Source organism: Aegilops tauschii, chromosome 6 (genome assembly GCF_002575655.3).
Source record: "Aegilops tauschii subsp. strangulata cultivar AL8/78 chromosome 6, Aet v6.0, whole genome shotgun sequence".
NCBI classification, from domain to species: Eukaryota; Viridiplantae; Streptophyta; class Magnoliopsida; order Poales; family Poaceae; genus Aegilops; species Aegilops tauschii.
In genome coordinates this window covers 23,392,049-23,464,137 of record NC_053040.3, presented here as the reverse complement: position 1 = coordinate 23,464,137, position 72,089 = coordinate 23,392,049, and the positions used below count along the sequence as shown (strand labels likewise).

The following is a 72,089-nucleotide window of genomic DNA, read 5'->3' as shown; positions in this document are numbered from 1 at the left end:
AGCAATTTAAGTTATTTAACTCTATTATGAATGATCCGGAAATTTTAGAAAGCATGGCCTCTTTTAAGCCGGCGATATGAGCCGCCATGGCTAACAGATACAGTTTTCTGCCTAAGTGTTGCACAAACAAGTTTCACAGATTGCAGGGATTATTTTGGATCAAATGATCGTCCAGAAAAGAAAAATTTCTAGACCTAAAAACTGATACAAAGAAGTTCATAAGCTCTAAATGAGGTCTTTTTGCAAGCAAAAGGGATCTGCTAGTATTAAAAATTGGTGTGAAACGACTACCGCCGAAGTTATGCACTACTCTTGGATCAAAGGAGGCCGTTGTGGAAGAACTGCGAAGGAATCGCGAGGAACCATGAAGAACACAGAAGAAATCGCGAACCCTAATGCGGATCTAATATACGGGACGGCGAGGACTTACTGGTGCTGATGCGCAGCGGAGGTGCGCCGCGGTTCTCTGGTCAAGACAGGTCGATGCAGCGGCCTTGGTTGGTGCAGACGGGATACGCGGCGGCGGCGGAGCTCGGGCTCTGAGGCGTCGAGAGGAGGAAGACGATGGAAAGGGAAGAATGACGAAGACCTAAGGGCCGGGCCTACTTATAAGGGACGGCTGATGAATGGGTGCGAGAAACGAGGAGGCTGAAGACATGATTATCCAGCTGCAGAGACGCCTCGATTTTCGGGATAGTTATTAAGACAAGGATCCGTTGAGATACGTTGGGCAGGACGTGCATCAATGGCAGATGACGTCACGGCGGGTTACAAAGAATCCAGAAGATGACGTCATGGCGGGTTATAGCCTTTGCGCAGACAAAAGCCAGAAGATTTTTTATTAAGGTATTGAAGATTGACATGAACCGGTTCAAATCTATCTGGGGTCTAATGTTGGGGATATAACTACTGGAGTCATCCGCCCAGAAGGGGCCGGGTTATGTCATGACGATCATCACATGAAGCCCAATATCAAGCTTGAGGATGGCGGTTCAGTAATGGGCCTAAGGCCTAGAGGCGGCTTAAGGCCCGTAGTGATAAACCGCCGTTAAGGCATGACTTGTAGTGTAAGGCAAGAATAGTTAAGAGTCTGAGGCGGACACTGTTTATAAGCCGGCCGGGACTCTGAGAGCCGCTGGGCGTTAACCTCTCTATATAAAGGGACGACCCAGCGGCGGTTCAGGACAAGTAAGATCAGATCGAGAGCCAGGCATAGCGGTTTAGCTCCCTGGTCATCGAAACCCTAAGTAATTCCACCTCAACTGGAGTAGGCTTTTACCTTCACCGTAAGGGGCCGAACCAGTATAATCCTCGTGTCCTTTGTCCCGTTTAACCCCTTTAAGCATCCTAGTTGCGATGGTTCCACGACTAAGTCCTTGCACGAGGACATCTGTCGTGACAATTCCACGACAGGCCACGTGGAGGCCCATCTGTACCGGTTCATGTAAGAACCGGGACTAAAGGCCCAGGGCATTAGTAACGACACTTTAGTCCCGGTTCAACAACCGGGACAAAAGGCCCTTAAGAACCGGGACAAATGGCCCTTTTTCTACTAGTGACCTTATACGAAATTGCCATATACTACTACAATACTACCCTATGTTACCAACACAACCATATTATTTTGTAGCCATGTTAACAATTCCATCAATTTGTTTATTTTTGTATGTATTTCTCCATGATTCAAGGGGGTTTAAGTTCCGGTTAACACATAGTTTTGTTTCCGTGTCCGCTCTGTATTCGCTCCGTGTTTGTTTCTGGTAGTATCTGTTTCCGTATTCGCTTCCGGGGTTTCTGTATTCGTTTCCGCTTCTGCAAAAAAAAAGAAAACAAATATGATAGCACCCAGTTCCGTTCGTTTCCGCGCCGTTTTCATCCCTACCTCTAGGGCATATTTCCTTCACTTTTTCCGTCGCGAGTTATTTTCGTTTCCTCTTTTATCTTCTTTGTTTGTTGCTTCTTTCTTCATTTTTAAAAAGTTGTTTCTCAAATGTTTTAGTTTTCAAAATATGTACATAAATTTTAAAATGTCCTCAAATTTCAATAAACAAATCCACATCTGAAAATCTATTCATAAATTTGAAACCTTTTAAGTATAAAAATGTTAGGAATTTCAAGGAATATTCATGAACCCAAAATTTTATTACTGAATTTGAAAAAGAATCATTGCAAAAAAAATCCGACGGAAAAAAAGACATTCTCAGCACCCTCTATTTCTCTATCCTCACACACTGGGAAAAAAATCTGACATTCACCATGATTATTCTCGTGTATTGCTATGGGAAAACACCCACATGCATGCAAAAGGTTGCACGAATCTAAAAAGTTCCGAATGGTGGATCTTTTGGCAGAGCTCTCCACGCATGCAGCTCATTCGTCACAGCAAAGTAGGGTCGCTCCATGGAAGCAACCCTAGTCCCATCACTCAGACACTCAGTCTTTGTTGTAGGCTCGTCTCCATCACCGCCTCCTTCCCAATAGAGACTCCCCAACAGTGCATAGCCAGGAGGGTGGAGACGAGCTTGGAGGACTCATGGAGCTTGGGATCTTGCTAGCTCACCTAATGGAGGTGTTGGACCAGCGCACAACGGATGTGGGCTGCTTCGGTTTAAGAGTGTGGCGTCTTAACGGATGCTCGCCGCCCCTGTGGTCTCGGTCCAGCTGTCGCCGCCCCATCACAAGAGTCACGAAGCTCGCCGTCTTCTTGCTCTCTGATTGACAAGGACCATAGGTCGCGTTCTCATTGCCGCCTCAACCCGGTGGCCGGTAGGAGCTCCGGCCGAGCACTGCCAAGCAGCGTGGCGGTGCCCGCACCGGGGACCCGTGAGAGAGAAAGGCGCCCCGTATAGCCCGCGGTACGTGTCGCCGGTGCTTTGCCCTATTCTCTGGCTCGGGATTCATCTGGCAGTGCGTGCACGCTTGAGTCATTGGGAGTGAAGAGGGATACTGGGAAAACCGACGGATCAAGCAGTGTTTCAAAACCCAGCCAAATACGGGTGTAATTGGAAAACCGGGGTAACATTTACAGTCGGTAAATGACCAACCAAGCGAGAGTGGAGTTTTGGAGCACAGGTGCATTAGAGCACCTTATTTCAAATAGTTTAAAAAATCATAGTAAAGTTTTAAAAAAATCAAAAAGAATTCCACATGATCATATGAATGTATATATATTACACGTATGTAAAGTTTGGTAATGAAATAAGTAAACATGTGAGCTATATATGCAAAAAAAAAAATGACAAAATGGTAATTTTTAAATAGTGAATAATACATGCACGGTTCATCTTTTCAAATCACGATTTTGTCATTGTTGTGTAACTCACTTGTTTACATATTTCATAATCAGAATTTACACACGTGTAATATACATCCATACAAACATGTGGGTTTCTTTTGAAAATTTATTGAAACTTTAAAATATCATGTTAGCACTGTTAAAAATATAGGGCTCACTGGAGCTGGTGCATCAAAGTGACCTTTTGCCAACCAAGCACGCAACCGAAGGGCACACTCGTTTTCTTTAGGGAAGTAGTATATTTTATGGGGGTAATGGGATACCATTCGAAGCGGGGATGGGGCTTGCCTGCTCCCGCCTCCGTGCTCCCATCGGTGCTCCGCATCGTTCCTTTTGCATCCTACGGTTCCATCAGTTTCTCTCTCCCATCATCCTTTTTTACTGCCAAAAGATAAATCAAGAATACCCATTTATTACTTCATCCCATCCGTAATACACGCACATCGTTGAAACCTTCTTTATCAATACATCCAGGAATTACGCGTTCCTGGACTGGACTCCGTTCGCAGCAGCCATACCGATGTCAACGTCGCCGGCTAAACTCCGGCCAAAGCTTCAAGCGACAAAGACCTTCTTGATGTTGGTGTGAGCATGGCCGAGCCGACCTCAAACCCCATGTCGCCGAGAACCGCCTCTCGCGCCCACACGACGAGCTCGCCGTGCTCTTGCCGCCGGCTCTTGCGAGCTCGCCGTGATCTTGCTGCCGGCTTGCTGTGTTCCAGATCGCCGGCAAACAGCTGGCCTGCTCGAGTACACGTGTAGCACTCGCCGGATTCTGCCCCGCCCTCTTCTAGTGCCGCCTCATCGACGACCGTCGGCGCCCGCGTTGCCGCTCCATCCGCCTCAACGCTCCAGCCGCGCTGCCGGTGCTGATAGTTGCGAGGATGACGACGGCTTCGGCGCCGGGTCCAGCCGCACTATACACGGGGTACATGTAACAGAAGGAAAGCAATACGACTGCCTCTAGATTTATTTTCACAGTTGGAAGAGCAAAAATACTGGACCGTTCGATGTCAAAGGAACGGTGCGGAGCATAGATGGGAGCACGCAGACGGGAGCATGCAAGCCCCATCCTCGAAGCGGGGCCTATTGTGGTATTGTTGTTGTTTATTTTTTGCAATTTTTACTCGTAAAAATAAAGATCTAGAGCTGTACCAACTGCACCAACTATCAATTCGTGTCGGACAAAGAGTCCTGGCGAAAACCGAGATGTACTGGAATTATTGCATACCGATCGAGGTGTTCTCTTTTTTATATTTCGACAGAGCAAAAACGTCCACCGCGGCCCATGGGCAACCTAAATACCGCTGCCTAAGCTCCATGCTCCACAGCAAAACGGCTCTTGTGGTCGCCGGTGGTGGACTGCCGCTTCGTCTGTGCCTTGGCTGTTGTTGCGGTCGGAGTTGCCGAGCATCATCAAGCCGTTAATGTGTTGGTGTTGCCAAGCATGTCGGTGCAGCGCCGCTGGTGCTGCGGAGGAAGTAGCGTTGCACGGTGATGCTGCGTCTTTGCAGATCTCGGTGAGCAGCGGAGCTGCAGTACAACACACCGGTGGACAGGGAACCTGTAACGCCCACGATGCGGCTATATCTCCCACGTGTTGAGGCACGACTTAGAGGCATAACCGCATTGTAGGTATTGTCGCAAGAAGGATCATCTTCACACACTCCCATGTAATGAACAAGAATGGGATAATGAGAGTTGGCTTACAATCGCCACTTCACACAATACTTAAATTGATTCATACATCATCCAAAATCCACACATAAACCGGCTAGATCCCCGATCGTCCCAACTGGGCTCCACTACTGATCATCCGGAAACGAAACATAGTAACGACCACGTTCCTCGTCGAACTCCCACTTGAGCTCGGTTGCATCATCTGCACTGGTATCGTCGGCACCTGCAACTGTTTTGGTAGAATCGGTGAGTCACGAGGACTCAGCAATCTCACACCCGCGAGATCAAGAGTATTTAAGTTTATAGGAAAGGATGGTGTAATGAGGTGGAGCTCCAGCAGGCACTAAGCATATATGGTGGCTAACATACGCAAATGAGAGCGAGAAGAGAAGCAACGCAACGGTCGCGGAGCTAGAAATGATCAAGAAGTGATCCTGAAACTACTTACGGTCATGCATAACTCAAACCGTGTTCACTTCCCGGACTCCGCCGAGAAGAGACCATCACGGCTACACACACGGTTGATGTATTTTAGTTAAGTCAAGTAACAAGTTCTTTACAACTGGACATTAACAAATTTCCATCTGCCTCATAACCGCGGGCACGGCTTTCGAAAGATAATACCCTACAGGGTGTCCCAACTTAGCCCATTATAAGCTCTCACGGTCAACAAAGAATAAACCTTCTCCCGGAAAGACCCGATCAGTCTCGGAATCCCGGTTTACAAGACATTTCGACAATGGTAAAACAAGTCCAGCAGGGCACATATCCCGATAGGAGCTGCACATATCTCGTTCTCAGGGCACAATGGATGATACATCCTACGAGTAAAACCAGGCCTCAAGTTTCCCCGAGGTGGCCCCGCAGTCTACTCGGTTCGGACCAACACTCGAAGGAGCACTGGCCCGGGGGGGTTAAAATAAAGATGACCCTCGGGCTCGCGAAAACCCAAGGGAAAAAGGCTTAGGTAGGAAAATGTAAATCAAGGTTGGGCCTTGCTGGAGGAGTTTTATTCAAAGCGAACTGTCAAGGGGGTCCCATAAATCACCCAACCGCGTAAGGAACGCAAACTCAAGGAACATAATACCGGTATGGCGGAAACTAGGGCGGCAAGAGTGGAACAAAACACCGGGCATAAGGCCGAGCCTTCCACCCTTTACCAAATATATAGATGCATTAATTAAATAAGAGATATTATAATATTCCAAAATATCCATGTTCCAACATGGAACCAACTTCAACTTCACCTGCAACTAGCAACGCTATAAGAAGGGCTGAGCAAAAGCGGTAACTTAGCCAAACAACGGTTTGCTAGGAAATGATGGTTAGAGGCTTGACATGGCAATATGGGAGGCATGATATAGCAAGTGGTAGGTAGCGCAGCATAGCAATAGAACGAACAACTAGCAAAGCAAAGATAGAAGTGATTTCGAGGGTATGGTCATCTTGCCTGCAAGGTTCTCAGAGTTGTCGAAAGCTTGATCCTCGTAAGCGTACTCAACAGGTTCCTCGTTCACGAACTCGTCCCCCGGCTCTACCCACAGCAAGAACACAAGCAATGGAACCACAATCAATCACGGGAAATGCACAAGCAATATGATGCAATACATGCATGATATGCGGGATATGATATGCGATGCATATGCGTGCTGCGGAAGAAAAAGGATGAACAAGGCAATAACTTGGCAAACCAAGTATGCCACTAGAAAGATGAGATGATTTCGGTCGAAATCGATATAAAGATCACCGAAAACGGATGCACGGTTTGCAAATGGCAAGCAAAACAAGAATGACACGAATCTGTGATTAACAGCATGATAGCACTTAGAATACATCAAGTAACTATGCTACAGCACCCCAACATAGCAACAAAGCATATGGAAGTAATTTACAGGAGATTCTTGACAAAAGATAAACACTGAGCTACGGCTAGATTACAATATAACAGGTTCAAACAAGCATGGCAAAAATGCAAAAGATATCAGGTTCACATACTTAGTGAAATTACTGAACATGGCTGAAACAGTATCAGGTAGCAATGTTCAGAGCAAGCAAAACACATGCTACGGGAACTTATCATAGAAAAGCAAGGCATGGCATTGATCTACAAAATGAATAGAACAAAAGACCCTTACTGACCATGAGTCAAAAAGGATCATAAGATATGATGGCACTCATGTAAACATAGCAAGTTTCGTTAACAGGTTTCAGACTTAGCAGAAAACAGAGCATGGCATTAACAGCATTATGAAGGCATCTTGGTGAGCTTGATTCACTCATCACAAAGCAACACATGACAAAACAAGCATACCTTCAGAAAGATGGCATGTTTATGAAGCTATCCATGGTAATAGCAAGTACATTGCATGAAAGGATCAACTACAACAACCTTGGCAAAATTGAATATCATGTTAACATTCTTCCAGAAACATTTTATAGGAAAAGTAGAGTAAGATTAAGACACGCTAGGGCACTTCATAATTGCAAAAAGGGGCATGGATGGATAGAACACAACTATATCTATAAAACATCCGTACTGAACATTCTTCAAATAAGCATGGATCTCACTGTAGCCACATGGATAGATGGCAACAGAATAACAGCAGTAACAGACTTGGTGAAAATCCTAAGTCCCTGAAAACAGAAACATCACGAAGCCTAGTTTGCATGCTTGTGCTAGTCACCACATAGATCAAAAAAATACATGGCATACACCTCTATAAATATGGCATGACATAGATCAAAACACCTGTAGAGCTCATGCCCAGAAGATGCACACATCAAATGTGGCAAAAATAACAAAACACCAAGTTCTGATAAGTAACAGCAATAAACATCATATAGCACTCTTGCACCAGAGATTTGGGCATCAAAATGAACTCAAACGAGCATGACACAATGGAACAAAATGAAGAGCATCTCGAGACGAACATTTCGATATATTATGCGCGCAAAATAGAGTAGTATGCAAATGAGATGCACATGATGACATGATATGAGACCGTCTCAGTGCAGTGTTCATGGTGTTGTGACCGTCTCACCGCCAGCACGCGGCAGAGCTACATTGCAACACATCGTGCTGCGACCAATGGACCTCACCGGCGACGGGAGCTATAGTGGAGCGCATCGCCGACGCAGCGGAGCTGCATTGCAACAAGTCATGCTGTGACCGGTGGACCTCACCGGCGGTGGGAGCTACAGTGCAGCGCATCGCCTGCGCGGTGGAGCTGCAGTGCAACGCATCGTGCTGCGACCGGTGGACCTCACCGGCGGCGGGAACTGCAGTGCAGCGTACAGCGGCGATGGTGGGTGCTATGACCTGCGCGAGTTGAGCTTTGCTCCGACGGCTGCTGGAAGGCGACGTTGCTCTGAGAAACGCGGGGACAGAGACGCTCGGAGGGGCCTGATCCGACGTCCGTCAGCGGGACAATCAAACGGCTGTCAACCCGACTGATTTTGTGGCCCTTCAAAAAAAGAAGATCTAGTCTTTCGATAGAAAAAAAAAATCTAGCGCTGTACCAGCGGACCAGCGGTACCAACTCCGAGTTGGATCAAGAGTCCTGGCGCCAAGAAACACCGAGGTGTACTCGGATTATAGTTTGCTAGCACACCGATGGAGGTATTCTCCTTTTATATTTCGGCAGCACAAAGACAACCAAGAGTTAGTTTCGTTCTATACCTACTTGCGTCTCGTATATAGTGCGGGTGGCCGTCGGTGTAGGTACATTGTGTCACACAAGAATCAAGGAAATCTTCCAGCTAGCCATGGCGGCTGCCAACGAGGCCGTCTTCGGAGACGAGTTCGTGGCTGATGAGATCCTTGCCCGTCTGCCGGCCCGCTGCGCCGTGCGCTGCATCGGCCTCTCGAAGCGCTTCTGGCAACTCCTCAGAAGCCCGCACTTCTGGCTGCGCCACCTCCGTCTTGGCGCTCCAGGCCTGGAACTTCCTCGTGCCACTTGCCTCTACGACAAATGTGATTACTGCAAGACCACCTACTTCAATGCCGTCGGCCCCGCGTTCGCCTTCGAGCACACCGTCAACCTCGAGCACGGCAGCTGGTACGCCAACACCTGCAACGGGCTGGTCCTCCTGGCCGCCCGGTCTTCCCTCGACGGCGTCGTTTTCAACCCGGCCACCAAGGAGGAGGTGCGCCTGTCCGTGCCGTCGTTGCCGCCGCCGGCGGCTCCCGAGGACGACGACGGCTATGTGCTACGCCGCTTCTTGGGGTTTGGGTACGCGCCGTCGAGCAAGGTCTACAAGGCTCTCATCTCGGAGTTGGTAGCTGACGGCGATAGCACGACCACAACGTTGATGGTGGCATCATTGGACAGTGTCGGCTGCCAGCAAGTGCCGAGGACGGTGTTCTCATGCGACAAGGAGATTTTCAGTGAGCACAGCCTACACACGGCGGAAAACAAAGTGTACTTTCTTATATACACATCGTACTTCACCGATGAGGGACGTGAAGAGTATGAGACCGATGCGACATCCATGCTTGTTTTCGATGCCGACGACGAGGTCGTCACAAGCGTTGCTGTCCCGGAAGGGCAACCAATTCAACCCTGCAACATGTTACAGATAGGTGGGCGTCCGTGCATCTACATGTGCACGGGCCAAGACATGGTGCTCTGGTTACTCACTCCCGATCACCAATGGGAGAAGGTATACACTCTGGTCAAGCAAAGCTCTCGGTCACACGATTATTTGTTGGGGGCCTGGGACTGCGGAGGTGGCCTTCTGTTTGCTAACTTCAAAATTACCGGTGCCTACTTGTACAACCTCCACGAGGCCATTGATGAGGAAAAGGAAGAAGGCGATTGCGGCGGCCACCGCAGGCTGGAGGCTGTCTCATTGAAGAACGAAGACGACATGCCAGAGCATTTAAAACATATCGGGGGTGTTCCGACAAATCTATATGATTACCAGCCGACGCTCATATCACCAGCGAGTATCTTCGGCGATGTTGCCTTCTCAGACCGTTTTGAGGTTACTGTCTCGCCCAAGCATGAGTTGGATTTGATTTTCCTGGAATGGACGGGGAAGTTATTCGTAGAGCCGGCGATGCAAATGCTCTCTACAAGTCAACATCAGGTGGCATCTAGTCAGGCAGAGTGACCAATGTTGTTACCCCCGTTGGCAAAAGACAGGCGGGTGCGCAGAAGAAGGGAGATAGGAGCAGCTAGGAGCAGCGTATAGAGAGGATGAGTTGTAAAACATCCATGAGAAGTATGATTCTATCATGCACGTGGATATACCATGCATGCCTCATTGTGTCACCCGTCCAACTTGTTGGAAATTCGCTCACCCATTGCTATGTATTCATTTGTAGTTTTGTACATCTCCTTATTTCCTCATATTTCTATTACTATAAAGTTGTACTGACTGTGCGTCAATTAATATGGATCAGAAAGAGTATGTCATTTTCATCTAACAACTTTCGCTGGAAATTTCTCGTATAGTGCTTTTCCAAAGCATGCACACAAAATTAGAGCTTTACCGTGCTCATAACCTGGTGTTTGGCGAACATAGGTCTCCTCTTGTGAAACATCATGAAGGGGGGGGGGGGGGGGGGGGGGGGGGGGAGGGAGAGAGAGAGAGAGAGGTGGTTGTACACAAACTGTCAATGAACAATTACTAATAAGTGGCACAAATTCTAAAGCGCAACTGCTCTTTGATGAAAAAACCAAGTAGTATTCTTGATATCGACAAAATTTCAGGAAAAACACATGTCAATGTTCGAGCTTGATGAAATTTCAAGTAAAAATTGAACAATATGTTTTCTAGGTGATCACTTCTTAGCGCAATCGAAGTGACTCGGATGTTGCTTTACCCTATACATGATGCAAAATAGTATTTTTGGTTCCCTTTCGAAACTAATTGATTCAAAAATCTTAAGATCTCAAGTTGCCGATTCAATAATGACTAGATTAAAGAGGTTTGTTCCAATTTACATTTAGAGCGAACCCTAAACATTTACAAATAATCGAAGACCAGCTGTGAATTTCATAAATCAAATAAGATAAAATACATTCACACTTAAATATAATTTAAAATTCTTAATGCATAGCTTAAGATCATGTGGGTGATAGAACAACATCCAACATTAAGTGCAATTTAGTCTCAAATGCCATGCTATTGGTATTACAAAAACATAGTGGAGTACAACATTAGAATGTTGCATGCATTTCCGCGGGCCATCTCGTTAAAAATCCCTGATGTCCAGTATAGCCCAATAGCCCATTAGTCCATTGTCCCGCTAACCCTAACCCACACGGACACGCCAGCTCGCAGGTAGCGGGAGGGATCACTCGCCGCCGGCCGCCGCCTCCCGTCGTCCTCTCATCCCCCGTCGTCTTTATCATCTGATAGACCGATGGACACCAATAGAAAACCTTGCCGCGATGGCGCGAACCCACGGCAAACCCATTCCGATTTCGTCCTTCGGGAAGGCCGTCGTACTCTGCTTGGCCCTGTTCGCCGCATGGCGCCTCTGCTCGACCCTGTTCGCCGACGCGCCTCCTCGTCCTCGTTTCAATGTCCGCGATGCGTCGTGCCTGCCTCTCGCCAGGGAGGTCGGCGTCCGGGCGGCCGCCGGCACGGGAAGCAACTTCGTCGTCTCGCCGCTGTCGATCCACGCGGCGCTCGCCATGGTGACCGCAGGCGCGCGGGGCGACACGCGTAGGGAGCTCCTGCGATTCCTCGGTTCAGCGTCGCTCAACGAGCTGCACCGCGCGCCATCGAACGAGCTCGTCGGCAGGCTCAACGGCATAGCGCAGACGTCCTTCGCCTGCGGCGTGTGGGTCGACCGGAGGCGGGCGCTCAGGCCAGAGTTCGCGGCCACCGGCGCGTCGCGGTACGGCGCCACGGCGGAATCCGTGGACTTCGTGTCGGGGGCCGAGCAGGCGAGGCTGCGCGTGAACGCCTTCGTGGCGGACGCGACGAAGCAGCTCATCCGCGACATCCTCCCTCCCGGCTCCGTCGACTCGTCCACGGCGGTCGTGCTCGCCAACGCGCTCTACTTCAAAGGAGCGTGGTCTCACCCGTTCGACCTCTTCACGGCGCCGTTCCACGTCCCAGGCGGCACCACCGTGGGCGTGCCGTCCATGACGACAGGCCGGTCACAGTACATCGCGCTCTACCCGGGCTTCAGGGCACTCAAGCTGCCCTACAAGAACGACGTACTGCGGCAAGCTGATGCATTCTACATGCTTATTCTTCTCCCGGACAGCGGCACTCTCAGTCTCGCCGATATCTACGACAAGGCGGTGTCGACGCCAGAGTTCATCAGGAAGCACAAGCCGGTGAAGAAGGTTCCGGTGGGGCGGTTCATGGTGCCCAAGTTCAAGTTCACCTTCGAGTTCGAGGCGTCGTCGGATATGGGAAAGCTTGGTGTCACCAGGGCTTTCAAAGTCGGCGACTTCTCAGGCATGGTGAGCAGCGGAGATGGGCATGGGCAGGTCTCCATCTCCCGAGTGTACCATAAGGCCGCCATCGAGGTGGACGAGCAAGGCACCGTGGCCGTTGCTGCCACGGTCATACGCATGGATGGTAGTGCGTTTGAGAAAAAGGAACCACCGCATTTGGTAGATTTTGTGGCGGATCGGCCCTTCTTGTTTGCCGTGGTTGAGGAGATGACAGGTTAACTGAATAAGTACATGATTACTCTATAAAATGTGGAACACTTAGGTTTTCGATTTGAGTAATTGAACATGTGGAACCAACCTTGTGCACAAGATTAATGTCTAGGAACTCAGAATCCCAACCAATAATGGTACAACCAAGGAAGGGCAGGAGATGCAAGCTATGAAATCGTACTCTTCTAGTTATGCCCTGGCATTTAATCTTGGATATGATTTTGTTGATATTGTGTCAAAGTCTTAAAGCAAGCAGTCAATAATCACTCTTGTCTCTTGGACAGGAAGGAGTGTCCAGCCTTTTACTGTTTTACAGATGCATAGAAATGTTGAAAGACAAGCTGAACTCCACAAGCAAAAGGGAGCCTTGCTCTGGATTCCACAGCTGGATTGCCATAAACTCTTTTCACATTTTCCCTCCTTAACATGCTTGCAGTAAGCAAACCACCTACAGTTTTCTCAAAGGTGCAGAGCTCCCATAAAAGAAAAATCCTTGTTTACTAACTGATATAGAAGAGCCATGTGGCAGCCGAAGAACTTCAGACATAAGAAGCAAGGAATGACTTCTTTTCACACAGTTTGCAAAATAATTTTTGTGTGGTGAAACATGTATCAAGACGAATCCTGCAGAAATCAGTCTCTACATATTTGAAGTGCAGCAGTCCTAATTAGGCCCTGGCCTTTTTTGAGAGAGCAACACCTCCTGGAGCTTCTGGTACAGATGCATGAAAGTGTTGAAAGAAAAGCTGAACTCAGTCTTCCACAAGCAAAAGTAAGTCTTGTTATGAATTCCACATCATTTTCCTTACTGAGCATACATGCAGTAGGCAAACCACCTACTGTTTTCTCCAACGCAACGTGCAGAGAGATCCTTCTCAAAATCAAGGGTGCAGAGTCCAGTCAACCTTTTTTTTTTATCTGGCTACTACTAATTGAGAGACAGACTGATACAAGCGCCATGTGCAAAGGAACAACTTCTTTCTGCCATCTTACTCTGTTTCAGTTGCCAGTTTGCAAAGTTGTTCTACTTATGCACTGGCCATCAATCTTGGATTTGATTTTTTGGATGTTAATATTTTAAACTCTTATGAACATCATCACACGCTGGAGCATTTTGAAAAGATTACTGCTTGAGCATCTCCAAAGCAGCCCAGCCTTCATAGATGGCACCCACATCCTAGCTCTGCAGCCAAAAAGGAAAAAAGATTTGTGGAGTCTGTCAAACAACCTCTGAGCCACCCTGCACCAGGGTGAACTGGAACAGGCACTACTAGAAAAAAGGCTAAAGATGGAATGGCCACTAATGGCGCACCAGACATGTGGTGCGCCATTGCTATGTGCTGGTGCGTCATTAGTGTGTGAAAACACTAATGGCGCACCAGACAAACCGTGCGCCATTAGTAACAAATTTTATTTTATTTTATTTTTCCAAACATACTAATGGCGCACCAGGACACAGTGCGCCATTACTAGTTCTAACTAGTAACGGCGCACTAGCCACATAGTGCGCCACTACTATATTTTTTTATTTTTTATTTTTTTGCAAAACTACTAATGGCACACCAGGGAACAGTGCACCATTACTAGCGATCCCCCTCCATCTCGATCGCTATCCCAGCTCGCCAGATCCGGCCCCCCTCGCCGCCGAGCACCCCCCGCACCCTCTACCCCGCTCCACCGGGCGCCGCCGCCGACCCCCCGCACCCTCCCCCGCTCCACCGCCGCCGACGACCCACCGCACCCTTCCCTGCTCCACCGCCGCCGCCGACGACCCACCGCACCCTCCCCCGCTCCACCGCCGCCGACGACCCACCGCACCCTAGCTCCCCTGCTCCACCGCCGCCGATGACCCACCGCACCCTCCCCGGCCCGCTCCACCGCCGCCGATGACCCCCTGCACCCTCTCCGGCCTGCTCCACCGTCACAAATGAATGCTACAGCTAATTCCTCCCTCTCCCTCGCCAGTTCCCCTTCGTCCCTCTCCCCCGCGCCAGTTCCTCTCCGTCCGCTCCCAATCCGCGCCCCCGCCGCCTCCCTCTCCCCATCCTCCCCTCCGACCCCACCCCACTCTCGCCGGAGCAGCGCCGCAGGGCCGACACCAACCTCGCCCTCGCCCGCGCGCGCCGCAACCTCCGCCTCGCATTCAACAGCTACACATTCTACACCGAGGACAAGGACATGAAGAGCGATGGTTATCAGAACTCCGGGGTAACGATGGAATCCTACACCGGTAACGACAAGGACAGAGCACCCCCCGCAACCCCCGACGACCCACCGCACCCTCCCCCGCTCCACCGCCGCCGAGCACCCCCCGCACCCTGTTTTTATAAAAATTATTACTGTTTTTATAAAAAAATATTACTGTTATGATTTAAACAAGTTTCAACATATTTAAACACAAATAAATATCAAACAGCATTTTAAATGCATTTTTTATAAAAATTATTACTGTTTTTATAAAAAAAAATTACTTTTATGATTTAAACAAGTTTGAACATATTTAAACACAAATAAATATCAAACAACATTTTAAATGCATAAAAAGAAAATTGGGGAGCCTGGGAATCGAACCTAGGACCTCCTAGTGTGTGTGCTGCATGCTAACCAGTCGGGCTAGTGGGCGTGTTCTGATGGAGATAGGGTTAGGTGGGATATAACCTGACCAGTCGGGCTAGTAAGTAAAACAAAATTCTAATGGCGCACCAGGGGAGGTGCGCCATTAGAATCGACGTACTTATGGCGCACCAGGGGGAGGTGCGCCATTAGAATTTTTATACTTGTTCCCCTCGCACTGTCGCCTCCCTCCCTCCCTCGCTCGCCAGATCCCCCACTCCTCGACCCCAACCGTACGCCGCCGCCCCCTTGCTCCGCCTCCTCCGTCCGCCGTGCCTGCACGCCGGCGAGCGCGGCCCCGACGCGCCCATCCCGCCTGCCCTGCCGTGCTCCGCCACCGGCCCCTGCTCTCCTTCGACCGCGGCGAGCGAGGACCCAGAAGAGCTCTGATCCCGACCGCGACCCCTTCGTCGACCCCGACCCCGACCCCTCCGGCGACCAGGTACCTCTCCTCCTTCCTCCTTCCTCCCTCTCTCCACCATTCCCCATTCCCTCCCACCTGTCCAGCGCCGACTCCATCACCATGGACTGACTCCCTCGCAGTCGAGATCCGCCCCGTCGACGTCTAGCAGCCCAGCTCGACCTCCAGCCACTCCAGCTCCCTGGTGCGCCAAAAAGGTGGCAGCTCGTAGCCTCGTACATTGCTTTCAGTATGGGTGTAGAATCTCTAGCAGATAGTTCACTAGTATAACAACAATGGTCATTGTTTAGTATTTGGCACTTCTGTTTAGGTTAAAACAATGTTATTTTTTTGTTCTTTTGCAAAGATTAGAGTGCAGCAGCCCTGTAGATTGTGATTAATTACTATATGATTCAGTTCTAAATATTTTGTTTTATGATCCCAGTGCAAAGGAATTCATATTTTAGTTTACATCTGTCTATGTAGTGTGTTGTGAAGGCCAAGTTTGAGAAGTGGTGGTGTCGCAGAGCAATCCTCTCCCTTGACAGGTACAATGTCCACTCTTCCACGTCTTAGTTTTTTTAATGCAATTGCTTCATTGCCATATTATATCATTAACTGTTATATATCCCAAATCGTGCAAAACTTCAATAGGGCAAACCTTATGTGATGATACATGTTGTTAGTTGCTACTAGAAAGTGTTGAGAGATATTAAAGCGGTGTAACAATTGCTGTCGGGTTTAGCAACTGATATCTTCTTCATCTCCTTTTGCACTGCTTACATGTAAGGTATTGTAGTTTAGGTGCTTCTTTCACCAGCTGCAAAACAATGCAGCTGGTGCTTGATGCATGTGTTAATGCTAGTAAGCTCCTGTTATGGGTCTCAAGCATGAATGTACCCCAAGATTTCTATTGAACTGGACATGTGTTAATGCAATTAGGTGCTTCTTTCACCAGCTGCAAAACAATGCAATTTCATACGTTTTCACCAGCTGCAAAACATCATAAAAATACCATTAGGTACTTCCGTAAACACAAAAATAGAAACAATGCAAGACATGGCTTGTCTCTGATCCTCTGTTTTCTTTTTTCATTGGTTGCATTTTGATCCTAAATGTCAATCAATAAGTCTATTATTAGGAATCAGCAAAGTTGATTATCTATTCTACATAATTTCTAATCTGATGTTTGCATTTCCTAACTGTAGCATTTTTTTCTCAGACCAAGGCAAATGAAATCGACTAAAGAAAGAAATAGCATTTACCAATTACCACTAACCATGGCACTAATGTTTCACCTTACATCATATGTTTGTTCTCTGATACACATGTGGGAAACCTTCTAAACAACAACCTATTAATGGTAGTTGTTCTTTGTATTGTGGAATACATCGCATGTTTTATAAATTGGGTGATGTATAATTAGTCGATGTATAATCCTGGTACTAATTGGTCTCTTCTGCTGCTTATCAGAGATGGGGGGAAGCAGCCACCGCCGCTCTGCCTCACCGGAGTACGAGTTGGATGCTTTCGAGTTCTTCAGTATCATACTTGGGACTTTAGTATCAGCCACGAGGCAGGTATATAAAACGAGAGATCTCCCCTTCACCCATCCCATTATGATAACTCTGTTGTTTGCTACATCACTCCTTGTCCCAAATTGCAGAGGCTGCCTGACACTTTTATGAACATGCTGGGTGAAGATCCGCCACATAATGTGAAGCTCCGACAGGCCGGCAGCAGGGTTCGCAGGCTGTGGGACGTGGATCGAGGAGGGCCACATGTACCTGTGCCGTGGCTGGGAGAAGTTCTACAGTGCCTACGACCTACGGACCGGGTACTTTCTTTTCTTCAGGTACGACGATGACGCCACAATGCTCTTCAGGTGAGAAGGAGAAGAACAATGAGAACTGAACTATGTGAAACTTTTGTAATATGGTGTTGGATGGATAACGATGTTGGATGAACAATGTGAAACTTTTGTAATATGTAACGATGGAACTATGTGTTGGCTATGTATGTATATATGATGAAACTTGTGTGTTGGATATGATTGTTATATGGATGCTTGTTGTATATATATGTGTTGGATATTTCATATGTGAAATAGTGACCTGAGATTAAGAAAAAAACGATTTCTTTTTTTTTTAAATGCTACTAATGGCGCACTTATACCAGTTATTAATGATGCGCCATTACTAAAATATTCTAGTGGCGCACCCAGAGCTCAGAATGCATCAACCAAACTGAAGTGCTTGCCTCCTTATTGGTAAAGGATACAGCGGTACGAGCCTATAAAACAAATCCTGTTCAAGTAAGGTCGTGCTACCATCAGCAGCCCCTCGCCTTATAAACTGCTCCAGCGTCGTCTAAACTAGCGAGGTGGGACTAATTAGAGAGCAGCCATGCAGCAGCGCCTACTCAGCCAGAGCATGGAACGGCTGCAAGGGTACGCAGGTCATGGCCCATGATGTACTAGGTGGGAACGAGAATGATCAAAGCCCAGCCCATGTGAGGAATTATTTATAATCTCTTTTTATTGCGAATTTGGATTATTTATGATCTCGTTGTCCTTTTTCCATTTTCGTTGCATCAGTTGAGAAGTCTGGAGATATTGAAGCAGTCTAATATCTACTGCTGCATGGCCTATACTTTTCATTTATAGATATTGAAGCAGTCTAATATCTACTGCTGCATGGCCTATACTTTTCATTTATATTTACGTAAATTCTTATCTTTTATTTCAGTGACACCTACTCTTTTTTCTTTTCCAAATTAAATTGCAGTTGACCATTAGAAGTAGCAGACTACACATTGCCAGATTGGAGACATCACGCAAAGGCAGAACATACACTTGTTTGCTATAGTACTCTGGTGGCAGTTACAGCATCTTTTTGTTTGGTTGACTCAGCTGTTCAAAACTATTCCAGTGGGAACACTACTTGCTGCAACCTCCATTCGGCGATGCTGTCATCCTCTGCAACCTCCTTTTGGCGACGCTCAGGCAAGCCGAAGCACCGAGGCATGCAAAAACTGCCAGCCTGAACATGGTGTCACCAGGTTTTCGAAGGTGGCGACTTGCCGACTTCTCAGGCATGGTGAGCGGTGGGGATGGGCATGGGCGGCTCTCCATCTCTGGGGTGTACATAAGGCCACCATGGAGGTGGACGAGCTAGGCTCATACTACTGGATGGTAGTGCATTTGAGGAAAGCGAACCACAACATTTGGTGGATTTTGTGGCGGATCGGCCCTTCTTATTTCCCACGGTTGAGGAGAGGACAGGAGTTGTATTGTTCCTTGGTCATGTGGTTAATCCTCTCGCTGGCTACCTGAATACATAATTACTCTATACCTTTGGTTGTTGATTTGAGTAATCCTCTCGTTGCCTTAATAATTAGTTAAATGGTCTGTTTGGCTTAGCGTTCTGAACCAGCTAATTTGTATACTAGTTAAAGGGCTTTCTGAACCAGGTTCATGTTTCGGAACTCAGAATCCTAACCAAAGGGGTATAACAAAAGAATGGCAGGAGATGCAGAGCATGCGCAGTCCAGAAAATGTAGCCATTAATTTTAAGCAAGCAACCAACAAGCCCCTTTTTTTGGAGAGCAACAATCACTCTTACCTCCTGAAGCATGTAAGTGTTGGAAAGATAAACTGAACTTAGTCTTCCACAAGCAAAGGAAAGTCTTCCACAAGCATGTAAGCCATTCATAACGGACTCTCTACACAACATTTTCCTTCCTGAATATACTTGCAGTCGGCAAACAACTTACCGTTTTCTCAAAGTCAAAGGTGCAAAGTTCCCATCATTTTTTTTTCATCTGGCTACTACTAAGTACTGAGAGACAGGGCCCGTCAAAAAAAAATACTGAGAGACAGACTGAATACAAGGTGCTCATGTGCCATGCGTGGTCTCCAGAGTTCAGACAGTAGAAGCAAGGGATCACCTCTGTTTCAGCTGCCAGCTTGCTAAGTACTCCTCTATGCCCTGGCATTAATATTGGATATGGTTGTTTTAATATGTTTCAAACACATAAGGGATCAATCACTAAGCCTTCTTTTTCTTGGAAACCAACACCCACTCTTGTCTCCTAGAAAATGCTTTACCAGGAGTTACCACATCTTCAGAGGATTACTTTACGGATAGAGGAAAGTGTTGAAAGATGAGCTGAACTCAGACTTCCATAGAGCATTTGGGTTGCTACCTTCATGTTACACAGATCTATGTAAAATAGTTTCGGTTTGTGAGAAATATTTATTCAGGTCCAATGAAGATGAGTCATGCAGAAATCAGTCTCTACATATTTATTCAGCCGCGAGTTTCATGCCAACAAGTCAAGGTGTAGCACGGCCTCTGATTTTCTCTAAATAGGCTTTCCCCCCACTATATTAATATAAATATAGCAGTCACACGATACAACATGAGAACTATTGCTGGGGCAAACAGCACATCCACGCCCAAAAGAAAAGAAAGAGGAAACAATGCTGACACCGGCGAATCAACGGAAACGAAAATGATTAGCAGCTGTTGCGTCCTCTCCGTATTATCACCACGATCCTAGCACTCTGATTCGCTGCGTACCAAGCAGTACCTTCAAGAAGGACAATGACGATGATGACACTGCTGCCCGGACATGTCCTAGAGTTTCCCCCGGTATGCTCCGAGGAGTGGGAAGAGGTACACCCGACGCCCTTCAGGAAGGAGGGATGACACTCTCAAGCGTCACCGTCTCGGTGTCAAAATGACAAGGATTTCTCCCGAGCCCCAAAACCCCACCTCCCGGACAATCAGAGGCGCTCCCCCAATCATGCCATCCACTAACATACGCCACCACGCTCTTGCAATCACCATCATCGCCTCACCATGGCCAACGTGCAAGGCCGGCCAGCCCAAGACGAAGCAGTCATAGACAAGGTTCGACAGGATCACAACCACGCGGGAGGGGACAACCTCCACCATCACCGAACGCGACGACAAGAGCACACCGAGCCATTGGAACTGGAGGGCGGAAGCAGCGCCTTCATCTGGAGGACGTCCTCCACCGCCAACTGCGGGTGCCGACCTGACACGGCAGCAGGGACACAGCAGGCCAAACAGGCCCGGCCGAGCCCCGGGGCTCGTAAAGTCCCCGCCGCCGTGTTGTTGCATGTAGGCCGCCGCCGCCGCTACCCTCTTGATCAACCCATAAGCTTGGCTGGACATACACAGGCCCGTGAAGCTCCCATCGCCACACTTCAGCAGTGTGGCGTCATCACTGCCATCTCCATCGCGAGCCGCTCACCAGGCCAACCGGAGGCAATGAGGCAGACCCGCCCTGACCCAGATCTCGGCTTGCAGGGCCGGAGCTCCACCACCGTCACCCAACCATCAACGGCAGCACCACCACCACCTTGGGCACCCGTGGTGCACCAGGGAAGACCCGCCGCCGCGCCGGACCGTCGCCGTCGAGGAGCACCACCTGGGCCAGGGTTTCCCCGCGCCACCGAAAACTAGGAGGGGAAAGGCCAGCGGTCCGCCGCCACCGGGGTCGCCCGGCCAAGGGCAGGAGCAGCACACCGGCGACGGCGGGAGGAAGGAGGGAATGGGGGACTAGGGGCGTGAGAGGGGGGGCGCGGCCCGGCAGCCACGGGGGCGACGCGGGTCGCGGGAGGGGGAGCGAAAGGATCTCCTTCTTGCCTATGTATGGGCACATCAACACGGCCTCTAATCGCCATCCTTCCTCTGTGGGGATTCAATTAGATCATTTTTTTTAATTGCGTCTCCTTAGATTCGTGTAGATGCAATTTTTTTGTTTTCCATGCACGAATCCCCACAAAAAAATAAGCAAAGTTTTCCAATCAAAGCAATATTCCTTAATGTGTCAATTGTTGCATTCAGAAAATGTGTTTGATTGTTCGTACCAAGTGATAAATGAATGGTGAACAAGTGCTTGATTGCTTGATTAATGATGGTGACCAATGTGCAAACTGGAGCAATTTGTTTTAATTCAAACCGCCTTTTATCTAGCTTTATGGCAGATGAAATGTCATGAATCAAAATAATGACAGCGGATGAACACATACACGACAGCCTAGGTGGCAACAAAATTTGAGGCATAATCCAAATAAGAATAATTGTATTAGAAATGAGAAGAAATGGGCAAAACATGACAACAAATTTTAAATGAGATAATGGTGTCACAACAAAAATATTGAAGTTTAAAAAGTACTATTTACTTTTTTGTAACAACTTAGGTTTTCTAAGTGAATCGACAGTGTATGTACAACTAGTATGATGGCCCACGCAATCTGTTGGGCTACACCCATAGTGGAAAATAAAATATGTAGTTTGCTCTCATTTCAACTGATTGAATTTTGTATATATCAAGTCTGGTCTAATATTTCTGAAGCTTGATGATATACATTAGTAAATACAATTGATCAACAATTTATAAATGTCTCATGGAATACTTTACTTGTATATATTTGTTGGGTTTTTCTGAGGGATTATAATTTTCTATTATTTTCTGCATGACCGACCTATGTATATAGTTTTTTTTGTGGATGCTTATAGTCGTGTGTGCGGAACTGGCTTGGGTTTCCGGACTCAATTGGAGTGTGTTTCTAAATTAATTTTTGTTGTTTAGATTGAATACTGTATTTATGGGATTAATGATCTTTTACAATACTATGAACTCCACCTATGAAGAAGTACAATCCAATGGTATTTTTGTTACTTTTAAATAAAGCATAATGTCAATGTTTTGTAATGTTATAACTCAAATATAAATATTGACTTGCGTAAAAAATATGATGGCCAACATATACTCATGTTAGATTACAGTGATATACTTATTTATTTTGTACTCTCTGTTTTTTTTTTTGAGTCAGTACTCAATGCACCAACGTTGCCAACTAAGCTGGACCATTAGGTACTCACAAAACAGAAAAGCTGGACCATTAGGTACTCACAAAACAGAAAAGCTGGACCATTAGGTAAAAAAATGAATGGCTGTATTCATTCTGGGATACGGGTACCACCGTAAAAGAGCTCCCAGTTAAAGGATTCATACTACGAGGCTTGCTCCGGTGCACCCCCCTAACTCAATTTCCTAGGTGTCGTAGAATTGTCACGGCAGATGTCCTCGAGCTAGGACTTAGTCGTGGAGCCATCGCAGCTAGGAAGCTTAAAGGGGTTAAGCGGGACAAGGAATATAAGGGTTTATACTGGTTCGGCCCCTTACGGTGAAGGTAAAAACCTACGTCCAGTTTTGAGGTGGTATTGATTAGGGTTTCGATAACCAGGGAGCTAAACCGCTATGCCTGGCTCTCGATGAGATTGTTCTTCTCCCTGAACCGCCGCCGGGTCGTCCCTTTATATAGAGAGGTTGACGCCCCACGGCCCTCAGAGTCTCGGCCGGCTCATAAGAGTGTCCGGCTCGGACTCTCATCTATTCTTGCCTTATACTACAAGTTTTACTATAATGATGATTGTAACTACGGGCCTTAAGCCATATCCGGGTCTTAAGCCCATCTTTGGCCCACCGTCTTCAAGGTTGTCGTCGGGCTTCTGGCAATGACCATTATGAGTAACCCGGCCCCTCCTGGCGGGTGACTCTAAGGTCTATATCCTCAACATTAGGCCCCAGATTGATTTGAGCCGGCTCATGTCAATCTTCAATTCCTTCGACAGAAAACCTCCGGCTTACCATTGTATGAAGGCCATAACCCGGCGTGACGTCATCCTCTGGACTCCGGATGATCCGCCGTGACGTCATCTTCCATTAAGTCCGTTTTTTACTCCGCCAGATCCGCAACGGATCTTTGCCTTTACTGTCATCCCGAAAATCGAGGCGTTTCGTGGGGAGATAACCACGCCGTGGTCTCCTTCATTCTCGCGCCCACTTATGGATTCGCCCTTATAAATAGCCCGGCCCGGCGGGCCCTTCTCACTCTTCCTCTTCTGCCGTCTCCTTCCTCTCACTGCCCCCGTGCTGCTCGAGCTCCGCCGCCATTGCCGCCGCGGATCTTCTCGTCGTCACCAGCTCAGGCCGCTGCATCACCCTGATTTGACCAGAGAAACGCGACGTCCTCCGCGACTCACCGGCCCCTGTAAGTCCTGCTTGCCCTGTAGAACAGATCTGCAGTAGGGTTCGTCCGTGTTCTTCGTGTTCTTCGCTGTCACCAACGAGCTCCGGTAGTTTTCATTTTTACTGCCCCTCCGGATCTTAGACCTGCATAGACCTGTCGTGGTAGCTGTTGGGCACCCATTTTAGATGCAAGCAGATCTCTTTTGACTGCCTAAAGGCTCCATTCAAGCCCAAGAACTTCCCTTGCGTCTGTTTTTAGGTCTAAAAATTTTCTTTTGCCCGGCCATTTTGATCCAAAATAGTTATTGCAATGTGTGAAACCTGTTTTACCACACTTAGTAAAAAACTGCAATCATTGAACCACGGCGGTTTACATTTCCGGTTTAAAGAAACCACGCGCCGTAGAACCTTCCGACTTAAAGCAAACCATGCGCCGTAGAATTTTCCGGCTCAGCTATGATAATGCCGTAGACAGTCAAATTACTCTCAATACCTCGGCGGCTTAAATAACTCGACGCACTTAGATGTATACCATTAGTCCCCTTCACAAGCCGCCACCTTGATATTGAACTGTAGATTTCCTCCGGTTTATAATTAATCCGGACGTTTTCCTTTTTCATAGACTGCCAATTTTCACCATGCCTCCCAAAGCTCCCAAAGCCTCCATCACTTGCAACTGGATGAGGTCCAATGTCACCAATGAGACCCTAGCAGATTTTGTCAAGTCTGGATATCTGCCCAAGAAGGACGTCATGTCCTATCGTGCCCCTGACCCGTCAGAAGAGAGACCACAGCCGAAGGACGGGGAGGTAGTGATTTTCGCGGATCATATGAGCCGGGGCTTTGCACCACCCGGCTCAAAGTTTTTCAGAGATGTTCTGAATTTCTTCGATCTGAGGCCTCAGGACATAGGACCCAACTCCGTGTCCAATATCTGCAACTTCCAAGTGTTCTGCGAGGTTTACCTTGGAGAAGAGCCTAGTCTGCTGCTCTTCAGAGAGCTTTTCTACTTGAACCGCCAAAACGAGTGCGCCAATGGGCCAAGTCTGGAGTTAGGTGGCATCTCCATTCAGCGGCGGAGGGACTGCCTTTTCCCGTACGCAGAACCGCCCAGCCACCCCAAGGACTGGAATCTGACGTGGTTTTACTGCCAAGACACGTCGCCGGCTGATGAGAGTCCGTTGCCCGGCTTTCGCCCCTCGCGTCTGGAGCCGACTCACCCACTGTCAGACAAGCTGACTCAAGCGGAGCGCCAACCTCTGCTTCCCATGATCAACAAGATCAAGGCTCTCCTGGGCAATGGTCTAAACGGAATCGATCTGGTCCGGGTCTGGATATCGTGGCGGGTGATCCCATTGAGCCGCCGCCCCGGCTTAATGTGCGAGTACACGGGTCAAAAGGATGACCCTCAGGGACACAGCCGCAACGATCTTCCTGAAGATGTTGCAGAGGATATGACCAAGGCTCTTTTGAACGAGAGCCTGGCAGACTGCGGGAGGACCGGGTTAGCCCCCTTCTGCAAGACAAACCCAGCCCCAGCGGTAAGCCACTGATTTAAACTTGTTACCTTTGTCTATAGATAGCCTTCATCCGAATCTCTTAAGAAATCACCATGGTATTTTTCAGGCTGATGACAAGTTCTGGCGGGTTAAATATGACCACGAAGCGGCCAAGAAGGCCAGAAAGGCGAAGAAAGCCGCCAAGAAAGCCGCTCCCCGCAAGAAGGGAAGTAGGCCAACTGCTTCGGAGCTGATGCAACTAAGCGACAGCTCCGAGTCTGAGGTAACCCCTGAGTTTATAAGCTCATTGTTGTGTTCATTGTCTATTTCTCATCCGCCTTACCAACACTTGTTCATCAACAGGATGACACTGGAGCCAGTAACCCGGTGGTTGAAGAGGTAATGTCGCTTTCCTCCGACTCGGAGCCCTTGCCCAGGCTGAAAGTCCGAAGGGTAACCCGGAAAGTAAGCTTTTCCCATCCTTTAGCTTACCAAGATCCTCAATTTATTTTGAAGCGACAGGTTCATGAGAGCCGGCGGCACACCCGGACCAACAAGGACACTGACCTCTCCTCCGGGTTACCTGATGTAACGAGGAAACGCCGGACCGAGGTGATCTCAAAATTGTACCCTTTTCATCCTTTTGCGGGTGTTATACGCCAACCGCTTAATTCTTCTGACTCAAATTATCAGGAGACTTCCCCTTCTTCCGGCGACTCTATGCAGTCGAATCTACCGGCTTTCAAAACCGTACCCGGGTAATGATAATCATCTCATGTTGTTCTGATTTTTGCCCCTACTTTTTGTACTAACCTTTGTTGTCCTTTCAGTGCCCAGGCAAAGCTCACCAAGAGAGCAAAGAAAACCAAGTCAGCCGGAGAGCCGGATTTGCCTGAACCGGCGGTGACAGCTCAAGAACCGCCAGCTGCCTCCGCCCATGAATCCACCATTGCAACTGACAAGGCACCTGGAGAAACTTCTGCTAACCCGGAGGCCTCCGACCCGGCTGAGCCAGCAGATGACCCGGAGGTGGTAATCACCCGGACGGAATTCGTTGAGCCGGGGAGACCTACTCCGCTGGCCAAGTGTTCTGCCAAGGGGGAGTTGCTACAGCCCCGACGGGTTGATCGGGAGCTCACCAACTACGCCAACCTGAGCATCGGAGAGCTCGTCTCTGGCTACGTCAGCCAAGTGCACAAGAGCCGGGACGCAGAAATTGCCGTGGTGAACCAGATCCAGCAGAAATCTGAGGTATTATTCTTGTCCTCTTTACTTACCACATATTTACCTTTACCATGCTAGCCCCCAAGTCGACGACTTATGACTAAGTATGTTGTAGACTTAGGTTCCGGCTTACTCAGTTGAACAGGCAATTTGTAGAGAAAAACGTTTAATATGCATTAGCCCCCAAGTGCCAAGTGTCTTTGCTTGGAAAACGCTTGGGACTTTAAAAATCATATGATAACTGTTCATACTCTAACCCGGAAATTATGCAGGCTGCTTGCAAGAAATTTGAAGCTGACATCTCCGACCTGAAGACCCGGCTGAAGACACAAGAAGTGGAGACCCGGAAGGCCAATGCCAAATTCATGTCCAGCATTGCCGCTCAAGAAAAGCTGAAGACGGAATTTGATCCTGAGCGGAAAGCCTGGGCCGAAGAGAAGGCCGCTCTAGTGAACCGGGCCGAGCAGGCGGAGAAAGCCTTGTCAGAGAAGACAGCCGAGCTCGCCGGCTTAAAGCGCCAAGTGTCCCAGATGGTTGCTGTGATCTTCGGTAAGTCATCCACCAGCTTTCATCCAGTTTAAAGTTTTACTGTCTCATAATCCATCACTGCCGGCGGCTCATCGTAATCTGTTATGCAGGTCCGAGAAGCGCCAACCTCAATCAAAGCGTGGTAACCAAGCTGAAGGCCGTGTACACCCTGGTGGAGCAACTCTACACCGGGTCACAGCGCGCCCTGGCTGTGGTAGCCCTAGCCAATGAGGTGCCGACTCACCTGGCGGAAGTCCTTCGTCGGCTCGCCGTTCTGCCTCAACGTATCCAAGAGCTACGACGGGCCTCCGCGAGATCCGGAGCCATATCAGCGTTAAGCCGGGCTAAGGCGTTCCTTCCAGAGCTAGACCCGACGGACATCGCTCTGGGTTACCCCAGTCTGAAGGAAGATGGCACCGCTTTTGACCAGAGGGACTTCGCGGCCTGCGTGAAGGCCGTACGCCCGGTAGCCACCCTTATCGGTGATGACACAGATCTAACCAAGTATCAGCCGGGTTACAACGCCGAAAATCAGAGGATCCCGACCCCTCGCTATGAAGCCCTGAGCTTAATCCCGCCGGCTCGTCAGCACACCTTCGCCCCGGAGATTGACCCGGCGGGGCTAATCGACGAAGAGGCTCAATTCGAAGCTCTGAGCGGCATCGACTGGAAGTCGTCGACTTTCCAAGCCTTGGGAACAGCCGGAGGAGAGGAGAGAAATGAACCGGAGACTTCAACCCGGCAGGCGTCGTAACTTTGTAGGCGGCTTACCAAACAATGCTTCTCCCTTTTGGACTTGCTGAGTCTTGTAATAGAGTAGGACCAATACTTTATTTTTGCCGTGCCATCGTGCACGCCTTGAATGCTGAAGTCTGTTGAAGTTGTCTCCTTTATGTTTCTCCGGGTCATAATCCATCATTTGTTTTCCTTAATCTTAAAATAGTTACCTTTAATTATCCTACAGAGAAGGACAAATCACAAGTCTCGCGGCGGTTTACCGCCGTGAGAATCATAGTTTTAGATATATAACCCGGATATGAAAAAAGGACTGGTCTTCAATGATATCCTTAATACAGCTGTAATAACACACTTAGCGGCCTGCAAGCATACTTCCGGTTTAAATAACCCGGGTAGTAAGGGTGGTACCTCAATTCCGGTTTACCTGTCTTAATAACACCCATCGTCTCCAACTGACACTAGCAATCAGAGCTAAGCCGGCCAAGCGAGACCCGGCCGTACACACTTTGAAATGATCAAAAGAAACGTACTATGAAGTAGAAGAACTTAGGGGCTTCCGGTTCGAATACGACCAGAGACCCGGCCCAAAGGGGTTATGCTAAGATTCGAATACGATCACATAGCCCCCAGTGGGTGTGGCGATGCCAATCAAGAGGGTACCGACAGCTATGTTCTCTTTGGTTCGAATACGACCCATGTTTGAACAGGAAGCCCCCAAGTGATTTTAGGAATTGTTTAACGACGCTGATTCGAATACGATCCACGCCGGTTCCCAAAGGGGTTAAACTAAGATTCAAATATGATCAAAGAAAACTCCCCAATGAGCTCGGCACTTTGCCAATCAAATGGGTATCGACAGCTATGTTCTCTTTGGTTCGAATATGACCTATGTTTGAACAGGAAGCCCCCAAGTGACCTTTTTTCTCCTCCAAATGTGCACGTGTTGTTTTCATTGCAAGATTACATGATAACTTGAAGGAGGATCCGGCCCGTCGGGTAATTTGTCTGGCCAAAGTTTCATCCTCAGGCAACTCTCCCCGGGTCATGTAAGCCAGATAGGGCATTGGCCAGTCTGGTATGATGTTAAGAGCCGCCACCAGCCGTGCCTCCGGGTCAGGGACAGCCAAGTCTTCCTCTGTAGGCAATTTAACAGAAGGGTTATACAGGACATCCAGAAAAGTATTAGGCGGCACCGGCTTTCGCTGAGAGCCCAGCCGGCTTAGGGCATCAGCCGCCTCGTTCTTCCTGCGATCAATGTGCTCCACCTGGTAACCCTAAAAGTGTCCAGCAATGGCATCAACCTCTCGGCGATAAGCCGCCATGAGAGGGTCCTTGGAGTCCCACCTTCCTGATACTTGTTGAGCCACCAAATCTGAGTCGCCAAAGCACCTTACTCGGCTCAAATTCATCTCCTTAGCCATCCGAAGACCATGGAGCAAGGCCTCATACTCAGCCGCATTGTTAGTACAAGGAAACATCAATTGTATCACATAATGGAACTTGTCACCTTTAGGGGAAGCCAATACCACTCCAGCCCCCGAGCCCTCCAACTGCCTGGACCCATCAAAGTAAATAGTCCAATATGTGTTATCCGGCTTCTGCTCGGGCACTTGTGACTCTGTCCAGTCATTGATGAAATCCACCAAGGCTTGAGATTTAACAGCAGTGCGTGGCACGTACTTGAGACCATGAGGTCCAAGCTCTATAGCCCACTTAGCTACTCTCCCTGTGGCCTCTCTGTTTTGAATGATATCACCAAGAGGGGCAGAACTGACCACAGTGATGGGATGACCCTGAAAATAATGCTTAAGTTTCCGGCTTGCCATGAACACACCATAAACAAGCTTCTGCCAATGCGGATACCGCTGCTTGGACTCAATGAGCACTTCGCTGACATAATAAACTGGCCGTTGAACCGGATGCTCCTTACCCTCCTCCTTGCGCTCCACCACCATAGCCACACTGACGGCTCGTGTGTTCGCGACCACATATAATAATAAGGGCTCCTTATCAACCGGAGCAGCAAGGACTGGAGGCTCTGCCAGCTGCTTCTTCAAATCCTCAAAGGCAGTATTAGCTGCATCATTCCAGACAAAGTTATCAGTTTTCTTCATCAACTGATATAATGGCATGGCCTTCTCACCCAAACGGCTTATAAACCGGCTTAAAGCAGCGATGCGACCCGCCAAGCGCTGAACGTCATTTATACACGCCGGCTTAGCCAGGGAGGTGATGGCCTTGATCTTCTCCGGGTTAGCTTCAATGCCTCTGTCAGAAACCAAAAAACCCAAGAGTTTGTCTGCAGGAACACCAAAGACACACTTGGCCGGGTTAAGCATCATCTTGTAGACCCGGAGATTATCAAAGGTTTCTCTCAAATCATCTATCAGGGTTTCCTCCTTTATGGATTTAACCACAATGTCGTCCACATAAGCATGAACATTAAGCCCAATCTGTTTATGAAGACAGTTCTGCACGCAACGCTGATAAGTCGCCTGTGCACACTTGAGTCCAAAGGGCATGGAGACATAGAAGAAGGCTCCAAAGGGAGTGATGAATGCTGTCTCCTCCTGGTCCTTAACTGCCATTTTAATCTGATGATATCCGAAATAGGCGTCCAAGAAACATAAGCATGCACAACCTGCCGTATCATCAATAATTTGATCAATACGGGGAAGGGCAAAAGGATCAGCCGGACACGCCTTGTTTAAGTCCATGTAGTCCACACACATCTGCCAAGTGCTGTTCTTCTTGAGTACGAGCACCGGGTTAGCTAACCACTCTGGGTGAAAGACTTCAACGATAAACCCGGCCGCCAAGAGCCGGGCCACCTCTTCACCGATAGCTTTCCGCCTCTCTTCATTAAACCGCCGAAGGAACTGCCTGACCGGCTTAAATTTCGGATCAACATTGAGAGTGTGCTCAGCGAGTTCACTAGGTACACCTGGCATGTCAGAAGGTTTCCATGCGAAGATGTCCCTATTCTCACGGATGAACTCGATGAGCGTGCTTTCCTATTTCGGATCCAGATTGGCACTGATGCTGAACTGCTGAGATGAATCTCCTGGAACGAAATCAACAAGTTTAGTCTCATCAGCCGACTTAAATTTCATCGCTGGCTCATGCTCCGTAGTCGGCTTTTTCAGAGAGGTCATATCTGTTGGGTCAACATTGTCCTTGTAAAACTTCAACTCCTCCGTTGCGCAAACAGACTCTGCATAAGCTGCATCGCCTTCCTCACATTCCAAGGCGACCTTCCGGCTGCCGTGAACCGTAATGGTCCCATTATGACCCGGCATCTTGAGCTGTAAATACACGTAACACGGTCGTGCCATGAACTTGGCGTAAGCCGGCCGCCCAAATATGGCATGGTATGGACTTCTTATCCTCACCACCTCAAAGGTCAATTTTTCCACCCTGTAGTTGTGCTCATCCCCAAAGCCACTTCCAACTCGATCTTGCCGACTGGATAAGCGGACTTACCAGGTACCACACCGTGGAAAATAGTGTTTGACTGGCGGAGGTCCTTATCAACTAACCCCATACGGCGGAAAGTCTCATAATAGAGGATGTTAATACTGCTGCCTCCATCCATAAGCACTTTAGTGAACTTATATCCTCCCACCTGAGGAGCCACCACCAATGCCAAGTGACCCGGATTATCCACCCGGGGAGGGTGATCCTCCCTACTCCACACTACAGGCTGCTCAGACCACCGCAAGTAACGTGGAACTGCCGGCTCGACAGCATTCACCGCCCTCTTATGAAGCTTCTGATCTCGCTTACAGAGACTCGTGGTAAACACATGATACTGTCCACCGCTAAGCTGCTTTGGATTGGTCTGATAACCCCCTTGCTGCTGTTGATGGCCCTGGTTAGACTGCTGATTAAAGCCCCCTTGACCGTTCTGAGTATTAGAACTTGAGCCGCTGCCCGGGCCATGAAAGCCGCCGGCGCCTGAGCCGCCGCCCGGGCCATTGTTGCCGTTGAAGGTGTTGGAATTCTTAAAGGCTTTCATGATTGCACAGTCCTTCCATAGTTGAGTTGCTGGCTTCTCCCTAGAGCCATGCCTTGGACAAGGCTCATTCAACAGCTGCTCTAGTGTCGGGCCTGACCCGCCACCTCGGGGAGGTGGCCTCCCTCTGCGTCGCTGATTGTTCCCCTGCGAGCTGGTGTTGGCCACGAACTCTAGGCTGCCATCCGCCTTACGCTTGCCACCACCTTGGTTCCCCGGGTTAGGCTGATGACCCTTGCCATTGCCGTTCTTCTTTCCCTTCCCTGTCCTTTCATCATCTGAAGCGGGGTCCTTTGTACCATCAGAATCGGCGTACTTGACAAGAGCCGCCATCAATGTACCCATATCATTGCAGTCGCGCTTAAGCCGCCTGAGTTTCATTTTCAGGGGCACGAAGCGACAATTCTGTTCCAACATTAAGACTGCAGAGCCGGCATCCATCTTATCAGATGAATGTATTATTTCCTTAACCCGGCGAACCCAATGTGTCGTAGATTCACCTTCCTGCTGCTTACAGTTAGTCAAATCCACAATCGACATAGACTGCCTACAGGTATCCTTGAAGTTTTGGATGAACCGGGCTTTCAGCTCAGCCCAAGACCCGATGGAATTCGGTGGTAGCCCTTTCAACCAAGTACGGGCAGTGCCATCTAACATCATGGTGAAGTACTTGGCCATTGCCGCCTCACTGACCTCCAGCAGTTCCATGGCCATCTCGTAACTCTCGATCCAGGCTGCGGGTTGTAAGTCAGCCGTGTAATTAGGCACCTTCCTAGGGCCTTTGAAGTCCTTGGGTAGACGTTCATTGCGGATAGCTGGTACTAAACAAGGGACACCTCCAGTCCTGGTAGGAATACCCATGTCGACGGAAGCCGTCGGATAAGCCGGGGGAGTCTGGTAAGCCGTCAATTGAGGCACCTGCTCCGCTTCTTGCCGTGCTCTGTCTTGGTCTGCTGCGTGAAAGGCTCCATTATGAGCCGGGCCATGGCCAGGGGGCGGGTCATGGCGTCGGACGTTACTTGAGCCGGTCGCTGAGACCATGTGTCTGCTGTAACTCGGGCTCCGGCCTGGGCGAGGGGTCGAGTGGATCCTGTCCCGGCTGTAGGAGTACGCCTCTTGCTGCGCCAGTGCTGTCTGAAGGAGTTCCCTGACCCGGCGGGTTTCAATGGCCGTCGGAGAGTCGCCATCGACTGGGAGAGCCGCCAGCCGTGCTGCCGCGGCGACCATGTTCTCCAGCGGGTTATTAGAATGACCCGGGGGTATTGGCACGTAACGAGGCGGGGCAGGGGGCGCCTGGGGAGGCCCCATCACTCGTGGCTGAATAGAGGTCCCAGACCCGGGCACTATGGCTCCCGGCGGGTTACTAGTCCCCGCGCCTGGCGTGTTGAAGAGGTTGCGTGGATCGTAAACCGGAGGGAGTCGAGACTGGGTCTTTTGATGCCTCCTTCTCATGACCTAATTGGATGCATTCTGATCCATCGTGAGTTGGAAGGACTGCGCCTGGATCAACTGAGTTTGGGCATCCAGAGCCGCCCTCTCCGCAGCCATCCTGATCCCTTCCGCTGCAAGATCTTCCTTAGCTTTCACTAGATCCAATTTTAACTGTGCCACCTCCGCATCATGCTGAGCTTGATCCGCCGGGTCAACCGTGGCAGTTAACAGGGCCGTCATCTTGTCCGTGAGATCCATCAGCACCTGAGCCGGAGAAGGCACTGGGTTTCCCGCTCCAGCAGCGGGGTTCTGAACAAGTTGCGCACCGGCCATAAAGATTCTGACCCGGCTTGGCGGCTCAAATAGGTCCGGAATACTGTCACCATCGGAACAACCCATGAGCCTGCCATCTTGAAGTTGATACAACGAGTTTGACTCATCGGTGGCCGACTCGCCGTCAGAGCCGGCGGCCGTCTCATCACCAGATCCAGAACGATCAGAGAGTCCTCCATGGATGCACCCCACAAAAGCATGCCTTAAGGCAGGCCGGGCCCGTGCGGGTCGTGCACGCTGAGCCGTCTCGATGAGGTCGGCGCGGAGATCCGGCTCAGGTCCCGGCTCACCAATCTTGCCAATGAAAACATGAATTCCGCCGAAGGGGACCCGGTACCCGTACTCAATTGAGCCGGCGTCGGGGCCCCAGTTTGCATCGTCGATGTAGAGCTTGCCACGACGACTCTTGGTCATCCGGCCCACAGCGTATCCCTTGAGCCCTCTGAAGCTGCCCTTCAAGAACTCAAATCCACCATGCGCTGGCCCCACGGTGGGCACCAACTGTCGTAGAATTGTCACGGCAGATGTCCTCGAGCTAGGACTTAGTCGTGGAGCCATCGCATCTAGGAAGCTTAAAGGGGTTAAGCGGGACAAGGAATACGAGGGTTTATACTGGTTCGACCCCTTACGGTGAAGGTAAAAGCCTACGTCCAGTTTGAGGTGGTATTGATTAGGGTTTCGATAACCAGGGAGCTAAACCGCTATGCCTGGCTCTCGATGAGATTGTTCTTCTCCCTGAACCGCCGCCGGGTCGTCCCTTTATATAGAGAGGTTGACGCCCAGCGGCCCTCAGAGTCCCGGCCGGCTCATAAGAGTGTCCGGCTCGGACTCTCATCTATTCTTGCCTTATACTACAAGTTTTACTATAATGATGATTGTAACTACGGGCCTTAAGCCATATCCGGGTCTTAAGCCCATCTTTGGCCCACCGTCTTCAAGGTTGTCGTCGGGCTTCTGGCAATAACCATTATGAGTAACCCGGCCCCTCCTGGCGGGTGACTCCAAGGTCTATATCCTCAACACTAGGGGTATTCTTGACCCCCGCCATCTATTTTTTCTCCGGCCCGCCGCTGCCCATATCCAAGCCCCGTAGCCCATATCCAAGCCCCGTATAACCCGTATGACCCATACGTATGTATACGGTGATATCCCGAAAAAAAAAGGATGACACGACCCCACGACCAGGTAGGACCTGCCGACGGCCGATCCATCAATCACGCTCAATCAATCACGCAGCTCCTCCATCATTCTGGTGAGTTTCTGTAGGAATATCGGCGACAGCGATCTTATCACCGGCGATCTCGTCCGAGAGCGCGCGGCACCGTCGTCAACCTCGAGCGCTCGCAGGTACCGCATCCCATTTCCCCACGTTTGGCTCGCTCACGGCAGCATCAAACGAACTGCCGCTGTTTTCGTCGTAGTGGTTAACCTAGCGGGGCGGGCAACCTAGCTTCCTAGCGGTCCAGGCCATCGCAGATCTTGTTCTGGTAGTGCTGCTCGTCGTGATATACACAGTGATCACGCGGGCTAAAGTGGGTTTCTTCTTTCTAGGGTTAACCTAGCGTCGGTTGCCGTCGGTTGTGTGCACGACGGCTCCGTTATTTGATGCGGCGGCTTACCTAGGTATCCGGCGATCCAAAATAATCACGACTGGTGCCGTGGGCTAGGAATCCGGCGGCGCATGTTATCACGGGTAGCGCTGCTTCTCGTGATCCAAAGTGATCACGTACTGGATTCGTGGGACGTACCTTAACACCGCTTGGTGTGGAGAGGGGGGAGGATCCATGGCCGATCAGAGGTCGTTGGCGTCGTTTGTGTGCACGATCTGAACGCCCTCGGTTGGGGCGCTCTCCGGTTGGTGTAGTTTATTTAACATCCGTGATCGTGCGCTAGGTGTTGTATATGTCAGCATTGATAATGTTTGCACATGTGATGATACATATTAATTGTTGTAGGAAATGGCGGACGATGAGTTAACTGATATGATGTATGACATGGAGTTTGAAGAACTGATGAAAGACTGGATAGAAGATTGGTCAGATGATGAAAATTCAGATCGTGGAGATAGGTCAGAGAATGGGAACGTATTGGAAGATCTTAATGTGAGTGGCATTATCATGTTGTAATTTTTTGGTGGCATCCGACAATATTATATTTTGAAAATTTATAGATAGATGAACATGATGATGGTCAGGAAAACAATGAGCATGATGATGGTGAGGAAAACAACTCGGAGATCTCGAATGAAGATTACATTAGTCAGGTATGGAAGTGGAATTTTTTGTTGGCATGCATGCAAATTGAATTAATACTGGAATATTATATGATAAGTACTTATGTATTTGTGTTATATTTTTCAGCTCATTTCCGAATGTCATAATGCGTACGACTATTACGGTGAATCCGACGCGGAGACAGGCCTTGATGTCGAATCATTAGCTGCATCTGATTCTGGGGAGTCGCAATCGTCGGTCATCATGACTGAGGTATGTATGTAATCAATGTTGTATGGAAGTAATGTTATACCATAGAAAGCTGTTTTCATGGCTATGTTATGATTGTGTAGGTGACAGAAGTTGAGGGGAAAAAGAATGTCCAAGATACTGCTAGTGCAGATGATAAGAGGGATATGTTCATGCAGATAATACAAATGACTTTTACGTCTCACGAGGCTGCGTATGATTTCTACAACAGCTATGCTAGAGATAATGGTTTCAGCATTAGAAAGAATAGGGTCAGGTATAGCAAAACCGAGTCACGTCATATGCGTTATAGGCGGTTTGTTTGTTCCAGACAAGGAAAATGTGACAGCAGGTTGCTAACCGAGGAAGGACACAGCCGTAGGCTCAGACCCGAGACACGCTGCCACTGCGAAGCGCACCTGACCGTGAAGCTTGACCAAAAGCGTGGGGTTTGGTATGTTGATGGTTTTGAGGACAAGCATAGCCATATCTTGGCAGGACCGGACGAGGTACCTTTTCTTTGGTCGCATAGAAAAATCAAAGAGTACCAGAGAGCTGAGATACTGTCCATGGGAGCTGCAGGGATTAGAATTCACGACATGATGGATACCTTCATCAGTAAACATGTATGGTATGGCGGTGTTGGTTTTACCAGGCGTGAAATATACAACCTTTGCGCCAGGGAGAAGAGGAAGCTGCTTTCAAAAGGTGATGCTGCCACCGTCATAGGCATCATGGTCAGTAGGAAACAGAGGGATCCTAGCTTCTTTTTCGAGTACAAGCTAGACAAGGAAGGACATATGAATAGGATGTTCTGGTGTGACTCCCAGTCTCGTCATGACTATGAGGACTTCGGCGACGTGCTTGTATTTGACAGCACGTACAAGATGAACCGGTATGGTATGCCATTCATACCCTTTGTTGGTCTTAACAATCACCGGAAGACCACTGTTTTTGCTTGTGCCATAGTTTTGGACGAGACCGAAGAGACATATGTGTGGCTGCTGGAGACTTTTTTGAGGTCCATGTGTCAAAAGATGCCTATGAGTGTTATCACGGATGCCGACGCTGCGATGATCAAGGCAATTCGCCAAGTCTTGCCAGACGTGTGGCACCGTATATGTACGTGGCATATAGAAAAAAATATGAAGATTCACCTCAGTCACAAGTCCTTGAAGGAGTTCCGAACTCTTCTGTACTACAGCACGTCCACGGCCACGTTTGAGGAGAGATGGCACGCGTTTTCCAAAAGATGGCAGTCAAAAAAAACAGTAACATGGTTGAGACGGATGTATAAGAAGAGGAGACTGTGGGCCGCGGCTTATCTGATAGAGGGTTTTTGGCTTGGCATGAAAAGCAACCAGAGGAGTGAAAGTCTAAACTCATGCCTTCACCTCCACCTAGACGGTGAAATGACCCTGGTGGATATGATTTTGCACTATGAGAACGCTGTTGTACGTATCCGTGAGAATGAGGCACGAGATGATTGCACGGCCTCACAGAGTTTACCAGTGCCAGTTACTAGCTCGAGGGAACTTGAGATAGCTGCTTCTCACGTCTTCACTCCAGCAAACTTCTATATGTTGCAAGCTGATCTTAGGAAAATTGGTGGCATGGAGATTGTAGAAATAAAGCTCGGAGACGGATCACAGCAGTACATCGTGGCCTGGAAGAATAACCGGAAGAGCCGTTTTTGGGTGGAGTACACTCCAGTAAATTCCGCAGAAACTATAAGGTGCAGCTGCAGAAGAATGATTCGAAAGGGTCTACCTTGCAAGCACATATTCCATGTACTGAAGTACTTGAATATATCTGAAATACCAAAGTGTTTAGTTCTTGTGCGGTTCACGAAAGACGCAAGGTTGGGACTGCCCGCCAGGCGCACAAGCGATCTGTTGGGATTTGGATGGACTGGAGCAGCTGAAAGAATGAAATATAGCCAGGTCAGTGTGTTGGCTTCAGAAGCTATGCATGCAGCATGCAAACACCCAACTTTGTGGGATCAGTTACAGGAGAGTTTGAAGACCGTGATAGCTAAGAGCCATGAGTATGATCAGCTAAAGGAAAATTTGAGTAAGAAAACGGCTGATCTTAGTACTTGTGCAATTGAATATGTAGATGATGATGAAGGCAACATAGTTGAAGTTCATGATCCTATTAAAGTATCAACGAAAGGTGCAACTAAGGTAGATGAGAACCGCCCTATGTCGAAAAATGGTAGGCCACTTTCGTACGACGAGATCAGAATCAGGTGCGGCGCATGCAAATTGCTAGGGCACACTAAACGCAGCAAGAAATGCAAACTAAATAAGAAGTAAGTTTTTGTATGCATTGTAGGTTATAATTGTTTTTAACTTGTCATTCATTAACTTTTCCTGTTATCGTGTGCAGAAGCATGGTGGGCGAAGAAGAGTAGAACAATTGCTAAAGTTATGTTAGGATGAATCCAGTGATCTAATAGTGAGGTGTTTACAATGTGTTACTGCATACATGATACATGATATATACTATTGCAAGAGGCCAGTACCTTGAGATAGTGCTTGTAGCATATATGGACTAAACAGGAGGCGGTCACTAGGGACTTTAATCATGGAAAATGGATAGCATTTTAGCCCTTGTAATGATGGCATCTTTTGTGTTGTCCACTGTAGTTATATTATATTAGAAAACTAGACGATACCTGGCATGTTGTTGCGGGAATGTTTTGCAATATATTCATAGAGAAATGGTTACGTGCAACATGTATATGTTGTTGCAGGAATATTTTGTTTGCATGTTGTGGTGGACCTTTCTCCATACATGTTGAATGACGAGGTGGCAAACTTGCATGTTAAGAGAAATAGGTTAGTGGTGGCTAGTTGTTTAGATATAGAAGATGTAATTATGTGTGGTAATAATTAAAAAAAATTCACTCCTTTGGTTCACCACCATTTAGATATAGAAGATATCAGCTCACTTTGGTCTATAGTATAGACTTCGTACCAAAAACCCACCATTTTCCCCTTATAAAGAAAAGAAAAACCCACCATTTTATGGCTTGTAGTGTAACTCGGGCCGCTTGTCGCGATGACGTGGAGGGGGGGTGACGGATGCCGTAAGACGGCGCGACACACGGCCGCTCCCGTTGCCGAGCCCATTTAACAATTTTTATTTTGATTACAGCCCGTTTAAATGGGCCGCGCTGGCCACCTGGTCGGGGCGGTTCTTCCCTCGCGATCTCCACGCGCGTTCTATCTATCCACTGCAACCGCCGCCGCCGCTGCCGCCACCGCCACCGATCCACGTCTTGCCGCTGGTCACGTTACGCCATGGTTTCGTGGAGCGACGAGTCGAGCTCTTCTTCGGATGGCGAATCCGTGACTAGCCTGCAGGTACGCTCCTACTATATAATCTCCAAATAGTGCTAGGCTTAGGGTTAGGGTTCTTCATTTCCGGTATTTAACGCAGGGCGTTGATTTGTGCATTATCTCTGTTGTTTCGTTTAGCTTCCTATGACTATCCCTTGCTATGAATGGAGTGGCATTGCTCACGATCTGTCTTCTCGTTGTCTGCATCGAGAACCTTGCGTCAGGCTAGTTGCTTTTGATTCCTTGCACACTGGCAGACGTTTTCTTGCCTGTGGTCAGAAGGTATGTTGTTCCGTACTGTAAATATATGTTTAAATTACCTCGTGCTCGATTTACTTCGCGGTAATGCATTGTTCTGCCCAAAATTGCATACAATTTCAATTAATTTGTGCATTTACAAAGTCCGTATTTATGTTTTTTTTACGGTCTAATATTTGTTTTAGCACATAATAGCATATACTTGTAGTTAATTGATCCACATATATATATGTATATCATTGCATGCTACATTTTGTGTTTATATGATTGAGACCATATTTTTAGTGCATTGCATGTAATTTTATTGCATTTGTGCATATATGATTGAGACCATATTTTTTCATACTGTAGGAAGAAGTGAAATGTAACTATGTGGAATGGGTAGACCCGGAGTGGTCAGTGGCTACGAAGTTCTGCCTGAGAGAACTATGGAGCATGTATGACGAGAAGCTGAGACAGAATATTAAGAATGCTGAAGAAAAATGCATGTTAATTGGAGAAAAGAGGAGGACGGAGGAAGAGCTGAGATTTTTCAAAATGGACTTTGCTAAACTGGTGGCTGATAAGGAGGATGCTCTCACGCAGTTGGGCAATGCAAGATTGTCACTTAGCGATCTCAAAGAGGAGCTGGAGAAGAATAAGATGGCAGACCATGGTTGTGCCAATCTACATCAGGTCCTGAGGGTAAAGGCTGAGAAAGACCGGGACCGGGTGGTGCTAGAGAGAGACCAAGTGATGAGAGAGAGGGACCAGCTGAAGCAAGAGAAGAAAAAACTTGAGTATACTATTGCAGATTTTCTCAAACAGAAACATGGGTACGTTGATAAGATCAAGAAGCTGAAGGAGATTTGTGATGAATTTTAAGTATATTTTGTGGTTTATTGTTGAACAGAATGATCAAGTCCTATCTGCATTGTGGCTGGTTCATTTGTGTAAGGTCTAAGTATATTATATTAACCAATAAATTATATCACTTTCGAAATAGTTTGCCCTTGTTTGACCTGCATCCTAATGCGGGTTCTTGGCTAAGCACTGAAATTATTTTGCTTCCACCGGAGCTCTAAATCATACTGATCAAGGGGGCGAAATAGTAGTTGATCATGTGATTGATGGTGCTACTGATCCTGATCTTCATGATGTAGAAAAGGAAAAGGCTAACAAAAATGCAGCAAAAAAACTGTGCAACCAGATTTGAAGCAACACAAAACGCCAAGGGAGTCTGGCGCAAGACACGAGGAAGATCCAGCTGTGGACGCCGATCCCGAGAGATCCAGCGGCAATCATGCGCACGGGATCCCAGGCGGATCTGCCTACTCCACCAACCGCAGGATCCACGGGTGGCCCGTCTGCGTCCGACACGCGGGCTGTCTCCACCGAGCGGTCGGGCGGGACCGGACCTGGCGCGTCCCCCCGCACCAACTGGCGCTCGTCGACTGGGTCGCCCGCGCTGGGACCGGATCTGTCGTTGTCTCGGGCGCGGGATCCCACACTGGATGGCACGACAGCCGAGGTTGATTCTCAGGCAAACAAAAAGGAATTTATCAACTTTTTTTCTTATTGTTGAATAATGCCAAATCAAATCAAAAACATATGCAAAAGTAAAAAGGAAATGAATTACTCTTCCATGGAAGAAAAGAATGAACACAGCAGCAAAAACATTAAGGTAGAACAAATGAAGGGAAGCAAAAATTTATTGGTACGAAACGTATAGTCTGACTGCATTACACATACACAAGTATGTGTGAGCGACCAAAATTCCACACAAAATCCATGGTATCGTGCTTATTACATGAATGATAGAAAATCAAAGTTGTCCATGCCGGGAAACGTGCTTCCGGACTTAAAACAAACGACTGAAACTAGAATCTTGAATCATGTATGATGTCTTCACGCCTTGCTTTTCTTTGCGATGTCGCAGATTTTGTTCTTCACACATTCGAGCGTGTTGGTAGGTGAGAGAACCAACTCGGCGATGAGATGCCTTCTCCTTGCATTAACCGTGCCCTACAATTTTTAGAACAAGGTTTAATGAATAGAAGTTGGTATTATACGACAATTGTACAAGTGTACGAGCAGAGAGGACAAATTACCTGGGTAAAATCGGCGGTCCATCGATCCCCGTCCCAATGCTCCATAACTTCAATCACAAAAAGGCCACAAGAGTTCCTAATATATATGCAAACATTAGTCACCGTGCACACGAACATGTCTTTCATAAGTAGAAAATGATGAACCATAACTCACCCGTCCTCTTGTTGTAATACAGTTTGCCTCTTCTATATCAATTGCTATTGCTAGTCGCTATTTGAAAGAAAGTAGTAGTGAGAAACCATATGACATTTCATATGAAGAATGCTCAATGTCGGGGAGAGTACCAGTGCTTTCACAGTGTCGAGAGAGAACTCGAGAGGATAGAGCGAATCAAAAACTCGGAATTCTTTCTTGCGGTTGTGCATCACCACGGTGATCCAGTGTGTATTGCCGATGTTCAACGGGATAAACGACTGAAATGTGGAACACATTTGTAATCAGATGCAATTATGCTTGTTGAAATGAGTGTTAATGAACTAGTAAGAACATATCGTACCTTATCACGGACGGTATACTCGTCCAGAACCCTACGTACTGCTCCAGCTCTGCTCAGCGCACTATCCATGTTGTATTTCGACGGTTTAGGGTTGTCTCGTGCCTTAGCACGATCAACAAGGTATTTGGACCTCCAGGCTGGACAGAGGTGCCGATCATGACCAACGCGCAGAACCAAATGTGTCTGATAAGCATCGATAATCTGCGTAAAATAATAGAACATTTTATTTTCATAGGTGACACCTAGATTATGCACTTAAATAGCAGGACATGGTAATAGATCTGACGTCATCCGCCAGCCATGTATGCTCAAGTACCGGTCGTATACTCTCCACAGTCACAGAGGTGCCACGTTCATTGTAGTAAACTCTTTTTGTCATATTCTTCTCAGACCGAGCAGCTGCCTCCACAAACGCAACAGCAGCATCGATGAGTTCCGGTGTCAAATCGTCCTTAACAGAGCCTTCCATGTCATTGTCACTAAACAGAGCTGCATGATAAATTACGAACGTCACGAACGGTGAGTACATGAAATGGTAGTAAATTAAGCACTAAGATAGCTACTAACGGTACCTCTAGTTGCGGTAGTGTTGCCGGATGGCTTAGTACCGCGAGCGCTTCGCTTGCCGGGCTTGTCAAGTTTAAAGGGGGATTCAAATTTCTTGGGAACAGTCCGTCGGCGCTTCCCGGATATAACATCGTCTTCTTTTGCGGTTGCTGCAGACTTTTTCCCCTTGCTCTTACCCACCATCCTGTCGATAGAACTTGTAGAAATGTCAATGTCGGACGATTCTGCTCGAGGAGAATTACCTACAATCCAAGGGTTCTCCGGTGTTGCGCCGCACTCATCAGTAGGCTTCATTGTCTTGTCAACATTTAACTTGGCAGGTGTTTTTTAGTTAACAAAAAAATAATGTGATAGGTTCAGTTAACGAAAATGAAGAAGAGTAATTGAGATAAATGAAGACAAATAAATGAAAACATACTTCCTCATCATTGTTGTTCTGGTTTACAACAGGCTCGTCAGGCTGTGTCAAATCAATCACCGGCTCTAGACCGTCAGAGTCATCCTTGTACACGAATTCTTTTTTTTCTGGCGGACCATTCTCAAAGGAATCCACTTCTAGGTCGGCATCGTTGTTGCCGGAAGCCGCAGCAGCCGCTGGCTTGTACATCACACCATTTTGGTTCAACTTCTCTAACAATCTCTGCATTACATAAAAAATTAATTAATGTCGGCACGGTTTTGCAACTTCAAAAATGTTGTAAACATAGAATTAAGGGTGTGTCACCTCGGCTACTTGTTCTGGTATTTCCTTCATTTGGCTGCGTATGTAATCCATACACCACTTCATGATGAGGTTCATCATCTCGTCCGCGTTTGAGGCTAACTTGGACTTCTTTGCCGCACCAACGGCGGGCTTCATTTTTGGCTTTTCTGGTTCGGGTACTTTGTGCTCCGGCGCCCTATACTCCTTGGTTATGTTGTCTTCAATCTGCATGTGAAATACAAGTATATGTGATCAATAAAAATATTAATACAACTAATTATGTTATATAAAAGATTTAAGAAGTACCCAACGTAATGAATTACCTTGATGTTACCACGGCCACGGCCTTGGTCATAATCAAACTTGTCTCTCCTTGAGGCTGCAGCTTCAGTCCAATTCCTCATTAGAGGTTCCATGGACAAGCTAGGATTGAATGCGCATTCACCTTCCAGAGGCTGAACCTTCTCCCAGTACAGGTACTGCATGAATATGAAAAATTACAATTAGTACTATACAGCAGGTAAATTAGCAATCATATTTTTTTTGCAATGGTACAAGTCTGAAAGGTGTACCTGCAGGAGAGCTAAGTTCCCTCTCGGCCATTGGCGGAGGTGTTTGCCTTTCCTCACGTTGTGAAGGCAGTCCAGCAGAACCCGGAGGGTGAATGCATTCCAATTAATCTTGGATATACGCTTCACATCGTCCACCAATGCATAATATTGCTTTGGTACAGTCTTGGTCGACATGGGAGCAAGAACTGTTCCAAGCAACACGAGGACAACTCTCCGAAGGAAATCGTCGTCGGCAGATTTATTTTTTGTGATGTCCACAATCAGATCATCGATGACTATGTTAGCTGTGGTCTTGCTCAGGAATTGAGGCGGCACTCGATCTTTAACATCCTCACCTTCCTCACCGAGAATACCATCTGCCGACAGTCCGTGGTTCTCCAAGGCCAAGATGCACTCAACATCCACGGCACCGAGAGACACTTCGCCAACCAAGTCTTGTACAATGAATCTGCCCTTGCTAGGATCAAATATCTCAACCATGTACCGGATCAACAGTGTACGCATCTTCAGCGAAGGTATCTGAAGCATGCTACGGAGTGGTGTTTCGGCAAGTGCGGCCCGTTGACCGGAAGATACACCGGCAATAAGTTTGCACCATTTTTTTACGGCGCAAACAATTTCTCCGTTGAGTTCATCCATCCTGGTAAAAAATATACTTGGTTATAGTACCATAAATTATGTAATCAACTTTTTTCCTAACAAATTGTTGCATAAAACATAATAATGGAATACACTATCCCACAATAGATAGAAAACTATACAACATAATTTATTCATACTGAAACATTCAGCAGAGACACGTGCAGCACATAAAATGACAGTTTAACAAGTACTTATTTAACGAATTAGTTTCATAATAAAAAGCAACATAATTTATCTAATCATTTATTTTCATATGGTACTGTACAAATAGATATAAGAATCGGTGACAGTGCCTAATTAACAGTAAATTGAAAAGAAAAAAACGAAATTACGCATACTGGAACATGCATCAAACAAACGTGCATCACATACAATATTAGTCAGCGTCTCATAGTTGCAACATGCATGTCTTAGGGCATTGCTATAACTTAAAGTGACTATGCTATAACTAACACTGATAAAAAATTGTTGTTTATTCATCAATCCAACCTACAAGTGAAAGACAACAAACAACATGAAGAAACTAATTTGCAATCATAGGGCTATCTAATCAAATACACGCACAAACAAATCTAGTGTCATAGGCCTATCTAATCTAATACACGCACAAACAAAAAACATCTACTCCAAGAGATGTAATGCGAAGATTATGCGCTAATTAATCTTCGTCCTATCGAATCTAACACACACACAAAGAAAAGCATCATGGATGCGGTACGGTTGCCAACATACTGGATCGCTCGATGAAGATGGAAGTTGTCGGCGTTGTAACGTGGACGCAGTTCGTCCACGACGGCCAGCACGCGCTGACGACCTGGATGTTCTCGACGATCTTGCTGGGGTTGGGCCGATGCTAGGGACGCAGCTGTCATCGACTCGGCGGTAGGAGCCGTCGTAGACGACATGAAAGACGATGCCGAGACTAAATAGGAGGAGGAGGATCTCCTAGGTCGTCGTAACCACTAGGGATAGAACGCCCGTGATCTTTGCCTTCCTTAGTTGAGGAGAGGCAGTACGTGCTCCTAAATTAAAGGGATAGGCTTCCCACGCTCGAGTTTTTTTGTAGATTCCGATCCGGGAATTGTGTAACAAATTGCAGCTGCTCCTCTCGTTGAGCGATGAGGGGCTCGTTTCATGTACTTTTTTTCTTTTCTTTTTCATATTAGAAAATTTTGATATCAAATAATTATTTCAACTCAACCAAATGGCCCCAAATTTTGTTCACACAATGGGATGACCATGGACATCATGCATGCCAATTCTCATCGATTTCTGACATTCGATGCATTTACTAGGATTTTGCCGGCGAAAAGAACCCGAAACGTTGCCCGGACGTGACGCAACGTTCGTTCGGTGTCAGGAATGGCTCACATGTTGCATGCGGGCCTAGATTGGGCATCCTCACATGGTGCCAAAGTTTGGTGTCATTTCATGCAGGCCAGCACATAGCACATGTGCAATCACCATCATTCGGGTCTGCAGTAGCGGGAGCCCGAAGGACGTTGTTTTTCTGGACTCAACCAAATGGCCCCAAATTTTTTTCACGCAATGGGATGACCATGGACATCATGCATGCCAATTCTCATCGATTTCCGACACTCGATGCATTTACTAGGATTTTGCCGGCGAAAAGAACTCGAAACGCTGCCCGGACGTGACACAATGTTCGTTCGGTGTCAGGAATGGCTCAGATGTTGCATGGGGGCCTACATTGGGCTTCCTCACATGGTGCCAAAGTTTGGTGTCATTTCATGCAGGCCAGCACATAGCACATGTGCAATCACCATCATTCGGGTCTGCCGTAGGGGGAGCCCGAAGGATGTTGTTTTTCTGGACTCAACCAAATGGCCCCAAATTTTTTTTCACACCATGGACATCATGCATGCCAATTCTCATCGATTTCCGACACTCGATGCATTTACTAGGATTTTGCCGGCGAAAAGAACCCGAAACGCTGCCCGGACGTGACGCAATGTTCGTTCGGTGTCAGGAATGGCTCAGATGTTGCATGGGGGCCTACATTGGGCTTCCTCACATGGTGCCAAAGTTTGGTGTCATTTCATGCAGGCCAGCACATAGCACATGTGCAATCACCATCATTCGGGTCTGCCGTAGGGGGAGCCCGAAGGACGTTGTTTTTTCTGGACTCAACCAAATGGCCCCAAATTTTTTTCACGCAATGGGATGACCATGGACATCATGCATGCCAATTCTCATCGATTTCCGACACTCGATGCATTTACTAGGATTTTAAAAAACAATTCAAATGTAAAAAAGATAAGATCTATTAGAATGAAGAAGTGAAATAAAAGATAACATATTATCTTACATTTTGAAAATATTTCAAATATAAAGAAGAGAGCAAATATTAGAATGAAGAAGTGAAATAAAACAGAACATTTTATTTTACAAACTAAAAACATTTCAATTATAATAAAGATAAGAAATATTAGAATGAAGAATTGAAATAAAACACACCATTTTAGTTTATATTTCATAAATATTATCAATATAAAAACGAGAACGAACAAATGAAATAAAACACAACAAAATTTGGCATATTTTTTTAATTTTAGTAAACACTGTTAGAAATAATATAGAAAAAAGAGATTTGATTTTAAATATTAGAAATATAAACAAGAAAATAAATTTTGGAGTTAAGAAGTGAAAAACAAAGAGAATATGTAACAGATCAGTGCGCGGGTAAGGCTGCCCTGGGCCAGCCCGCCCGAATTGGGCCCAAGGCAGAGCCGCGCAAGGCACAGCACAGCGCACAGCCGTGGGGTGGTGGGAGTTTAGTCCCACCTCGCCAAGCGAGAGAGCACCGCACCGGTTTATATACCCGGCTGCGACTCCCCTCCCAAGCTCCTATCATATGCAGGCAGTACACTGCCTAACTCTCGGCCCCTCTGCCCCGTGGGGCCTACTAGCACCAGAGATATTCTGCACCACGGGCCTGCATCCTGGCCCATGAAAGGCTGGGTTCCTAGTCGTATGCAGGCCGTGGTGTATGAATTCTCCTGCTCTGGTAGGTGGGCACTTTTTTTGGCATATTGCCATGTGTTTTGATCTTCAAATCACACACTAAATTATACACATGCACACTTTCATTCAATACACATTTTTTTGCATATATGACAAGTTAATGTTTTGACCTTCAAATCACCTAATAAATTTTACACATGCTCACTTACATGTAAGACACATGGCTATTAATGGGATTTCAACAAAAATGAGGCCGTGGTGTATGAATTCTGCTCCCACATGCATGCCATGGTCATGGTAGGGTGTGCATAAAGTTTGGGATCATTTGGTGGGACCGGCAAGGAAAACCTCTTTCAAACTTGCCCTCTGGCAAACCCGAATGGTCCGACTTGTACATGGTTCATGTGGAGGCATGCATGAGATGACCCCAACTTTTTCGGAGCATGTGGGCATGGCCAATGTGGTCCCCCAGGCAAGGTGTGCACGAATTCGGACACAATACACACGTTGCGTCATGTCGGGGCACTGTTCTAGGGTTTTATTGCTAACCTTGCAGGGTTAAGCTATGTATTTGAATCTAGAACCAAATTAACGCAACCTTAGAGTTGAAGAACTGGTTGATCCATATATCATTAATAATGCTCTATTTCCACTTCAAGCCAGCATAAACCTATATAACCAAAAGCCAGCATGGCCTGCAGTTTGCCTAACCCATCATCCTAGGCTTACAAAGTTCATGAGCACCGCAAAATAACAGCAACAACTACTAAAACATCGCAACAAAGTAAAGGCCACATCTTCAGCAGGAAGTAGAGTCTTCTTTTTTATCCTTCCAGTCTTGCCACGTTGATTCTCCACCCCTGCTTCGCTGTGTACACTTCACTTGCTACTCGCTCTAGCAGTCTTGCTGCCACCTCCAGCACCTTTTTTGTGGCTCCTTTGTCTGCAAAATAGATCAATCAACAATCCTATTAGGGGCTACATTTTTCATGCAGAGAAATAACTATGGTTTTCCCAATACTGCAGTACTAAAATCACATTTATTAGGGGCAACCAAACAGCTCACTGTAAATAAAACTAACATAATCTCAAATACTGAAGTATTCTCAAAGAACTTAGAACATAGTATGCTATCAAACGGGTCCAAACTGACTCACACAGATAGACTAACTGAAGACACTCACATGCCATCACTCTGTTTTCTTGTCCTTCAACTTGCTGATGCGCTCTGAGTGACGAATGCCCATACGGATGTAGGTCTCTGCTTCAATCGGCATGGTCCTGTCTCCGAGCTGCGGGATCCCTGGACCCACAATCTGCACGTCCGCCGGCTGCTCCTGGACAACATCATCCTGCTCCTCCACTCCAACACTGTCGTCCAGCAGCAGAACAACCTCCTCTTCGCCGCTCTCATCCTTGCTCTGCTCCACATCTTCGCTATCACTCTCATCCTCGCTATGCTCCACATCTTCACTATCACTATCATCCTTTCTTTGCTCCACATCACTGTCAGAGTGAACATTGGACTGATCAACCGGAGCAGGCACGGCGAGCAACACTCCGACAAGATCTGGCACTGGAATAGGTGGCGCGCGGCGGCGGGAGCGGTACATGTACCACCTCGCACGCTGACGCGGATCCGGGGAGTTCTCCGCTTCGTTCATAGCCCAGAGGAAAACCTGGACTGGAACAACTCCTCGAGCAGGACCAAACAACTATTTCTTCTCATTGCCCATAAGCACTTTGATGAGACCCCTACCGTGGTCGATGAACATCTGCAAGCTGGGAAACCAGCTGCAGATCTCCTCCACATTCGCCCTCTTCTCCAGATCGCCCTTACAGAACTTCCCAACTGCCTCCTCCCACTTTTCTTGAGCGCGGCGGCAATCACTTGCCGACCGCGACCTCCTTCCCTTCTTGTCCCCCATCGCCGGCGACGCCAGATGTGAGATTTGAGCACACGGAGTGAATGGGGAACAGAAGCAAAGACCTAGGGTTCGTATCTGCCAGATGAAATGGGGACTTTTCCCCCTCTCCAGCTGATAACCGCGTGTGAGGCCGGCCTGGAACGGCCCACCCAAATTAGGCCCAAATCAAAGCCGCGGCGGGCACTGTCTCGGGGTGGTGGGAGTTTAGTCCCACCTCGCCAACGGAGAGGAGCTCGCACCGGTTTATAAACCCACCTGAGCTAATCATCTCAAGTTCCTATCTAAAGCAGGCAGCTCATTGCCTAACCAGTCTCTCTCTGCCCCGTTGGGCCTACCGGCAACTTCTATACATTCACCGCGGGCCTGCATCCTGGCCCAATGGGTTACTAGTCGGATGCAGGCCGTGGGGTTTCATATAAACGTTGTTGGTAGGCTGGCATTTTTTATTATTTATTTAATTTTTTTGCATATGTCACATGTCTAATTTTTTGTATATGTCACATGTCAAATTTTCCAAACAAGTTTGAATCATTAAATTTTCAAATTATAAATTAAATTTAAAATTTAAAAATATTAAAAATATTTGGACCAAACATTTCCACCATGTGAGGATACCCAAAGTAAATTTTTAAATTTGTATTCAATTTTTTGCATATGTCAAATGTCTAATTTTGCACACAAGTTTGAAACAAAATATGTCCTCTAGACTGACTGGTCAAAACATCGGTCTATACCTCAAGGGGGCATTGTAAAGTATTATTTTTCCAAATTTTCTTTCATAGCCATGTTTGGCACATGTGGGTCACCATGTACAAGAAAATTTCGGTGATTTGGAGGTGGTGGAAAAAATCACTTATGTTCAAAAACTAGCTTAAGTTAAGACCAAATGGCCACTCCGGAATGCGATGATTTTTTCGACCACCTCCAAATCACCTCAGTTTTGGCACACATGATCTCTTGCACAATCAAAGCTACTTTTCCAAGGTTTTATATTTGTTTTGAATTTTTTATCAATTTATAATGCCCTCTAGACTGACTGGTCAAACCATCGGTCTATACCTCAAGGGGGCATTGTAAACTATTATTTTTCCAAATTTTCTTTCATAGCCATGTTTGGCACATGTGGGTCACCATGTACAAGAAAATTTCGGTGATTTGGAGGTGGTGGAAAAAATCACTTATGTTCAAAAACTAGCTTAAGTTAAGACCAAATGGCCACTCCGGAATGCGATGATTTTTTTGACCACCTCCAAATCACCTCAGTTTTGGCACACATGATCTCTTGCACAATCAAAGCTACTTTTCCAAGGTTTTATATTTGTTTTGAATTTTTTATTAATTTATAATGCCCTCTAGACTGATGGTCAAACCATCGGTCTATACCTCACGGGGGCATTGTAAACTATTATTTTTCCAAATTTTCTTTCATAGCCATATTTGGCACATGTGGGTCACCATGTACAAGAAAATTTGGGTGATTTGGAGGTGGTGGAAAAAATCACGTATGTTCAAAAACTGGCTTAAGTTAGACCAAATGGCCCCTCCGGAATGCTATGATTTTTTCGACAACCTCCAAATCACCTTAGTTTTGGCACACATGATCTCCTGCACAAACAAAGCTAGTTTTCCAAGGTTTTACATGTTTTGAATTTTTTATTAATTTATAATGCCCTCTAGACTGACTGGTCAAACCATCGGTCTATACCTCAAGGGGGCATTGTAAACTATTATTTTTCCAAATTTTCTTTCATAGCCATGTTTGGCACATGTGGGTCACCATGTAAAAGAAAATTTGGGTGATTTGGAGGTGGTGGAAAAAATCACGTATGTTCAAAAACTAGCTTACGATTAGACCAAATGGCCCCTCCGGAATGCGATGATTTTTTCGACCACGTCCAAATCACCTCAGTTTTGGCACACATGATCTCTTGCACAAACAAAGCTAGTTTTCCAAGGTTTTATATTTTTTTCAATTTTTTATTAATTTATAATGCCCTCTAGACTGATGGTCAAACCATCGGTCTATACCTCAAGGGGGCACTGTAAACTATTATTTTTCCAAATTTTATTTCATAGCCATGTTTGGCACATGTGGGTCACCATGTAAAAGAAAATTTGGGTGATTTGGAGGTGGTGGAAAAAATCACATATGTTCGATTTTTTCGACCACCTCCAAATCACCTCAGGTTTGGCACACATGATCTCTTGCACAAACAAAGCTAGTTTTCCAAGGTTTTACATTTTTTTGAATTTTTTATTAATTTATAATGCCCTCTAGACTGACTGGTCAAACCATCGGTCTATACCTCAGGGGGGCATTGTAAACTATTATTTTTCCAAATTTTCTTACATAGCCATGTTTGGCACATGTGGGTCACCATGTACAAGAAAATTTGGGTTATTTGGAGGTGGTGGAAAAAATCACGTATGTTCAAAAACTGGCTTAAGTTGACCAAATGGCCCCTCCGGAATGCGATGATTTTTTCGACCACCTCCAAATCACCTCAATTTTGGCACACATGATCTCTTGCACAAACAAAGCTAGTTTTCCAAGGTTTTATTTTTTTTTATAATTTTTTATTAATTTATAATGCCCTCTAGACTGACTGGTCAAAACATCGGTCTATACCTCAAGGGGGCATTGTAAAGTATTATTTTTCCAAATTTTCTTTCATAACCATGTTTGGCACATGTGGGTCACCATGTACAAGAAGATTTGGGTGATTTGGAGGTGGTGGAAAAAAATCACGTATGTTCAAAAACTGGCTTAAGTTAGACCAAATGGCCCCTCCGGAATGCGGTCATTTTCTCAACCAATTCTAAATCATCTCAATTTTGGCACACATGATATCTTGCACAAACAAAGCTAGGTTTCCAAGGTTTTATTTTTTTTGAATTTTTATTAATTTATAATGCCCTCTAGACTGGCTGGTCAAAACATCGGTCTATAACTCTGGGGGGCATTGTAAAATATTCTTGTTCCAAAATTTCTTTGAAATTTCTAATTCCCTCTTATATTTGTTTATAATGCCCACTTATATTTTCTTTGAAATTTATAATGCCCTCTTATATTTTCTTTCTATTTTTTTCAATTTTTTTAATTTATAATGCCCTCTTATATTTGTCTATTTTTTAATGCCCTCTTATTTTTCTGTATTTTTTTATTTATAAAGTATGGTTTCCAAGATGGCTAGGCTGGCCCATGCTTTTCCTTTTGTTTAATGCCTTCAGCTTATTTTTTTAATGCCCTCTTATATAACTTTATTAAAAATAAAGTAGATCTTATTTCAAATTCCTTTTTTTTGCACACATTATTTTTAACTAGTTTTACATTACTCTTGTAAATTTACATTTAATTCCTTCACACTTTGATGATGGAATATTTGCTCTGTTATTGCAACATTGGTTCAAATGATGGAACATTTGATCTTTTTGCTTATTCAAATTACGCATTGATGGAATGTGTGAGGATGAATAATTATCAGTAACTTTACGAAACCCCTTGTAATATAATTCATGACAGCCAATTTGGAACATTGCCAGATTCAATATTTGGTATAATTGGCACATGCGCACAGCATGTTGCACTTGCGCACAACATAGACAAGTGTTGCAGCATGTCTGAAGCAACACTAAAGCGCCATTTGTGATCATTGCACCATCGAAACAACAAGTAAACATGAAGGAGGCATTCACCACCAATAAAGTTAAGGCCAGACATATATAGATAGCATTAGGTACCAGGCAGTTCACAACAGATCCAGTTAAGACACACAATACATTACATTACATTAATAGAGGTAGTTTTTAACTAGTTCAGACCCAGATGCAGCTTTCCAAAAGTAAAACATCATCAAATATACTGATGATGAGTACGGCTTCCAGCTTCTGATGATCAGCATGATGTAGGACTAGAGGTTAGGGTTTCTCAGGACCTTCAGGAGGGCAGAATGCTCAACCCTGATCTTGTACTCACCACTGGAGATCGATGTATCCCGGCAATGTTCCATCAGATGCTCCAATAACCCAGACCTGGGCTTGGGCTTGCTGTAGAAGGGGCAGCGGTACTTCTCCGTCCTCCAGTTGTGGTACATACCAGGTCCTTGGGTCCTGATCTTCAACACCACCTTCTCTTCAAACGACTCGACGTTCCCCTCGACCACATCATCTCCAGATTCATACTGCACACATTAATGACTGACATTAATACATTATGCATTCAAATACTATAAACACATTAACTCAATGCACAAATAACATTTCAACTAGGCCTTACCTCATACGGCTCATCTTCATCAGAGTCATATGGGTAGAACCCAGTCTTGTCCCACTTCCTCTTGTTGCCCACAACCACAAGATCCTCCTCCTCCTGCTATATTGTCAAACAAGCACATCAATTACAATGAATTGAATTGCAGTTCAAAGAATGTCATTACACACAAAATTGTGAATGTGAACCACATTGGTATGTTGCAAGTGACCAAATGCTTTCCTTATAAATACAGAATCTAAGCAATCAATCAATAGACAAATGCTTTCCTTCATAAATGCTAATGGAAATCCAAGCTGGATTCTTGACATTCCCTGGATTAACCCAACACTTTTCCTTTGAAGGAATCCCCCCCCCCCACACTACTTAATGGAAACATATAGTATATTTTGTTACTAGGATCCTGCCTTGGAATGTTTACTTCATAGTTATATAATGCTGACATCCTAGCTGCATATTTTTGTAATTCATCATAAGTATTTGCAAAAGAGGAAAATCTTTGGCCAGGTTAATTTTATGAGGCTCGACAATAGGCATGCCTACAACATTTGATTTATAAAATTTTGGGCAAGGACAATATTTCAAGGTCATCTTACTGTTTTTAGGCCACCCTTCTGCAATTGTAAAGTGAGTTATCTCTTAGCCCCCTAAATATAAAATTACATCCATTGCTCCTAATTACACAAGCCAACTATAATTTTTAATATGCACAAATTACTGTTTTTGGGATAATGCAACAAAGCTCCTACACATATTAACATAATGCAGTAGTTAATTAGGTACAACTTCAACTATAAATGCATACATCTCCAACAAACATCTAAAATTTCATTACGTACCTAAACAACAACAAATTATACTATAGATGAATCTTGTATCATCTAAATCAATTCATTGGCACATCAAAATAAATGCATTCCAAATCAAATATGTTTCCATCCAGTATCATTGAACCACAGATCAAATCAAATAATCATATATGTCTGCAGCATTGACCTACAGATCTAATAATCATATGACGTCTATCTGACCTTAAATTCCCCCTTAAATAAGGTATTAAACCTCATACTAATTAAAATCTAACAAGCAAAAATTCCACTACTAACCACTGAAAAAATCCCAAGGTGCTTTTATCTCTGAAGGAACGACATTGGAGAGGATGTTCAATGCTGTAAATATCTCTGAAGCAACGGCAAAATTCCACTACTAACCCAAACTAAATAAGTTTAGACTGCCCCTTCCCCTCTCCTTCAGAAGCCCCAATCCAACACAAACAAATCCAGCCCTTGAGAAGCTCTTTTTGATTAACATGACAACACCCATTACATGAGCACATCCTTCACTATATTTACAACCAAACTAATGCACCATCTAATCACCTCAGGTAGACATTTTCCAAAAACACAAGGACATGCACAACCCATCTCATAGCCTCTGGCTGACAGGCATCAATCAAGCATCAAAGAACTGCAACTATGACAACATGCATCAATCAAGCATCTAAGAATTGCAACTATGACAGTCATAATCCCTAGAACTGCAAAAATTCCACTACTAATCTAATAAGCATCTAAAAACTGCAAAAATTCCACTACTAATCTAATAAGCATCTGAAAAAACTCCATCCCTCAATCCGGCTACTTCTAACCTAATCTAATAATCATATGAGGTCCACCATTCTTGCACGAATCAAATACTCAAAAACCCTAATGCAGAGAAAACCCTACATCCAACAAATCTAACCAAAAAACCTTCTGGCCACAAACCCTACAATCTAAAAACTACCACATTAAAGTGATAAGCAGATACCTTCTGCTCCGCCTACTCCTCGCCAGAGCCGGCCTCCACCTTCTCCACCTCGTGTGCCTCGCCAGAGCCCGCCTCCACCTTCTGCGCCTCGCCAGAGCCCGCCTCCACCTTCTGCGCCTCGCCACAGCCCGCCTCCACCTTCTGCGCCTCGCCGGAGATCGCCAGAGCGGGCGCATCTGGCTGGACTGCGCCGCTGCAACCCGCCCCCGCCTTCTCCAGATCTGCAGCGGGGGGGGGGGGGGGCACCGCGCTGGACGCCGGCACGTCCCCTCACAAAGGTGCCCGCAGCGACCTGCCGCGCCTGCTCCACCAGATCTGCGCCCCAATCTGGGCGCTCGCCTCCTGCGTCCGCCATGGCGATGGAGAGGATGCGGTGAGGGCGACGAGGAGGTTGGAGAGGAGAGGGAGTGGGGAGTGGGGAGTGGGGAGAGGGAGACGATGCGGTGGGGGGAAATGGTGGGCGATGCGGCCGGAGGTGGTTGCCCTCCACATTTATATGATGGGACGGTTTTGGAATCTACCCGTGACACGTGCTGCCCCACGCGCGGGCGGTTCCACGCGCGCACGAAACGCCGCCATATACAAATACGTATACGGCCGGGCATACGATCTAACCGGGCCCGTACGGGCCTCCCAGGGCTCCTCACGGCTGTACGCGGGGCAACAAAGACGATCGTGCCCCTCGTTATGAACCGTTTTTGGTTCATCCTGGCCGTCGATGTGTTTTTCCACCTCACGTTCAGCCCGGGGGGAGCACCGGAGCAGAAACATCATACTACCTTTAAAAGTAAAATAATCGCTCCATAGTGTTGACGATTACGTAACAAAAGCAAGCTTGCCTTCCAATCGCCGGAGTCACCTCATACTGTTCGCTCAAGACAACCGGGGTCAACTTCGACGGCGGCGACTACTCCAAGAATGTCCTGGTCCCCGCGGCCTCCGGGAGGCGTCAGTAACTTCGCTGTGCAGCTCGCCCCTCGTCCGGAAATGGGTTCCGACCAGGCGCCGAGTTGCCGCACCCCGGTGCCCACACAGACGAAAAGAATACGCCTTGAAGAAATCCAGTGGGCGCTCATCATGTCATCTCATATTACGACGAGATTGGGAGATATTAGAACACACATATAATTGAAACAAAGCTACAACCCTACAAGACAAAAGCCGGTTGCTGCACATGTACTATTAGCATCTTGTGCCTAGAAGGTATTAGAGCATCTCCGGCCATTGCCCCTCGAGGGGCGCGGAAAATCGCCGCCCGGGAGCGAACCGGCGCTAAAAATTGGCATGGGGATCGGGTTCCCAGCCGCCGGCCCCAAGATCACCCCCAAACACCTTTTTTTTAAATATTTTTGAAAATAAATTCGGCTAAAATTCTGCAAACATTGCAAAAGCTTCAGCAAACATGACGCAAATTTCGGCGTTCTTCATTTTTTTGACATAGAAAACCTAAAAGTTACTAAATAAAAAACTCGCCAAGCCCGGCGTAGTCGCCGCCGTCGCCGCCTTCGTCCTGCTTCCTGCTCCTTCACGGTGCTGGACCCCTGCCCGGGGTCGCCCTGGCGGACAGGGGCCGGGGCCGGCGCGTCGTCGTCGCTATCTTCGAGCACGATGACGCCCCCTTCCTCGCGCCCACGGCGGCGCTCGGCGATCTCTGCCATGGCATGGCGCTGGCGCTCCATCTCCAGCCGCGCCCAGTCCTCCCGCGCCCACAACATGGCCACTTCGTCGTCGAGCTTCGGCTCCGTCTTCACGGCGGCGAGCCCCGGCTCCGTCTTCACAGCGGCGAGCCCGGCTCTGTCTTCGGCTTGATGAAGCGGGGCCGAGCGGCGTTTCCGCGGGCTCGGCCTTGACTCCGAAGATCGTCGGCAACCCGGAGGAGTGGGAGGAGGAGGAAGAGGAGCCGGTCCTCCTCGGTATCCATTGCCCGCCACTGCCGCGGGGGACCAGGGGGGCATGGTACGTGAACGGTGGCTCGTTGCCGCCCTCGAGGTGCTCGAGGACGGCCTGGAGCGTGCGGCCGGGGGCGCCCCGCCATAGGCGGCGGCCGTCGATGTTCTTGGTGGAGGCCAGCCGCTCCGCCTATAGGCGTTCGAAGTAGGCCGCCCACGCCTCATGGTTGCCGGCGGCGTACTCCGGGCGGGCCCGCTGCTCCTCCGCCAGCGACGCCCGCACGCGCGCGACCTCGCCGTTGAAGTAGTCGGGGCGCGCGACGTCGGGCAGCGGGGGCACCCCCGACGCTGAGCCTCCCCTGCCCCGGCGCGCGCATGTCTGGAGGCGCCGGGTAGTTGGCTTCATGCAGGAGATGGGCTTCCCACTCGTGCAGAGAGCGACGGCCGAAGCCCTTCGCTGCCGCCCCATCGCCGGGGAACCTTTCGCCCATCGTCGGCGGTGGCTGTGAATGGGGAGGGAGAGGAAAGAGGGCTCATCGGCAGCGGTAGTGCACGGGGAGAGAGGGGCTGCGGGCTGGTCTGTCCACCGGCAAGGGAGGCGCTACTTTATATGGTGGCCGGGGGAGTGGCTCCGTGTGTACGCGTGGCGGGGAGGGGGTGCGTCGCTGCACAGCGCCGCGGGTGAGGAATCAATGGAAGGCTGACTGGTGGTAGCCTTGGCATTGATTCCCCGCGGGAAACCGAGGGGATGTGAGGACGACGAGGCGCGGGTCGCTGACTTGGCGGGCCCGCCGTTCTCTCGCGCCAAAAACGATCTCCCCGGCGCCCACAGCGCGCCTAGTTCGGCCTGGGTGCGCCGGCGCCAATTTCGGCCCTAACCGGCAAAAACTAGGCTCTTGGGGGCGCGACTGTGCTGTTTTTTAGGCGCCGGCGCCGAAAAAGGGGGGGAGGGGCTGTTGGGGGCGCGGCTGTCTATGCTCTTAGGCGAAAAATTTAAATCGATTGGAAACTCTTCATTGAAACTCATCGGAAACGTATACTTGCTAAAGTATATTCAGATACATCGCCAATTTATTCTCATACAACAATAAAAAAGCAATCTTCCTAGGAGCTCTAATCTTTCCATGGTGGTGATGTATCTTCATGGCACCCCCACCGGTGGAAGAGTCCGATGATCATTAACAGTTAGAGCAGAAGCATAGTTCATTAGTGCATACACCATCTCTGTACGTTGGTCCCTCAAACCTGGTACAAGCAATTCGACATTTCTCGTTATCAGAATCCATAGATTAAGATCGCGGGAGAAACGATTTCGCGGCGGCCTCTCCCAGCAGCTATTGCGGCCACCATAGCGGGCAATCGCGGCAAATAGCGGAAATTTTTCTGGTGGGAGAGATGATTTTGGAGGGTTTTGCTGATTTTTGAGCTATTTAGAGGATATGTAGAGGATTTCGCGGCAGCAGCCATAGCTTAGCGGCGAGGCTCCCGGCAGCTATAGCGCAGCTATCGTGGCTATTTCGCGGGCTATTTTAATCTATGTCAGAATCAGAATCTATCTTGCACCCACCATGATAGTAAGGGTTGATCTTGAACATGCACTGCGGGTCAGCTTCGGCAGTACCTAATGTAAATTTCAAAACGGGCCCATTAGAGAGAGAGAGAGAGAGAGTATAACTTTTCATAAAACCGTGAAACCATGGACCATTTACTTACCAAGGCATAGGAAGAATGCTAACACCGATAGAGACACGACTACTAGTGCTATCTTGCAGGCCATTGTGAAAGCTTGAATTGAATAACTTGAGGTGTGGTAAGCCAAAAGGTTTGCAGCGTTGTCTATTTATAGTGATTATGATGACTTTTATATAGTGATTATGATGACTTTTCTATCGATAAATTTCATCAGCCATTAACTGATATTCTCTACGTTCTTAATTGACACGCATTTATCTACATACACATGTATCTAGACGCTTTTTAGTGTGTAGATACATCTGTATCTAAACAATTCTGCGATTGTAATCCATGTACGCACACACAATCGAGAGGAGTAATGGTGGTAGATATGTTTTCTAATTTAATAATTAATAAATGCCAATATTGACTTCTTATTTTGGCATTGGGGACATTAAAAACAATTAACCATAAAATATTTCCTACCATTCCGAATTAATTGACACAGGTTTAGACCAAATATTCCCTAAATCTGTGTAGATCCAGTGAATTGCATTAATTAATTCGGACTGGAACAAAACCTGTGTCAAGTTTTACACACTTATCCGTGTTCCTCCAAGTATGTCATTTGGATGCTAGGTCTCATATAGGTATATAGAGACAGTATAACTCAACCACCAACACCCTTTCATGGAGATTAGACACTTTTGACCATCCGATCTACCTCTTCGACGCTCAAGATCATCTTCGATCGGCCGAAACGTCTCTCGTACCGATTCCTCATCCTCAATTGACATTAACTAGGCTGGCCCACTGTTACAGGGCTGCTAATCCTCAGGTCGAGCTGGGCGTCTTGTAGCAAATTGGGCCGAGAATACTAGAACACTCTTGCTATCCTAACAATACTGGCCAGATTTTCGCCACGCGCACGTTCGCCTCCTCTTCGTTGTACTGTCCCGTGTGGAGGGCTCCTTCTTCCCGAGGTCACTGACCGCCCGCAGATTGTGCGGCCTCCTATTCAATACGACTCGAGAACTCCCTAAAACCGTAGCAACGGTGAGCAGTCGGGCAGCAGCTTCGATTCGGGAACGGTCGATCTGGTTTTTTATGTGGGGTGGCGATCCGACGGACATCCTCCTGTGTCTCGCTGCGGAGATGGATCTGGGTTGGGGAGATGGTTTGGTGCAAAGTGTAGTGCAGTAGTTGGGGCTGCGAGGACGCAAATGAGAGAATCAAGAACGTGCGTTTGCCATCCGACGTATGCCTCCGATTCGGCCGCTGGAATAGCTTCCCCAGGACATCCGTCTCAGTATCAGCCCACAGCAGAAAAAAAAATATCTTTGACGACCAACCACATCCGAGACGCGTGATCCAACGACCAAAAATGGTGGCGGCGTGAGAGAGCGTGGAAAAGATTCGTTTTTACTGTGCTTAATAGTCATATTATGACGAGATTGGCAGATATTACTGTCGGCGTCCTGGGAACGGGGGTCCCCAGACTTGCCTGCCTGCGGCCCACGGCGTGGCTCCACCAGCGGCCCTATACGGCTCATTTTCACCAGCAAACACTCAAGGCCCTCGCGAGGTGCCAACCCTCGCGAGGCGGACGACACAAGACCTCCTCGGGACGGCCTCACTAGGCTGGCTCGTGAGGGGCGGAGAGATCAAGGCAAGGGATACCTCGCGAGGTTCCTATGACGCAAGCCATGACGACTGGGGCCAGGCGGGCGCCAGGCGGACGGCAGCGCGCACAGTGTCCTCGTTTCCTCTTTGGTGCTAAAGAGGCAAGCGCAGGCGAGAGTCCCTAGGCATCAGGCAAAGGTTTCCATATCAGTGCAACAAGACCAAGACCAGCGGGACGACAGGACGGAGGTCACTGTGGAGCGCAAGACGGCGTCACCACTAGAGCCTTTGGCAGGCGAAGACCACCTTTAGTCAGGATAACTTGTACTAGTTGTCTCCCTTTGAATTTGGTCGTTGTTGGATCCCTTCTCGCTCAATATTTGGGGAGAGGACCAGCCATGACGACTGGGGCTAGGCGGGCGCCAGGCGGACGGCAGCGCGCACAGTGTCCTCGTTTCCTCTTTGGTGCTAAAGAGGCAAGCGCAGGCGAGAGTCCCTAGGCATCAGGCAAAGGTTTCCATATCAGTGCAACAAGACCAAGACCAGCGGGACGACAGGACGGAGGTCACTGTGGAGCGCAAGACGGCGTCACCACTAGAGCCTTTGGCAGGCGAAGACCACCTTTAGTCAGGATAACTTGTACTAGTTGTCTCCTTTTGAATTTGGTCGTTGTTGGATCCCTTCTCGCTCAATATTTGGGGAGAGGACCAGGGCTTTATAAATAGGACTATCCACCACCATAGAGGAGGACAGATCATTCAGATCATCCTCATCCACACAAGTTCACCAAGCACAAGAGCACCTCTCCTCAGGACGCTGTTCTTGCCCTGTAACTGTTCATCCTCAGGCCAAGAGGCAATCCACCACACCACACTGGAGTAGGGTATTACACCACATCGGTGGCCTGAACCAGTATAAACTCTTGTGTCTCTCGTTCTTCGGGTTCGTCGAGCTAGGCCTTGCGATTTGGCGAGAGCGATCTGGGAGAGAGAGATCTTCGTGCGCACCCCAGTGTTCGAACCTCAAGGGTTTTGCCGGAACCCAAAATCCGACATTTGGCGCTCCAGGTAGTGGTGCGCCGAAGCCTTCCTCCCACCGATCCGCATCCCGTCGCTTCGCCGCATCCATGGCGGACGCTCGCCGTGCCCGCGCTGAGCGCCGAGCCACCCTCGCCACCTGTGTCTCTCAGACAGCTCCTGTCGGCCGGCCTCCCCGTCGTTCCCCTTCACCCGCCGCCAACGCCGTGATCGGCCCAGCGGGAAACGACCAGCAAGCATCCTCGCTGCACCCCTCGGTGCGGCGGGACGGCCGCACCGCCACTCCGTCGCTAACCCCAGCCGGCTCGTCGTCTCACGCTCGTCGTGCTCCCACAGACGCGCAGGCCGCGCTGCTCATGGAACGCGAGCTCCTGCGCTACCGCCCGGTCAACGACCTCTACGAGCACTACAAAAAAATACACTTCCGTGATGATACGTGTTTGTCACAGTAGGTCGCATTTTTTGTCATGCATGTATATCCATGAAAAATTTATGATAGAATCAAGATAGTCATACCTGTGATGTCGTAGAAGTGTTCCATGACATTACCAAAATTATCATCACGGAAGTGTCCACTTCCATGATGATAAATCACGCGTCATAGAAGTGCTTTCGTCAAGGGTGACCGACACGTGGCATCCACCGTAACGGAACGCCGTTAAGCTATCGGGTCGGGTTTTGGATCCGATAACCCGTTAACAGCCCCGACCAATGTGGATTTTCCACGTGTAAAATCATCATTGGCTGGAGGAGACACGTGTCAGGTCCGCGTTGGCACAGGTGTCACTCATCCAATTGGCGAGACGCGCCTATGATATGTTGACACGTGGACCGGCCCATCAAGTTTAAATGGGCCGGCCCAACTGAAGGCCCATAAGATTTTGCGGACCATAATGGGCCGGCCCAGCTAAAGGCCCACGAGATTTTGCGGACCATAATGGGCTGGCCCAGCTAAAGGCCCACAAGATTTTGCGGGCCATAATGGCCGGCCCAGGTAAAGGCCCGCAAGATTTTTGTGTGCTATAATGGGCCGGCCCAGGTAAAGGCCCACATGATTCTTGCGGATCATAATGGGCCGGCCCAGCTAAAGGCCCACGAGATTTCACCGACATTAATGGGCCGGCCCAGCTATAGGCCCACAAGATTTTGAGGAACCTAGTAGGCCGGCCCATTAACTGGCTGCCATGTTTTGGGCCAAATGCCGACCCATATTTGATCCGGTCCATTAATGGCCTGCCACGCTCCAGGCCTAATAGTGGCCCATATGAGATCCGGCCCGTTAAAAGCCTACCACGTTCTGGGCCAAATTACGGCCCAGATCAGGTCCGACCCTATAAGAGGCTTTGGGCTAAATTATGGCCCATATCAAATTCGGCCCGTCAACTGGACACTATGCTTTTGGGCCCACTTGCTAAAGGCCCACATAGTAATTCGGCCTAATATTAGTTTTGGCCTGTTAATGGCCCGTTTAACATTTCGGCCCTATATTAATTTCGGCTGTTAAAAGCCCGTCATATAGTTGGGCCTAACTACGGCCTGGTTTGTATCCGGCCTGCTCGCAGCCGATATCTGATTAGGCCAAACAAGGACCGAGACAATTTTGGCCTGTTAAAAGCCCGTGATTTGATTCGCACAATCATGGGCCGGGGTTCATTTCGGGCTGCTGCCGGCCCGTGAGCTGTTCGGCACGTTTCAGGCCCAACCTACATCGTGATTGCATGACGACCCGATTATGTACCGTAATTTTACGGTTTGGCCGGTTTACTGCGAAGACAGGATATATATACAGTAAAATAACTGCAGCATCGTGAATAAGAAAAAACCTAGACTATACAATAAAGAAACTACGGCATATTACATCCACTGGGCATCAAAGTTCGCCACTATGATAATAAAGCACAAGCAGACAGCAGATTACATACACGGGGCATCAAAGATCTCCACCAGTGCAAATAAACACACCGACAAAATAATATACAAAACCGACAGCACTTCAATAGAGTTCAAGAAAGGTTAGCCCTGCTGGGGAGCTGCAGCGCAAGCAGCTGAGCAAGATGATGAGACTGCGCTTGTTCAACACTTATATCTTCCTCACTCAAAAAGATAAACAAGCAGACAGATGACAGGTTTTGCACATAAAAGTATCAGTGCTGATAATTCATCACATTTCTTACTGACGAATAAAGTGACACAGTTTAAAATTGCATTAACACAATATGGTATTGTTCAGGTCAAGACATGGCAGGAAATGACATTGTGAAGGAGTTGGCAGCTTCACGACACCACTGGATTACAGATCAAGAACTCATAAGTATCAATGGTTAGTGTGCTGTCAATTTATATCATTTCAGATTGGCAAATAAAGAGACGGTTTAAATAATAGTAGAATGATATGACATTGTTCATAGTTAAGACATTGCAGAATATGACATTGTGCTGTAGTGGGTAGGTTCACCACACCACTGGATTACGGATGAAGAACAGAAGCATACATGCAGTGCAAAAGAAGATCACTTGCTCTGTATAGTTTAATTTACATGGTATGAAGAAGGAACTTGGTTGTACAACTGAAAACTTAAATTGAGAAAGGACAAACTTTTGTTTATGAACTACATAATAAACTTTAAACAAGCAATTTGATGCAAACACCAACAATAAACAGCTGTTGCAGTCATGCCTAACCAAATATATACAACAAAGTTTGAAGGCTTGAGATTGACAAACTTACATTATTGGTGAAGACAGGCTCTATAAAGGCCTTGTCCATGCTGATGGGGGGGGGAGAATTCAAGAAGTTTACCACAGAATCTTCATCAAAAGCATTGCCTTTATTCTACATTTTGTTAAGAGTAAATATAGATGTGATAATATACGAAAAAATGAAATATTTAAGATAAGTTGAAGAGTGATGCTACATAACCAAGTAGCTATAAATGTAAGTGCAGCGATACAGGCAAAAGGTACAGGCAAGAGCAATGCACAGCTAAACTTCTTCAGTACCAACCTTATGGTAAGAGTAAATATAGATCTGATGTGTAGAAAATGGAGGGCAAAGGAAAATATGCTGCAGAGTGATCGTACATGAACAACTACCTGTCATTATAAGTACACTGATAAAGGACAACATGTACTTACAAGAACAATGCAGAGCTAAAACATTGGCATTGGATATATTCTACACTAATAACCATTCATATAGATCAGATAATTTGGAGCGAACAACTGATAAGCAAGCTATCATGCATACTGCTGTTACATAATGAACCAGGTATATATGCAAGTACAGTGGTACATGAAAACAGGTACTAACAAGAGCAAAGCAGCGGGCAACATATTTGCGATATCCTGTCGTTCTTATCAAACCGGAGTTCTTCTTCGAGCAGATTTCCTGCAAAAAAGATCCATAAGGCACATGCGGAAAAGTAGAAGTTCAAATTGTCATGTGATTTCATAGACAGTATCTCATCCTGGGAACGAGACCAGTGCATAACAAGGTTTTTCCATTCAATGTCTTCTAAATTTAGCATAGGAGACTTCACCGGAAATTCGTTTATAGACTTGCCATCAAAGTGTGATTTCCTCAGGTAACAACGATACTGCTGCAATGCTTCCTTGAAAAGCACAACCAAGCTTTGCTCGTGATGACTATCCAGATTGACCCTCGTCTAGTTACAACAATGTAATGTAAATCATTGTGTTCAATCAGCAGAAAACAGGAAAATAATAACCATGAATAATAGCACTTACACGTAAGTTGGACAGGAAGATGTGGAAATGGTGTTTGTCTTCACAATAATCTTCCCATGATGGGAATATATGCACGTAGTCCCTAACAACATTGAAAGCATTGTCTTTTAAACTGGAAATAAATGGAATGGGGTTCCAATCTGCAGGAATTGGCCGTCTCTGCAGTTGGGATAGGTCTTCGGCTGGTGGACTTGCTGTACTTTTTGCTGGAGTGGGATTTTTTTGTGGTACAGCTGGTGCTATGGCAAATGAAATCGGTATACCTTTTGCTGGAGTGCAGGTCCTGTGTGGTGGGTCTAGTGGTGTGGCCAGTGAAGTATAGGTACAGTGTGCTGGAGTCGGTCCTACGTTTTGTGTCACTGGTTGTACAGCCAATATAAGTGGGGTGCTGTCTGATTTCTCCGGCACCACCACGTTTTTCAAGGACTTTGCTGGTGCTCCTTCAGGTTCGGCAATCACCCTCTTCCTTTTTGATGTCTGATGCACAAGAACAACATTTGAGTGGAAAAACATGGTATGATGACAGATGGAATATGTATTGATAATGGATGGGCATGGCATCTCGACATATATGATGAGTAAACTAAGCAGATGGCGGTGCAACAAAGTAGAAGAAATGCAAGATACGCGCAATCAATAAAACATTGCCAAATTAGAACAGGCACCTTGATGGGGAACAGGACAGGCCATCTGCCTTTGACTCCTCGAGGTTAGAATAGTCATTAGGATCATATTCTGAACACGAATCAACAGGTGGGGAGCGTAAGTCATTGCAGTGTTTAGCTTCAAGAGTGGACTGCTGCTAGTGTGACACAAAGCAGCTACATAGATCATAGTGTAGATATAACGGGAAAACCTTAAGCATCAGAGTAAAATCAGCAAAGTGGAACTTGCTGGAATGTATGTGCTAGTATTGCCAGTACGTCTAGAAAGGCTTCGGATACCAGCTCTCTTGAAGTGAAGGTGCGGTACTGTTAATATCAGTGTAACTCACAAAGGCGACACAGCTCCCCGCATTTCTTTACTATTCTTATAGGATTCAAGTGGGCAGGCCACTACAAATCCTATTCCTATGTTTACAAGATCCTACGAATCAAAGAGGCTCAAAGTGTCCATCACAACCGACCGTATATACCTCTACACTTCAAATGTCCCGGCTCATCTTCAGTACAAGGAACATACTGTACTACTATCATACTCCCTCCATTCCAAAATATAAGTCTTGGTAGAGATTTCCACTATGGATCACATACAGATGTATCAGATACATTTTAGAGTGTAGATTCACTCATTTTGCTCCATATGTAGTCCATGGTGGAATCTATGCAAAGACTTGTATTTAGGAACGGAAAGAGTACATATTAAAGAAGAACGGAAGAGGAACATGGTAAAGAAGAGCAAGCAGATTTTGGATAATAAAATGTTGGTTGCGCAGTGCCCACACATGATGAACCAGAGCGCATTAAGAATGCAACACTCTCAGTTGTCTCTCGACCATTTCAGACGGTTGGATGAAGATCCTACGTCTCCTAACCCTTCTTCTTCCTCGTCTCTGATTCTTCCCATACAGAACACCGCACGGGCCGCCGGCCGGACCACCGGCCCCCACCGCCTGTGTTCCTCCGCCACCCCCACCCCGCCCCAACCCCACACGCGTCGAGTTTTCTTCGTTCGGCGAGGCCCCACAACCACCCGAGCCCCTTCGATCGCACCGGCGAACTCTGGCGAGCTCTAAAAAATCGACTCACCCAATTTTGAAATTTAGTCTATTGTGATTTAACTAGTGTGGAATGTAAAATGGGAAACCATAAGCATTGGGAGTATAGTGTTGAGCGTGCCATGGCGGATCTGAAGGTGCAAACCGGACAAAGGCAACTTCGCAACCAAGACAAGAAATCAGAGTAAAGCAGTGGCGATCTATTTTCTTGCTGCGATAAATAAGTTGTGCAGATACGAAAGAGTACCGCCTCTGGTGCGGCGCCGTGTACGCATCTGCCGAGAATTTGACGGTGCTGCGGTAGCGATGGCTGTCGGCGGCGTGGAAGCAGATCTAGGAGGGTAGACGGTGGCGGCGGGGCGCGGTGGACGAGACGGTCGTAGGAGTGGCGCCGGCAAGGTGGACGACGGCGGGGATGAAGCGAGAGGACGGGATGCAAGGATCCCGGTCCGAAGCCGTGGATGAGAGAGGTCAATCTCTTGTAATGGACGGCGGCGTCGGGGTATCAGCTCCGGCATGGTGGAGGAGGACGGCGGTGGATGGGGTGGCAGACGGCAGCGGACGGAGGAGGGTGGGGTGGAGAGGGTGTTTTGGCGCCCACGGAGTACGAATGGGGAAAAGGGAGGTAGAGAGGAAGGGGGGAACCATGTATTCAGGGCGCGCTTGTCTCAAATGCGAGGAAATTTAAAAACTTAGCCCCCGTTTCAAATCTCTACTACATCACAGCAACATTAGTCGGTTGGGGATAGGACGGTAATCTCGCATACACCGAATATTTGCCGACGAGAGTTTGTTTTTGGCGCCCACCGTGTATGAATATGAATCGGGGAGGGAGTCGATTTCGGCCGAGGACACACTGTGTTTTGGCGCCCACCGTGTATGAATCCGGGTGAGAGGCGGTTACGTCACGTTTGGGTGAAATTACAAACCTACCCCTATCGAAACCTATAGAAATCCAGCAGATAGGCTTTGCGTGGCAGGGATAGGCAGTAGTGATTTCCATCTCGCAGATTTTGGTTTCGGGCGGTTACCGCGACTTTCCCCGCTTCGTTCAAATTTTGCAGAGTGCACGTTTATCGTGCCAACTCAATTCGAATACCGTTTGTATTCTATTTTTTTCGGGCGGGATACATTTTCAATTCGAATTACATTCTATATACATCATTTTTTATATATACTTTCAAAAACACAACAAAGAATTCTGCTCCTTTATATGTATAATATGATTTACAAATACAACGATCTCGAAATCTTAAGGTTGAATTCGAATTTTTTTACCCAAATTATGTTCTACTAAAATGTATGGATCAGTAATATCTACATATTAAATAACATAGATGTGCGTGAATTCAGATGAGTATGCATGTTTGATAGATCAATTTTGGTTCGATTATGGATTACATGTATCATCATCTCAAATTAAAATATTTGAATCCCTTTTTTGTTCACTCCTTTCATGCCCATCTCTCTCGCATGCATGCTCCTTCTAGTATCTATCACTCTCTTTTCTCCAGCTCACCCGCACGCTCACTTCATGTTTCTCCTATCCTCGCAAACATGGTCTCTCGACGTCTCCCTTGAGAAGTGTCACACTCTCCCTATCATTATACATTACACGGTTTTCATTATCTCTCACGTCTCTACTTTTCTCTGGTATCACTCGGTACCTAAGCTTTCTTTTTCACCGCCACAGACACAGTCTCCACTCGTCTTTCACTTTGTCTTTCCCTCTATGGGATCCTCTCACACACCCTATATGTCTCTACATATGACTCATACCACTAAAATTACTCTCTCTCTCTCCTGTAGACACAACATTTGTTGCGGTCTCTTTTTCGTCTCCATCCCAGACTGACATTATTCATTTGTTTACCGATCAGACAACCCCGACTACCGTCTCCTCTCTCTCTCACAGACACACACACACACAACTCCTGCTTCCACTCCCCTTCCCGACTACCGTCTCTCTCTCACACACACAAAACTCTCGCTTTCGCACCCCGACTCGTATTTCTCTCACAAACATTTATCGACTAGCTAGCCTCTAGATAGGTTTATACACCCGCACACTCGTGCTTCCACCATCACATACATGTCTCTCTCCCGCTCCTTGTATATATGTAGATTTTTCTTCCCTTCTTGAGACACGGCCTCTCAATCGTGCACACACACACTATCGCCTCATTTTAAGCTGATACCTATCGCACACACACTCCTTGTGTCTTTGTCACACATGCACTCCATCTTCCTCCACTCTCCCTCTCTCTCACACACTCATGGGCTTTTTGCAACAACTAGCAAGATGCCCATGCGTTGCACGGAACATCAAGATGCATTTGTATGAGTAGTTTATCTTGTGGGGGAAAAGGATGAATGAGGGAAGGCCTTATTTGCAAATGTGGAGTGGGGTGTGGGTATCTTTTTGCAATATTTCCATAGTTTCCTTCCTATCCGTCAGATATAGATCGGACGGCCTATATTGCAGGATGGCAGGCACACGATCATCACCGACAATGCTTTTTATAAGAGTAGGGATATAAAATAGAGTTGGTGATGATGGTGGGCCTGCCATCCTGCAATGTAGGTCGTCCGATTTATATCTGACGGATAGGAAGGAAAATATGGCAATTTACCCGCACTCTTCACCACATTTGCAGATACGGCCTTCCCTCGTTCATCCTTTTCTCCCACAAGATCTTGATGTTCCGTGCAACGCACGGGCATCTTGCTAGTAAGAGTAGAAATTATACATATACCACTTCTCGAATCTTGAAACCAACAACATTCCTCCCTTATCTCATCAAAACCGCCAAAGGAATATATTTTGAGTGAAACATAACATATTTTTAGTGGTATACGTATTTCAAAACTAGACTTTTTTTTCTATCAAATCGGTGAATATGTATTAATCTACTTTGATCGTGTGGCAATGCATTGGCACATTGCTAGTAGTTATTATAATTTTTGGACACCAGACAAATGGTGGAGTACATATACGAAGAGAAGAGGCGCAAGCACGCAGTCGGCCTCTCGCTGTCTCGCACACATGAGTGTTACGTAAAGGCGACGTTAACAAATAAACCCTAAAACTCTAGGTGCACGATTGCTGCATTCGCGGGTACCGGGTACGTGGTGGAGCACCTTTGTAGGAATAGTCAGCTCGCGTGATAATTTGATCTGTAGGAGTTGATGGCCGGGACCACAGGTGAACGACTTGGAGCGCGGTGGCTCGCCAGTTGCCACAGATCGAGTAGCCATGTTTAAAATATCGTTTTTTAGCGGTGTTAAGAGTTACGATTTTCAATGGCGCGTTAGTAAGTAGTTTTTAGAACGATTCATATGGAGCGAAAATGGAATTCATAGTACTACGTACCTCCTTGGCGTATGGTTGTATGGTTTTTTTTTGCGATGGAGGTTGTATGGGTTTATGTTGCGAGATGTTGAACCTGGCAGTTCTAGGGCAAATACTATGGTTTAGATTTCGATGCTGGTTTTCAGTAATGAAAATCGGAAGCGGAAACCCTTCTTTGATAAAAAAAACTACTACCTACATTCTGGTTTACTAGTCCCCATCGTACTTTGGGTCAAAGTTTGTCCACGAATTTTACTTGTAAAATGTGAATGGAAAACGAGATTTTGTTATACCCAAACAAAAAAGGACTGGAGGGAGTGATTGCTCTGACATGGACGCGACCTCTCATAGCGCAGGCATTGAACCGGCACGCCGGCCAAGAGGGCCGCACTCGCTGCAGGCCCGGCTGAGCACGCCTCCTCGCCGCATGCAACCAGTTTAAGACTGCCCCGCCTGCCTTCATTGAATCCGCGCGTGTGCCGGCAACACGTCCTTCAGCGAGCCGGCAGGCATTTTAGAACACAAAAAATGACTAAAATATAATTAATTTACGCATGGTCTTGACTTGTTGTGCTCGCACTGGTAGCAGGAACTAGTAGATGATTTTTCTTTATTTATAACTCTCCTCATATTTTTTTTGGCTTTGAAGTGAATCATGGTTGTGGACATTATGTATGAATGTGCAGATATCTGTGAACATGAGTTTGATGTGGAAGTTGAACTTGGAATGCCGGGCTTGCGCGTGAACTATACCATGTCCAATGCTTCGTCTGTTATTGTTTGGAAAGTAATTGCTGTTATTACTTGACCCGAAGAAAACATTTTGTGCCACATCAGTAGAAGCACGGACATCACAACAGGCATGGTGACTGGATAAACATTTGAACCTAGCTATTATGAAGAAAATTTTGTATTGACAATAGTTTTAGATAGCAGGAGACGCCTAGCCTGCTCTGCCTCTGCTAGCTTATTTCTGGCTTCTTCCATCTCTTCTTTGGCTTGGGTGAAGAGAGCATCTGATTGCTCTTTTCGCTTCTTCAGGAACTCAGCTACATTCTCAAGGGCTGCTGCACGCTTTCTTTCAGCCTTTACTAATGCCACGAGGACACGAACAACTGACGACTGCACCTGGCTTGTGGTGAATCCAGCATCATCTGGGAATTTGCACCTTGTGTCTAATCCAGCATCATTAGGGAACTGGCACCTTGTGTGTAATCCAGCCTCATTTTGGAAACATGATCTCGAGGTTGACCATACTTCCCTCCTCGCAGGAACTGCATCTTGACATGAAGTTACTTCTTTTTTAGATCAATACTCAGAGCAACCTAGATCCATTTAGTAGAAGCCAGATAAACAGAACTCGGAGAAGTGAATTCAAAAGGAAATAAAAATAAAAACACACTACAAGGTGAGAACACCCACTTCCTACATCAAGCTAAAAACGAAAGCATTAGGACGAT

General features: G+C 47.2%; 3 protein-coding genes, 1 long non-coding RNA gene and 1 other non-coding gene across 5 annotated transcripts; 3 read left to right on the top strand and 2 right to left on the bottom strand.

The window, feature by feature from the left end:
- The first annotated feature begins 11,281 nt into the window (after positions 1-11,281).
- LOC109762945 (putative serpin-Z12) lies at positions 11,282-12,708 on the top strand. The gene has a single exon (XM_020321826.4). The coding sequence runs from the start codon at positions 11,377-11,379 to the stop codon at positions 12,616-12,618; it is 1,242 nt and encodes a 413-aa protein (XP_020177415.4). The 5' UTR covers positions 11,282-11,376; the 3' UTR covers positions 12,619-12,708.
- Positions 12,709-17,718: 5,010 nt separating this feature from the next.
- LOC120967723 (small nucleolar RNA U3) lies at positions 17,719-17,946 on the bottom strand. The gene has a single exon (XR_005761443.1). It is a non-coding gene; the product is annotated as a small nucleolar RNA U3 (small nucleolar RNA).
- A 17,532-nt stretch (positions 17,947-35,478) lies between these two features.
- Positions 35,479-35,932, top strand: LOC123494577 (uncharacterized). The gene is made up of 3 exons (XR_012186769.1): positions 35,479-35,562; positions 35,655-35,723; positions 35,821-35,932. It is a non-coding gene; the product is annotated as an uncharacterized lncRNA (long non-coding RNA).
- A 5-nt stretch (positions 35,933-35,937) lies between these two features.
- Positions 35,938-40,391, top strand: LOC141025729 (protein FAR1-RELATED SEQUENCE 5-like). The gene is made up of 5 exons (XM_073501644.1): positions 35,938-35,946; positions 36,027-36,199; positions 36,254-38,173; positions 39,527-39,551; positions 39,879-40,391. The coding sequence occupies exons 1-5, from the start codon at positions 35,938-35,940 to the stop codon at positions 40,389-40,391; spliced, it is 2,640 nt and encodes an 879-aa protein (XP_073357745.1).
- A 1,023-nt stretch (positions 40,392-41,414) lies between these two features.
- LOC109762943 (uncharacterized) lies at positions 41,415-44,436 on the bottom strand. The gene is made up of 10 exons (XM_073501643.1): positions 43,957-44,436; positions 43,708-43,863; positions 43,406-43,609; positions 43,100-43,321; positions 42,723-42,993; positions 42,431-42,603; positions 42,115-42,315; positions 41,903-42,031; positions 41,772-41,828; positions 41,415-41,531 (listed from the first exon to the last, which is right to left on the bottom strand). Exons 1-10 carry the CDS (start codon positions 44,434-44,436, stop codon positions 41,415-41,417), a joined length of 2,010 nt encoding a protein of 669 aa, XP_073357744.1.
- Between the last annotated feature and the right edge of the window lie 27,653 nt (positions 44,437-72,089).

Coding starts and splice junctions, on each gene's coding strand:
- LOC109762945 (XM_020321826.4), top strand. CDS start 11,377: ATGGCGCGAACCCACGGCAAACCCATTCCGATTTCGTCCTTCGGGAAG.
- LOC141025729 (XM_073501644.1), top strand. Junction 36,200..36,253: donor ATTAGAAAGAATAGGGTCAG/GTATAGCAAAAC, acceptor TGTTTGTTCCAG/ACAAGGAAAATGTGACAGCA. Junction 38,174..39,526: donor TACGACGAGATCAGAATCAG/GTGCGGCGCATG, acceptor GCACACTGGCAG/ACGTTTTCTTGCCTGTGGTC.
- LOC109762943 (XM_073501643.1), bottom strand. CDS start 44,436: ATGGTTGAGATATTTGATCCTAGCAAGGGCAGATTCATTGTACAAGAC. Junction 42,604..42,722: donor CGGCAAGCGAAGCGCTCGCG/GTACTAAGCCAT, acceptor TTTATCATGCAG/CTCTGTTTAGTGACAATGAC. Junction 42,316..42,430: donor CTGTGGAGAGTATACGACCG/GTACTTGAGCAT, acceptor TATTTTACGCAG/ATTATCGATGCTTATCAGAC.